The 72,089-nt window shown below is 45.7% G+C and overlaps 1 protein-coding gene across 1 annotated transcript; it reads left to right on the top strand.

Annotated features, from left to right (window-relative positions):
* The first annotated feature begins 29,952 nt into the window (after positions 1-29,952).
* CCNL1 (cyclin L1) lies at positions 29,953-65,979 on the top strand. The gene is made up of 11 exons (XM_063916125.1): positions 29,953-30,595; positions 30,707-30,781; positions 32,936-33,045; positions 49,589-49,709; positions 50,795-50,859; positions 52,732-52,831; positions 53,415-53,519; positions 54,945-55,086; positions 62,211-62,310; positions 64,819-64,902; positions 65,540-65,979. Exons 1-11 carry the CDS (start codon positions 30,350-30,352, stop codon positions 65,886-65,888), a joined length of 1,497 nt encoding a protein of 498 aa, XP_063772195.1. The 5' UTR covers positions 29,953-30,349; the 3' UTR covers positions 65,889-65,979.
* The last annotated feature ends 6,110 nt before the right edge of the window (positions 65,980-72,089 follow it).

Here is a 72,089-nt window from a genome sequence, read left to right as displayed (position 1 = left end):
TAGTCCCTCGCTGCAGTGAGCCTGTTGCCAGCAGGTCTCACTGAAAATAAAAAACCTAAAATTATACTTTCTATCTAAGGGCTCAGGAGAGCCCCTAGTGTGCATCCAACCTCGGCCGGGCACGAAATCTAACTGAGGCTTGGAGGAGGGTCATAGTGGGAGGAGCCAGTGCACACCAGGTAGTCCTAAATCTTTCTAGAGTGCCCAGCCTCCTTCGGAGCCCGCTATTCCCCATGGTCCTTACGGAGTTCCCAGCATCCACTAGGACGTTAGAGAAATAGTAGTAAGGTGTCTCTGTATATATATATATATATATCTGGCCAAGTGCAGTACACGTGGCCAGTACTATGAAATGTGATCCCAAATTCCCACTAACACCCCTGAGCCTCCGGTGGAGTAGAGATGTAGTACTGGAACGTTCTGGAATCACAGCAGGAAGACACAGGAAGCATGGTTAAAATGGCCCCCATGCCATGCTTACACATATAATCACAGTGCTGGTTACAAACTTTGAACTGATTATAACCCTGTATGAAATTCTGTAAATACCCCTGCAGCCTAGCATCTGCTGTTGCTGCAGTATTTTCTTATGCCGCTGTATTGCCCCCTTATTCCTCCGTTTATTGCCCCCCCTCCGTGAGGTAATGCCTGCATGCTCTTTCAGATGCAGAGCAGCGGGCAGCGCAGCGTGTGGGGCCGCCAGCGGGTATCGTGCGCCAAGACAGAGAGCGGATCGCTGTGCTGTGAGCCGCGGGAGCCGGGTGAGCAGCGGAAAAACAGCGGTGGGGGCCGGAGCAGTGCGAGCGGCCAGAGCAGCAGCGGCGGCCGGCGCAGTGAGCGGCCAGAGCAGCAGCAGCAGCCGGCGCAGTGAGCGGGAGAGCAGCGGCGGCCGGAGCCGTGTGAGTGGGGCGAGTAGCGGCGGCGGCCGGAGGCAGTCTGCAGAGTCCCCAGGAACAATGTCCCCACACCTCGGGGCGGCAGCGGGAGCTGACCGCCCCGCTCACATACCTTCAATCCTGCAGCTTGTGAGGAGGCTCCGACGGGGCTTCTGTACAAGCGCCGGCCAGCCTGAGCAGGAGGATTTGTGTGTGGCTGTGAGGGAGCTCTTTCAGAGAGGCCCGACACGCCCCTGCTGCTATCAGCAGCTTGCACTATCCCTGACCCTGCCTTTTGGAAGGGGGAAAGGGATGTGTATAAAAAAGAAAAATATAAAAATAAAAATATTCAAAGTAATTGTGGACCCAGCCACAAACGAACTGTTGCTATCGAGCACAGAAAAAACACTGAGGTACTCGGGGATATGGAGGGGTGGAGTGTTCTAAATTTAAATATTCAGTGCTGTTCCTACGGAAGCCGTCCATATCCCCAAGAGTACTCCAGTGACCCCTAGTGGATGAAAAAGAAAAACAGGATTTTAATACCTACCGGTAAATCCTTTTCTCCTAGTCCGTAGAGGATGCTGGGGTCCACTTCAGTACCATGGGGTATAGACGGTTCCGCAGGAGCCATGGGCACTCTAAGACTTTTCAAAGGGTGTGAACTGGCTCCTCCCTCTATGCCCCTCCTCCAGACCTCAGTTATAGGAACTGTGCCCAGGGAGACGGACATTTCGAGGAAAGGATTTACTTTTATACTAATGGTGAGATTCATACCAGCTCACACCTCAACCATGCCGCACAACATGGCATTCAACATAACACACGCCAACAGGCATGAACCATTTGCAGCAACATGCTGAAAACAAATGTAACACAACTTGTGTAACTATAATGAACAAACTGCAGGTAAAGTACGCACTGGGTCGGGTGCCTAGCATCCTCTACGGACTAGGAGAAAAGGATTTACCGGTAGGTATTAAAAATAAGATTTTACTTACCGATAAATCTATTTCTCATAGTCCGTAGTGGATGCTGGGGACTCCGTCAGGACCATGGGGAATAGCGGCTCCGCAGGAGACAGGGCACAAAAGCAAGCTTTTAGGATCACATGGTGTGTACTGGCTCCTCCCCCTATGACCCTCCTCCAAGCCTCAGTTAGGTACTGTGCCCGGACGAGCGTACACAATAAGGAAGGATCTTGAATCCCGGGTAAGACTCATACCAGCCACACCAATCACACCGTACAACTTGTGATTTGAACCCAGTTAACAGTATGATAACAATGAAGTAGCCTCTAAAAAAGATGGCTCACAACAATAATAACCCGATTTTTTGTAACAATAACTATGTACAAGTAATGCAGACAATCCGCACTTGGGATGGGCGCCCAGCATCCACTACGGACTATGAGAAATAGATTTATCGGTAAGTAAAATCTTATTTTCTCTAACGTCCTAGTGGATGCTGGGGACTCCGTCAGGACCATGGGGATTATACCAAAGCTCCCAAACGGGCGGGAGAGTGCGGATGACTCTGCAGCACCGAATGAGAGAACTCCAGGTCCTCCTCAGCCAGGGTATCAAATTTGTAGAATTTTGCAAACGTGTTTGCCCCTGACCAAGTAGCTGCTCGGCAAAGTTGTAAAGCCGAGACCCCTCGGGCAGCCGCCCAAGATGAGCCCACCTTCCTTGTGGAATGGGCATTTACAGATTTTGGCTGTGGCAGGCCTGCCACAGAATGTGCAAGCTGAATTGTACTACAAATCCAACGAGCAATAGTCTGCTTAGAAGCAGGAGCACCCAGCTTTTTGGGTGCCTACAATATAAACAGCAAGTCAGACTTTCTGACTCCAGCCGTCCTGGAATTATATATATATATATATATATATATATTTTCAGGGCCCTGACAACGTCTAGCAACTTGGAGTCCTCCAAGTCCCTAGTAGCCGCAGGCACCACAATAGGTTGTTTCAGGTGAAACGCTGACACCACCTTAGGAAGAAACTGGGGACGAGTCCGCAGTTCTGCCCTGTCCGAATGGAAAATCAAATATGGGCTTTTGTAAGACAAAGCCGCCAATTTTGACAATCGCCTGGCCGAGGCCAGGGCCAACAGCATGGTCACTTTCCATGTGAGATATTTCAAATCCACAGATTTGAGTGGTTCAAACCAATATGATTTGAGGAATCCCAACACTACGTTGAGATCCCACGGTGCCACTGGAGGCACACAAGGGCTGTATATGCAATACTCCCTTGACAAACGTCTGGACTTCAGGAACTGAAGCCAATTCTTTCTGGAAGAAAATCTATAGGGCCGAAACTTGAACCTTAATGGACCCCAATTTGAGGCTCATAGACACTCCTGTTTGCAGGAAGTGCAGAAATCGACCTAGTTGAAATTTTTTCGTGGGGCCTTCCTGGCCTCACCCACGCAACATATTTTTACCACATGTGGTGATAACGTTGTGCGGTCACCTCCTTCCTGGCTTTGACCAGGGTAGGTATGACCTCTTCCGGAATGCCTTTTCCCTTAGGATCCGGCGTTCAAACCGCCATGCCGTCAAACGCAGTCGCGGTAAGTCTTGGAACAGACAAGGTCCCTGCTGGAGCAGGTCCTTTCTTAAGGCCGATGCCACGGTTCCTCTTGGAACAGACATGGTACTTGCTGAAAGCAAATCCCTTCTTAGCTCCCGAGGCCATTAGTCCTCTGTGAGCATCTCTTGAAGTTCCGGTTACCAAGTCCCTCTTGGCCAATCCGGAGCCACGAGTATAGTTCTTACTCCTCTATGTCTTATAATTCTCAATACCTTGGTTATGAGAAGCAGAGGAGGGAACACATACACCGACTGTTACACCCACGGTGTTACCAGGACGTCCACAGCTATCGCCTGAAGGTCTCGTGACCTGGCGCAATACCTGTCCCATTTTTTGTTCGGGCGGGACGCCATCATGTCCACCTTTGGTCTTTCCCAACGGTTCACAATCATGCGGAAAACTTCCCGATGAAGTTCCCACTCTCCCGGGTGGAGGTCGTGCCTGCTGAGGAAGTCTGCTTCCCAGTCGTCCACTCCCGGAATGAACACTGCTGACAGTGCTATCACATGATTTTCCGCCTAGCGAAAAATCCTTGCAGTTTTGCCACTGCCCTCCTGCTTCTTGTGCCGCCCTTTCTGTTTACGTGGGCGACTGCCGTGATGTTATCCCACAGGATCAATACCGGCTGACCTTGAAGCAGAGGTCTTGCTAAGCTTAGAGCATTATAAATTTGCTCTTAGCTCCAGTATATTTATGTGGAGAGAATTCTCCAGACTTGATCACACTCCTTGTGTGACTGCTCCCCAGCCTCTCAGGCTGGCCTCCGTGGTCACCAGCATCCAATCCTGAATGCCGAATCTGCGGCCCTCTAGAAGATGAGCACTCTGTAATCACCACAGGAGAGACACCCTTGTCCTTGGATATAGGGTTATCCGCTGATGCATCTGAAGATGCGATCCGGACCATTTGTCCAGCAGATCCCACTGAAGAGTTCTTGCGTGAAATCTGCCGAATGGAAGCGCTTCGTAATAAGCCACCATTTTTACCAGGACTCTTGTGCAATGATGCACTGACACTTTTCCTGGTTTTAGGAGGATCCCGATTAGCTCGGATAACTCCCTGGCTTTCTCCTCTGGGAGAAACACCTTTTCCTGGACTGTGTCTAGAATCATCCCTAGGACCAGCAGACGTGTCGTCGGAACAACTGCGGTTTTGGAATATTTAGAATCCACCCGTGCTGTCGTAGAACTACTTGAGATAGTGCTACTCCGACCTCCAACTGTTCTCTGGACCTTGTTCTTATCAGGAGGTCGTCCATTTTCTTTGAAGACGAATCCTCCTTTCGGTCATTACCTTGGTAAGGACCCGGGGTGCCTTGGACAATCCAACGGCATTGTCTTGAAACTGATAGTGACAGTTCTGTACCACGAACCTGAGGTACCCTTGGTGAGAAAAGGCAAATTTTGGGACATGGAGGTAAGCATCCCTGATGTCCCGGGACACCATATAGTCCCCTTGTTCTTTGCTATCACTGCTCTGAGTGACTCCATCTGGATTTGAACCCTTGCAAGTGTTCAAATTTTTCAGATTTAGAATAGGTCTCACCTAGCCTTCAGTACCACCATATAGTGTGGAGTAATACCCCTTTCCTTGTTGTCGGAGGGGTAATTTTATTATCACCTGCTGGGAATACAGCTTGTGAATTGTTTTCAATACTGCCTCCCTGTCGGAGGGAGACATTGGTACAGCAGACTACAGGAACCTGCGAGGGGGGAAACCTCTCGACATTCCAATCTGTACCCCTTGGATACTACTTGTAGGATCCAGGGGTCCTGTACGGTCCCAACGTCATACTGAGAACTTGGTAGAAGCGGTGGAGGGCTTCTGTTCCTGGGAATGGGCTGCCTGCTGCAGTCTTCTTCCCTTTCCTCTATCCCTGGGCAGATATGACTCTTATAGGGACGAAAGGACTGAGGCTGAAAAGACGGTGTCTTTTTCTGCAGAGATGTGACTTAGGGTAAAAAACGGTGGATTTTCCAGCAGTTGCCCTGGCCACCAGGTCCCATGGACCGACCCCAAATAACTCCTCCCCTTTATACGGCAATACATCTTTGTGCCGTTTGGAATCTGCATCACCTGACCACTGTCGTGTCCATAAACATCTTCTTGCAGATATGGACATCGCATTTACTCTTGATGCCAGAGTGCAAATATCCCTCTGCGCATCTCGCATATATAGAAATGCATCCTTTAAATGCTCTATAGTCAATAAAATACTGTCCCTGTCAAAGGTATCAATATTTTTAGTCAGGGAATCCGACCAAGCCACCTCAGCTCTGCACATCCAGGCTGAGGCGATCGCTGGTCGCAGTATAACACCAGCATGTGTGTGTATACTTTTTAGGAAATTTTTCAGCCTCCTATCAGCTGGCTCCTTAAGTACGGCCCTATCAGTAGATGGTACCGCCACTTGTTCTGATAAGCGTGTGAGCGCCTTATCCACCCTGAGGGGTGTTTCCCACCGCGCCTTAACTTCTGGCGGGAAAGGGTATACCGCCAATAATTTTCTATCGGGGGAAACCCACGCATCATCATACACTTCATTTAATTTATCTGATTCAGGAAAAACTACAGGTAGTTTTTTCACCTCACACATAATACCCTTTTTTGTGGTACTTGGAGTATCAGAAATATGTAACACCTCCTTCATTGCCCTTAACGTGTGGCCCTAAAAGAAAATACGTTTGTTTCTTCACCGTCGACACTGAAATCAGTGTCCGTGTCTGGGTCTGTGTCGACCGACTGAGGTAAATGGGCATTTTACAGCCCCTGACGGTGTTTGAGACGCCTGGACAGATACTAATTTGTTCGCCGGCCCTCTCATGTCGTCAACCGGCTTGCAGCGTGTTGACATTGTCACGTAATTTCCATAAATAAGCCATCCATTCCGGTGTCGACTCCCTAGAGAGTGACATCACCATTACAGGCAATTTGCTCCGCCTCCTCACCAATATTTTCCTCATACATGTCGACACACACGTACCGACATACAGCACACACATAGGGAATGCTCTGATAGAGGACAGGACCCACTAGCCCTTTGGGGAGACAGAGGGAGAGTTTGCCAGCACACACCAAAACGCTATAATTATCCAGGGACAACCTTTATAGAAGTGTTCCTTTTATAGCATTTTAATATATATACATATCGCCAAATCAGTGCCCCCCCTCTCTGTTTTAACCCTGTTTCTGTAGTGCAGTGCAGGGGAGATCATGGGAGCCTTCCCACCAGCCTTTCTGTGAGGGAAAATGGCGCTGTGTGCTGAGGAGAATAGGCCCCGCCCCCTTTTCGGCGGGCTTCTTCTCCGGAGTTTTAGATATCTGGCAGGGGTTAAATACATCCATATAGCCTCAAGGGCTATATGTGATGTATTTTTCGCCATACAGGTATTATACATTGCTGCCCAGGGCGCCCCCCCCCAGCGCCCTGCACCCTCCGTGACCGCTGTGTGAAGTGTGCTGACAACAATGGCGCACAGCTGCAGTGCTGTGCGCTACCTGATGAAGACTGAGAGTCTTCTGCCGCCTGGTTCCGGACCTCTTCATCTTCAGCATCTGCAAGGGGGGTCGGCGGCGCGGCTCCGGGACGAACCCCAGGGCGAGCCCTGTGTTCCGACTCCCTCTGGAGCTATGTCCAGTAGCCTAAGAATCCAATCCATCCTGCACGCAGGTGAGTTGAAAATCTCTCCCCTAAGTCCCTCGATGCAGTGAGCCTGTTGCCAGCAGGACTCACTGAAAATAAAGAACCTAAAAACTTTTTCTAAGCAACTCTTTAAGAGAGCCACCTAGATTGCACCCTTCTCGGCCGGGCACAAAAACCTAACTGAGGCTTGGAGGAGGGTCATAGGGGGAGGAGCCAGTACACACCATGTGATCCTAAAAGCTTGCTTTTGTGCCCTGTCTCCTGCGGAGCCGCTATTCCCCATGGTCCTGACGGAGTCCCCAGCATCCACTAGGACGTTAGAGAAATCCTGTTTTCTCATACGTCCTAGAGGATGCTGTGGTCCACTTCAGTACCATGGGGTTATACCAAAGCTCCAGTACGGGCGGGAGAGTGCGGATGACCCTGCAGCACCGATTGACCAACTTGAGGTCCTCATCGGCCAAAGTGTCAAACTTATAAAATTTAGCAAATGTGTTTGACCCTGACCAAGTAGCTGCTCGGCAAAGTTGTAAAGCCGAGACGCCCCGGGCAGCCGCCCAGGATGAGCCCACTTTCCTAGTAGAATGGGCCTTTACCGACTTCGGTACCAGTAAGCCTGCCGTAGAATGAGCGTGCTGAATCGTCCCTCTGATCCAGCGCGCAATAGTGTGCTTAGAAGCAGGACATCCAATCTTACTGGGAGCATACAGGACAAACAGAGCCTCTGTTTTCCGTATCCGAGCTGTTCTTGCAACATAAATCTTCAAAGCACTAACCACATCTAGAGACTTTGACTCAGTGAAAGTGTCAGTAGCCACTGGCACCACAATAGGTTGGTTTATGTGGAAGGACGAAACCACCTTTGGAAGAAATTGTTGACGAGTTCTCAACTCTGCCCTATCTTCATGGAAGATCAGGAAAGGGCTCTTGTGAGACAAGGCCCCCAACTCAGACACACGCCTTGCGGATGCCAAGGCCAAAAGCATCACCACTTTCCAAGTGAGAAACTTCAATTCTATCTCCTGCAGAGGTTCAAACCAATCTGATTGAAGGAACTGCAACACCACATTAAGGTCCCATGGTGCCACTGGAGGCACAAATGGAGGCTGGATGTGCAGAACCCCTTTCACGAACGTCTGAACTTCAGGAAAGGAGGCCAATTGTTTTTGCAAGAAAACTGATAAGGACGAAATCTGGACCTTGATTGACCCCAATCTAAGGCCCGCATCCACACCAGCCTGCAGAAAATGGAGAAAACATCCCAACTCAAACTCTTCCGTAGGAGCCTTCTTGGATTCACACCAAGACACATATTTTCTCCAAATACGGTAGTAATGTTTAGACGTTACTCCTTTCCTGGCCCGAATAAGAGTGGGGATGACTTCCTTGGGAATACCCTTTCGGGCTAGGATCCGGCGCTCAACAGCCATGCCGTCAAACGTAGCCGCGGTAAGTCTTGATACACACACGGCCCCTGCTGTAGTAGGTCCTCTCAAGGAGGAAGAGGCCGAGGATCTTCTATGAGTAACTCCTGAAGATCTGGATACCAAGCCCTCCTTGGCCAGTCTGGGGCAATGAAGATTGCTCGAACTCTTGTTCTTCTTATTATCTTGAGTGGAGGGAAAACATATACTGACCGAAACACCTACTGGGTCACCAGTGCAACCACTGCTATTGCTTGTGGGTCTCTCAACCTGGAACAATATCTCTGAAGCTTCTTGTTTAGACGAGATGCTATCATGTCTACTTGAGGAACTCCCAAAAGACTTGCCACCTCTGCGAAGACTTCTTGGTGGAGGCCCCACTCTCCTGGATGGAGATCATGTCTGCTAAGGAAGTCTGCTTCCCAGTTGTCCACTCCTGGAATGAAAATTGCTGACAGAGCTCTTACATGTCTTTCTGCCCAGAGGAGAATCCTTGTCACCTCTGCCATTGCCGCTCTGCTTTTCGTTCCGCCTTGCCTGTTTATGTACGCGACTGCTGATACATTGTCTGACTGGATCTGCATGGGATGATCTTGAAGATGTACCGCTTGTAAATGGCTCTCAATTCCAGAACGTTTATGTGAAGGCAGGCTTCCTGACTTGACCATTTTCCTTGGAAGCTTTCCACCTGTGTGACAGCTCCCCAGCCTCGGAGACTTGCATCCGTGGTTACCAGGACACAGTCCTGAATCCGGAACCTGCGTCCCTCTAATAGGTGAGAACTGTGTAGCCACCACAGGAGCGAAATCCTGGCTTTGGGGGACAAGATTATTTTCTGGTGCATGTGTAGGTGGGATACGGACCACTTGTCCAACAGGTCCCACTGGAATACTCTGGCATGAAATCGGCCAAACTGTATGGCCTCGTAGGCCGCTACCATTTTCCCCAACAACCGAATGCATTGATGGATCGACACATTTGTTGGTTTCAATATTTGCTTGACCATTTCCTGGATTTCCAGAGCCTTTTCCACTGGAAGAAATACTCTCTGTACTTCTGTGTCCAGAATCATTCCTAAAAAGGACAATCTTGTCGTTGGTTCCAACTGCGACTTTGGAAAATTCATGATCCAACCGTGTTGTTGAAGTATTGACAGAGAGAGTGCGATGTTCTGCACCAACTGTTCCCTGGATCTCGCTTTTATCAGGAGATCGTCCAGTTAAGGAATTATATTGACTCCTTTTTGATGGAGGACCATCATCTCCGCCACCACCTTGGTGAATACCCTCGGTGCCGTGGAGAGTCTGAACGGCAACGTCTGGAACTGGTAATGGCAATCCTGTACTGCGAATCTCAGATAAGCTTGGTGAGGAGGATAAATGGGAACATACAAGTAAGCATCATTTATGTCTACTGACACCATGAAGTCTCCCTCCTCCAGACTGGAAATCACTGCCCTCAGGGATTCCATCTTGAACTTGAACCTTTTCTGGTAGAGATTCAGTTTTTTCAGGTTTAAAATCGGTCTGACCGAGCCGTCCGGCTTCGGAACTACGTAGAGGCTTGAATAAAAACCTTCTCCTTGCTGTGACAAGGGTACCAGGACAATGACCTGATCCTGACATAATTTTTGAATTGCCGTTGTTACTGCCTCTCTTTCTGGAAGAGAAGCTGGCAAGGTCAATTTTAAAAATCGGCATGGGGGGACGTCTTGAAACTCCAGTTTGTACCCATGGGACACTATTTGTAAGACCCATGGGTCCAGGCCAGATTGAATCCAGATTTGACTGAAAAGTTTCAGACGTACTCCCACCCGAGCGGACTCCCACAAGGGAGCCCCAGCGTCATGCTGCAGATTTGGCAGAAGCAGGGGTTGACTTCTGCTCCTGGGATCCTGGAGACGCTGCGGATTTCTTTCCTTTTCCCTTTCCCCTACCTGCAAAGAAGGATAAGCAATCTGAATCCTTTTGGGAATATGAAATTTCTTTTCAGGATTCACCCAAACTCCCTCAAAAAGAGTATTTAGCTCGTGGGAAGGAGGGAGTTACCTTACATTTCTTTTCCTTATAGAAATAAGCCTTCTCCTGAGGTACAGTAGGGGCTTCCGTAACTTCTAAGACCTCCTTTAAAGCAACAATCATATATTGTATGCTTTTTGCCAATTTAGGATCTATCCCCCTGGAATCACTATCGTTGACACAGGAATCAGAGTCCGTGTCGGTATCAGTATGTACAATGTTTGCAAACGGTCTCTTATGTGACTCAGAGGGGTCGCCTGCGGATGAGAAAGCAGAACCCTGAAAAATCACATCTTCCACTGATTTTCTCCAGCTTTCTGCATGAGACACAGAATTATCTAATATCCTACTGATATGATTCACACTATCACGTATTTCTTTCTCCCATTCAGGCTCGTGGTGTGCTGGCAGCGCCACCACATTACAACTCTGTGTACCTAAAATGGCTCCCTCAGGGGAAGAACTCCCTGCCTCAGACATGTCACACACGTGCACAAACACACCACAGACACTCCGGGACTTGTAGGAGACAGACCCACAGTAAAATCTGTCAGAAGGACACAGATAGGAGCAGCCAGTTAACAAACCCAGCGCCAGTAACACAATTCCTGTGAAACATAAAATGCCCACTGATATGCAGCGCTTTTTTATAATGTAAATACACAATATAAAGCACCAATTTCACTGTGCCCCCCTCCCCCCCTGTTTTGCACCCTGATACTTGTATTCAGTAGTGGAGGACCAGCGTTGTCTCTGCAGCCTGAGGAGAGAAAATGGCGCTGAGCAGTGTGCTGGCTGACTGAGGAGGAAGCTCCGCCCCCACAATGGCGCATTTCTCCTCAGGGATTCTGATAACTATATTTATACTGGCAGGGGTATGGCTGTGCCTCGGCATCTTATGCCCCTTTTCTACCAGTTTTATAAGGATTCATACTTTCCAGGGCACCCCCCCCCCTCCCTCCCTGCAGTGCCTGTGTTGTGTGGGCAGTATGGCGCGCTGCACTCCCGCCAGCCGCACGGTACCTTTAGCCGTCACCTTGATTGAAGATCTCTCTTCTAACACTCGCCTATCTTCTGACTTCTGGCTCTGCAAGGGGGGTGACGGCGTGCTGTGGGAGTGAGCATCTAGGCACAGCTAGCGTTCAGTACCCTTCAGGAGCTAATGGTGTCCTGTCAGCCAGAAGCAGAGCCATGAAACTCTTTAAGAAGTTGGTTCCTACTTCTGCCCCCTCAGTCCCACGAAGCAAGGAGACTGTTGCCAGCAGTCCTCCCTGAAAATAAAAAACCTAACATTAAGTCTTTTCAGAAAAACTCAGTAGAGCTCCCCTGGAGTGCATCCAGTCTGCCTGGGCACATTTCTAAAACTGAGGTCTGGAGGAGGGGCATAGAGGAAGGAGCCAGTTCACACCCTTTGAAAAGTCTTAGAGTGCCCATGGCTCCTGCGGAACCATCTATACCCCATGGTACTGAAGTGCAGCATCCTCTAGGACATACGAGAAATTTTAAATAAATATTAAAAGTACACTAATGCATTTTAATCATGTAATGCCAATTAATAAACTGGAATGAAAGCTGGTATATAAGTGGCAGAGACTAAGTATACAAAAGTGCTAACTACTGGGAAGGTATTACAGCATCCTCAAATTGAGTAAATTGGGAGGTATAAAAAAAAATAGGATTTTGGTACTTAACAGGTAAATCCTTTTCTTTGAATCCATAGGGGGCACTGGAGTACTCTTGGGATATGGACGGCTTAGCAGAAACAAAGGCACTGAATATTTAAATTTAGAACTCTCCACCCCTCCATATCCCAGAGTACCTCAGTGTACGACCTCAGTGTTTTTTACTGAGCCGAACAGGAACTATAGAGAGGTTGACAATGGAGAATTCCTATAACATAACGGACAACAACAAAGTTGACACATAACGTTACTGACAACTAAACAGTTGACACCATAACCGATAAACCTTTATAATTTGAACCAATCGGTGACAATGTGTTACCATAAGCTCCTCTGAGCTTAATACAACCCAGGTAAAACTGGTCTGGGTGGGCGTCCAGTGCCCCCTATGGATTCAAAGAAAAGGATTTACCTGGTAAGTACCAAAATCCTATTTTCTTTTTCATCCCCTAGGGGTCACTGGAGTACTCTTGGGACGTACCAAAGCTTCCCTCGTGGGCGGGAGAGCTGTTTGACACCTGTAACAGTAGGCGGCCAAAGCTAGATGCTAATGCCGCAACCGTTTCAAACTTGTAAACGCGCACAAACGTGTGCACTGCAGACCATGTAGCCGCGTCGTAGAAGCTCCACGACCAGCTGGTCATGACGTTCCCACAGAACCTGTGGGATAAGCTATTACTGACGTAGGCGACTGTAACTTAGCCTTAAGGTAAGCCTGACGTGTAGTCAGTTTTATCCAACTGGATAATGTCTGCTGAGAAGCTGGCTAACCCCACTTGGCAGCATCATAGAGAACAAACAACGTATCCGTATTACGAACTGTAGACGTTCGGGACATATAAACGCGTAATGCGTGTACCACATTCAGAATTCTAGATTGTGCTGTCAACACAGGAACCACTATTGGTTTATTGATGTGAAAAAATGACACTAGCTTTGGTAAGAAATCGGAATTCGTCCGAAGTTCCGCTCTGTCATCAGGAAACCCAAATACGGTGGCTTGCAATACAAGGCACCCAAATTTGAAAAAAAACGCCTTGCCGAAGCTAAGGCTAGAAGAAAAACGTTTTCCAAGTGAGAACTTAATCCCCACTTGTTGTAAGGGTTCAAAATATGAAGACTGTAAGAAATCTGAACCCAGCTTCAAGTCTCACTGTAGGTGGGATAAATGGAGGCTGCACTCTGAGGACACCCTGTAGAAAGGTGTACCGACGGCAATAGAGCCAATCGTCTTTGAAAATGAATTGACAACACAGATACCTGCACCCTCAGTGTAGATAAACGCAGTTCTCCATCCCACCCCGTCTGTAAAATAACAGAATACGGGTAACTTGAAAGATGATGTCGGAAACTTCCGAGCTTCACACCAACCTATATAGGCACGCCAAATTCTGTAATAATGAGCTGCCGTAACCGGCTTCCTAGCTCGTAACATGGTGGGTATAACCGATACTGTAATGCCCTCTCTCTTTTCTTAAGAGGGCGGTCTCAACAACCACCCCGTCAACCGCAGCCGCGGTAAATAGGGGTAAAAGAACGGTCCCTGTTGTAACGGGTTGGTTGAGCGGCCAAGGATCGTGTGCGAGTATTCCTTGGAGATTCGAGAAGCAAGCTCTCCGAAACCCATGAGATATCACAAGTATGACTGTGACGAACTGTCTTATGATCCGTTTTAGCAACGGAGAGCGCAGCGGAAAACGGTGGCACCAGACACACGAGGCTGTACGACCACGCGAATGTGAGAGCATCCACCGCCACTGACCTTGGGATCTGTCGTTCTGTACACATACTGGGCGTTTGTAATTGTGGCGAGATGCCATCATGTCCACCTGAGGGTAACCCCACCTGTGGACCCACATGTGAAACACCTCTGGATTTAATGCCCAGTCTCCTGGATGAAAATCCCGACGGCTGAGATCATCTGTCTAACAGATGTCCACTCCCGGAATGAACCCAGTCAACAATATCACCTTGTGGTATTCTAGGCAATTGAGGATTCGAGCTACCTCCCGCATTGCCATGCGGCTTCTCGGTCCTCCCTGGTTGTTGTGTATGCAACTACCGTTGCGTTGTCTGACTACACTTGGAAAGACTGAAAGCGAAGCATGTAGTGCATTGTAAATTGCACGGAGTTCCAGGACATTTATAGACAGCAATCTGTCGTGATCCGTTTTAGAAACCCTGTCGCTGACCTTTTTAAACTACAACTCCTCAACCTCTGAGACTCTCGCCCAGAGTAGAGACACCCTCGCCCCCCTGTGGGAAACGCGAGTGAAACCCGCCGAACTGAAGCGCTTCGAAAACACATCATTGTACCTAATAGGCGAATACACCAATGTACCGCTAGTGTGCGTGGCTATTGCACTAATTGTACCAGATGGTATAATCTGTTCTTTCTGGTGTAGTAGGTAAATCTTTGATTTACCGTATCTGTAATCATACCTAGGAATTGAAGTCGTTCAGACGGAATTAGATGCGATTGTTTTTGAACTTGACACTGCAACCGTAGTGTACGTTAGCAGCGCAAGTAAGAGGAACCTCTGTTGAGACAGAGCTCTTATGAGCAGATCGTCTAAGTATGGAACGATTGTCACTGCCAGGGCTCTGAGATGAGCTATCATCACCAACATCACTTTGGTGAATACCCGAGGCGCTGACAAGAGGCCAAACGGTAGAACCTGAAACGGGTAATGGTTGTGGCGTATTGCAAAACGCAAGAACCTGTGATGCGGTGACCAAACCGGAATGGGTAAATACGCATCCTGAAGATCAAGCGCAATCATGCAATCTTGTGGCTCCAAATATGCAAATACTAACCGCAGAAAATCCATTTTCAATCTGTAGTAAGTGACTTGCTGATTGAGACTGCGACGGAGCCCTCCGGCTTCGGTACCCCAAACAGAGGGGAATAAATAACCCTGACTCTGTTGGTGTACCAGGCCTGGAAATAAAAACAGCTGAAACCAGCAGAGACTGAATGGCAACCTTCCAAAACGCCTAATTTCGTCCGACAGAGGCAGTCTTGTCTTTTTAAATAGCGGATACATCCATGAGTGGATGTCTGGAAACCCGGCAAATGTAACGTGTAAAGGCGCGCTTCCACAATTGGAAATTCGAGATGGCCTGAGAGGCCGTCAAGCCACTGGCTTGTTGTGACTTTAGCGCCCTGGCGTTACAAGGCGTGACTGTTTTTGTACCACAGCCTTGAAAAGACTGAAGTCTAAAGGCTTTAAACGCCGGACCAGAGTATTTCCGTTTTGACACCGGAGGAGGCAATGGCTAGACTTTACCCGCCTTGGTCTGAATATCAAATTTAGGACCAAACAACTTCTGGCCTTGTCGTGCTGAAACTAGCGACGATGAAAAGCGAGAATCGAGGTAACAGGCGTCAGCAGAAGCTTTACAGAGATACTCTGCAGCTTCTCATTAACGATAAGTCTAACGTGATCGTCATTGTTTCCATACATAGTCTAGTGACCCAAATGTATCTTGGGTCTTTATAATGTTTGACACAGATGAATTCACCAATGGCGGATTCTCCCATTTAGATGTGGAAACGGGTAAATAGACTTAAATCTTAGTCAGATATTCTGAATAAGAAACTCATTGAAGATCTGTCGTTTATTAAATTCGACGGATTAGATGTTAGAGTCTCCTTAGTCTCTGTAAATCTGAGACATTGACTCACTGGTCATTAGCAATGTATGGTTGCCCAAACCCCGCACTATCTGACTGCTGGTCTAATGTACCCTTCTCACTCGTAGTTATCGCTGTGAGGTTTGACATAGAATTGTCAGACTGCATTAAATTATAAGACCAGTTAAATTAACACCCTGGTACCCAAAGGGAAGTTGGACCTTTGGAAAGGCTGAGACTCCTCCGTTAGAGCTGGCGGAGTAACTTCCGAGACTCCGATCTTACTGCTCCTGTCGAGCGGAGTCAATTTGAATTGCCAATGCTTAACATAGGATCTGGGAATGAACCGGCTTCCGGAGTGGAAACCTACAAAGCAACTGAATCTGTGGTAGATTTATGTACAGACATTGTAGTAAACCTTGTTTTTAGTCTGTGTTGGAGCCTTACCCCTTATACACACAGACAACACAATAGCCAAAGGCCAGACACTTGCACAACCCAGTAAAATCTTTACTTAAGGTGTGTAATATATATATATATATATATATATATATATATATTTATGTCGAAATACAGTTCACATGGCTAGCCTATGTGAAACCTGAACCAAAATTCCCACTAACACCCCTGCGCCTCCGTGTGGAGTAGAGAGGTAGGGCAGGAATGTTCTGGAATTACAAACTGGAAGAAACAGGAAACATGGTTAAAATGGCCCCCATGCCATGCTTACACTGAAAATCACAGGACAGATTACAATACCTGCTGCAGTGTTAATATAGACTCAATAGACTATTATCCATTGATAATCACAGTCTAGTAAACAGTGATAAACACATGCAGGTTACAATACATGCCTTCAGTGTTAATATAGGCTCAATAGCCTATTATACCCTGCATAATCACAGGCAGGTCACAATCCAGTTAATATAAACTCTGCCTGCAGTTAATTTTGTATTAACATTCCTATAGATATGGCAGCCTGCTATTCTTTCCCCTTGCAGCCGCGCTGTAATCAGCCAGGTCCCCCCCCCCCTCTCTGTACTCCCTGTAGCGCTGTCTTAGCGGTGAGCCGGGAAGCTCATTGCAGGGAGGCGAGGGACACATTTCAGAGCAGCGGAGATCGGCTGGCCGGGGCGCGTAGCTGTCGCTAGCCGAGCTGCGGCGGGTCTCCCCTCTGGGCGCTGCACTTTCAATACAGCGCTGACGGAGCGCCTGGCGGGAGGACGGAGCGCCTGGGGCGGGCGGCCGGAGCGGGCAGACGGAGCGCTGGCTATTATGAGCGGCAGTGAGCGGGCGCATCCAACGGACCCCACACAGCGGGGCGGCAGCCTGCGCTGACCGCCCCGTTTCCCCAGCATACCTTTTGTTGGAGGTCTGCGACGGGCTTCTAAGCTCAGAGTTCTCCGGTCATAGCTGCGACGGGGCTTCTATGTGTAAGCTCCGTCCAGCTCTTGTTCTCTCGTTCATGGCTGCGACGGGGCTTCTTTCTGTAAGCTACGTCCAGCTCGTCTGCCATCTGATCACTCCTTCATGGCTGCGACGGGGCTTCTATGTGTAAGCTCCGTCCAGCTGTTGCAGGAGACAGTGGGCTGCCTGTGGCTGTGAGGGTGCTCTTTGTGAGGACCGACACGCCATGCGCTGCCCGTGCAGCGGCACTATCCCGGACCCATGTTTTTCCAGAAACTGGGAAGGGATGTGCTATAGTAAAAAGTAAAAATGAAAAAATAAGAATTTACTTACCGATAATTCTATTTCTCATAGTCCGTAGTGGATGCTGGGGACTCCGAAAGGACCATGGGGAATAGCGGCTCCGCAGGAGACTGGGCACAAAGTAAAAGCTTTAGGACTAGCTGGTGTGCACTGGCTCCTCCCCCTATGACCCTCCTCCAAGCCTCAGTTAGGATACTGTGCCCGGACGAGCGTACACAATAAGGAAGGATTTTGAATCCCGGGTAAGACTCATACCAGCCACACCAATCACACCGTACAACTTGTGATCTGAACCCAGTTAACAGCATGATAACAGAAGGAGCCTCTGAAAAGATGGCTCACAACAACAATAACCCGATTTTTGTAACAATAACTATGTACAAGTAATGCAGACAATCCGCACTTGGGATGGGCGCCCAGCATCCACTACGGACTATGAGAAATAGAATTATCGGTAAGTAAATTCTTATTTTCTCTAACGTCCTAGTGGATGCTGGGGACTCCGAAAGGACCATGGGGATTATACCAAAGCTCCCAAACGGGCGGGAGAGTGCGGATGACTCTGCAGCACCAAATGGGAGAACTCCAGGTCCTCCTCAGCCAGGGTATCAAATTTGTAGAATTTAGCAAACGTGTTTGCCCCTGACCAAGTAGCTGCTCGGCAAAGTTGTAAAGCCGAGACCCCTCGGGCAGCCGCCCAAGATGAGCCCACTTTCCGTGTGGAATGGGCTTTTACAGATTTTGGCTGTGGCAGGCCTGCCACAGAATGTGCAAGCTGAATTGTACTACAAATCCAACGAGCAATCGTCTGCTTAGAAGCAGGAGCACCCAGCTTGTTGGGTGCATACAGGATAAACAGCGAGTCAGATTTTCTGACTCCAGCCGTCCTGGAAACATATATTTTCAGGGCCCTGACTATGTCCAGCAACTTGGAATCCTCCAAGTCCCTAGTAGCCGCAGGCACCACAATAGGTTGGTTTAAGTGAAATGCTGAAACCACCTTAGGGAGAAATTGAGGACGAGTCCTCAATTCTGCCCTGTCCGTATGAAAAATTAGGTAAGGGCTTTTATAGGATAAAGCCGCCAATTCTGATACACTCCTGGCTGAAGCCAGGGCTAACAGCATTACCACTTTCCATGTGAGATATTTCAAGTCCACAGTGGTGAGTGGTTCAAACCAATGTGATTTTAGGGGAATCCCAACACTACATTGAGATCCCAAGGTGCCACTGGAGGCACAAAAGGAGGCTGTATATGCAGTACTCCCTTGACAAACGTCTGAACTTCAGGAACAGAAGCTAGTTCTTTTTGGAAGAATATCGACAGGGCCGAAATTTGAACCTTAATGGACCCTAATTTGAGGCCCATAGACAGTCCTGTTTGCAGGAAATGCAGGAATCGACCCAGTTGAAATTCCTCCGTAGGGGCCTTCCTGGCCTCGCACCACGCAACATATTTACGCCAAAGACGGTGATAATGTTGTACGGTTACATCCTTCCTGGCTTTGATCAGGGTAGGGATGACTTCATCCGGAATGCCTTTTTCCTTCAGGATCCGGCGTTCAACCGCCATGCCGTCAAACGCAGCCGCGGTAAGTCTTGGAACAGACATGGTCCCTGCTGGAGCAGGTCCTGTCTTAGAGGTAGAGGCCACGGGTCTTCCGTGAGCATCTCTTGAATTTCCGGGTACCAAGTCCTTCTTGGCCAATCCGGAGCCACGAGTATAGTCTTTACTCCTCTCCTTCTTATGATTCTCAGTACTTTTGGTATGAGAGGAAGAGGAGGGAACACATACACTGACCGGTACACCCACGGTGTTACCAGAGCGTCCACAGCTATTGCCTGAGGGTCCCTTGACCTGGAGCAATATCTGTCCAGTTTTTTGTTGAGGCGAGACGCCATCATGTCCACCTTTGGTTTTTCCCAACGGTTTACAATCATGTGGAAGACTTCTGGGTGAAGTCCCCACTCCCCCGGGTGAAGATCGTGTCTGCTGAGGAAGTCTGCTTCCCAGTTGTCCACTCCAGGAATGAACACTGCTGACAGTGCTATCACATGATTTTCCGCCCAGCGAAGAATCCTTGCCACTTCCGTCATTGCCCTCCTGCTTCTTGTGCCGCCCTGTCTGTTTACGTGGGCGACTGCCGTGATGTTGTCCGACTGGATCAATACTGGCTGACCCTGAAGCAGAGGCCTTGCCTGACTTAGGGCATTGTAAATGGCCCTTAGTTCCAGGATATTTATGTGAAGTGACGTTTCCATGCTTGACCACAAGCCCTGGAAATTTTTTCCCTGTGTGACTGCTCCCCAGCCTCAGGCTGGCATCCGTGGTCACCAGGACCCAATCCTGAATGCCGAATCTGCGGCCCTCTAGGAGATGAGCACTCTGTAACCACCACAGGAGAGACACCCTTGTCCTTGGAGACAGGGTTATCCGCTGATGCATTTGAAGATGCGATCCGGACCATTTGTCTAGCAGATCCAACTGAAAAGTTCTTGCGTGGAATCTGCCGAATGGAATCGCTTCGTAAGAAGCCACCATCTTTCCCAGGACCCTTGTGCACTGACACCTGGCCTGGTCTTAGGAGTTTCCTGACTAGGTCGGATAACTCCCTGGCTTTCTCTTCCGGGAGAAACACCTTTTTCTGTACTGTGTCCAGAATCATCCCTAGGAACAGCAGACGTGTCGTCGGAATCAGCTGCGATTTTGGAATATTTAGAATCCATCCGTGCTGTCGTAGTACTATTTGAGATAGTGCTACTCCGACCTCTAACTGTTCTCTGGACCGTGCCCTTATCAGGAGATCGTCCAAGTAAGGGATAATTAAGACGCCTTTTCTTCGAAGAAGAATCATCATTTCGGCCATTACCTTGGTAAAGACCCGGGGTGCCGTGGACAATCCAAACGGCAGCGTCTGAAACTGATAGTGACAGTTCTGTACCACAAACCAGAGGTACCCTTGGTGAGAAGGGCAAATTGGGACATGGAGGTAAGCATCCTTGATGTCCAGAGACACCATGTAGTCCCCTTCTTCCAGGTTCGCTATCACTGCTCTGAGTGACTCCATCTTGAACTTGAACCTTTTTATGTAAGTGTTCAAGGCTTTCAGATTTAAAATGGGTCTCACCGAGCCGTCCGGCTTCGGTACCACAAACAGCGTGGAGTAATACCCCTTTCCCTGTTGTAGGAGGGGTACCTTGATTATCACTTGCTGGGAATACAGCTTGTGAATGGCTTCCAATACCGCCTCCCTGTCGGGGGTAGACGTTGGTAAAGCAGACTTCAGGAACCGGCGAGGGGGAGACGTCTCGAATTCCAATTTGTACCCCTGAGATACTACCTGCAGGATCCAGGGGTCCACTTGCGAGTGAGCCCACTGCGCGCTGAAATTCTTGAGACGGGCCCCCACCGTGCCTGAGTCCGCTTGTAAGGCCCCAGCGTCATGCTGAGGACTTGGCAGAAGCGGGGGAGGGCTTCTGTTCGTGGGAAGAAGCTGTCTGTTGCAGTCTTTTTCCCCTTCCTCTGCCCCGGGGCAGATATGAGTGGCCTTTTGCCCGCTTGCCCTTATGGGGGCGAAAGGACTGAACCTGAAAAGACGGTATCTTTTTCTGCTGCGAGGTGACTTGGGGTAAAAAGGTGGATTTCCCAGCCGTTGCCGTGGCCACCAGGTCCGATAGACCGCCCCCAAATAACTCCTCCCCTTTATACGGCAATACTTCCATATGCCGTTTGGAATCCGCATCCCCTGACCACTGTCGCGTCCATAATCCTCTTCTGGCAGAAATGGACATCGCACTTACTCTTGATGCCAGAGTGCAAATGTCTCTCTGTGCATCTCGCATATATAGGAATGCATCCTTTAAATGCTCTATAGTCAATAATATATTGTCCCTGTCCAGGGTATCAATATTTTCAGTCAGGGAATCCGACCAAGCCACCCCAGCACTGCACATCCAGGCTGAGGCGATTGCTGGTCGCAGTATAACACCAGTATGAGTGTATATACTTTTAAGGATATTTTCCAGCCTCCTATCTGCTGGCTCCTTAAGGGCGGCCGTTTCTGGAGACGGTAACGCCACTTGTTTTGATAAGCGTGTGAGCGCCTTATCCACCCTAGGGGGTGTTTCCCAACGAGCCCTAACCTCTGGTGGGAAGGGATATAGTGCCAATAATTTTTTAGAAATTAGCAGTTTTTTGTCGGGGGTAACCCACGCTTCATCACACACTTCATTCAATTCATCTGATTCAGGAAAAACTACGGGTAGTTTTTTCACACCCCACATAATACCCCTTTTTGTGGTACTTGCAGTATCAGAGATGTGCAAAACCTCCTTCATTGCCGTGATCATGTAACGTGTGGCCCTACTGGAAAATACGTTTGTTTCTTCACCGTCGACACTGGAGTCAGTGTCTGTGTCTGGGTCCGTGTCGACCCACTGAGGTAACGGGCGTTTAATAGCCCCTGACGGTGTTTGAGACGCCTGGACAGGCACTAACTGAGCTGCCGGCTGTCTCATGTCGTCAACAGTTTTCTGTAACGTGCCGACACTGTCACGTAATTCCTTAATTACGGCCATCCATTCAGGTGTCGACTCCCTAGGGGGTGACATCACCATTATAGGCAATTGCTCCGCCTCCACATCATTTTCCTCCTCATACATGTCGACACACACGTACCGACACCCAGCACACACACAGGGAATGCTCTGATAGAGGACAGGACCCACTTAGCCCCTTGGGGAGACAGAGGGAGAGTTTGCCAGCACACACCAGAGAGCTATATATGTATAGGGACAACCTTACAATAAGTGTCTATCCCTTATAGCTGCTTATATCTGTTATTTTGCCAAATAAGTGCCCCCCTCTCTTTTTTACCCTGTTTCTGTAGTTGCAGGATGCAGGGGAGATTCTGGGAGCCTTCCTACCAGCGGAGCTGTGTGGGAAAAATGGCGCTGTGTGCTGAGGAGATAGGCCCCGCCCCCTTCACGGCGGGCTCTTCTCCCGCTTTTTTCTGGAAAACTGGCAGGGGTTAAATACATCCATATAGCCCAGGAGCTATATGTGATGTATTTTTTGCCAAATAAGGTAAATTCATTGCTTCCCAGGGCGCCCCCCCCCCCAGCGCCCTGCACCCTCAGTGACCGAAGTGTGCTGAGAGCAATGGCGCACAGCTGCAGTGCTGTGCGCTACCTTATGAAGACAGGAAAGTCTTCTGCCGCCGATTTATGGACCTCTTCTTGCTCCAGCATCTGTAAGGGGGCCGGTGGCGCGGCTCCGGGACCCATCCATGGCTGGGCCTGTGATCGTCCCTCTGGAGCTAATGTCCAGTAGCCTAAGAAGCCCAATCCACTCTGCACGCAGGTGAGTTCGCTTCTTCTCCCCTTAGTCCCTCGATGCAGTGAGCCTGTTGCCAGCAGGTCTCACTGAAAATAAAAAACCTATTTAAACTTTTACTCTAAGCAGCTAAGGAGAGCCACCTAGATTGCACCCTTCTCGTTCGGGCACAAAATCTTAACTGAGGCTTGGAGGAGGGTCATAGGGGGAGGAGCCAGTGCACACCAGCTAGTCCTAAAGCTTTTACTTTGTGCCCAGTCTCCTGCGGTGCCGCTATTCCCCATGGTCCTTTCGGAGTCCCCAGCATCCACTAGGACGTTAGAGAAATTAATAAAATCTTCCACAAAGTGTGGGAAGTTCCCACAAGCCTTGTTAGTGCTGTGAGCACAGAAAAAACACTGGGGTCGTACATTGAGGTACTCTGGGATATGGAGGGGTGGAGAGTTCTAAATTTAAATATTCAGTGCCTTTGTTTCTGCTAAGCCGTCCATATCCCAAGAGTACTCCAGTGACCCCTAGTGGATGAAAAAGAAAGTAAACCTGTAAAGCAGTCATTCATTTATATATATATATTGTATATGTTTAATAAAGGTTAATTTATATGTAGTCTGTCAGCTATCTTTGTTTTTAGGATAGCTGTGATTAGATGACACACCAATTTCAAAGAAACATTAAAGCAAGAAATCTAGAATAAGGAATTCATTGTGAATCAGCACTCCTGGAAGCCTTGTCTTGTGAATCATAGCTTTTTGCTTTAGTGAATTAAGTGCTCACAACTGTCCTTTCCCTGTTGCTTTTTATAGCTCCACATTGTGTCTGAAGCCTTGCCCATGTAATGCCCTGGGAATCTGAGCCAACATTGTTTCCAAAGGACAAATTAGTGGCTACTTCCTAACCTTTATTTATTGAATCTCACAAATGATCTGTGTTGCTCAAATGCTGCGGCGAATGTGGGACCTGGGCTTACACTGAGAGAGCCATTATCTAGCATTAACCCAGAAACACTGAGATTTAAGGGGGGAAAAACAACCCCCTCTGCTCAGTGCTCTCTGTGACAGGTCCTCTTTTTCTGCATTTCCCATGCCCTAACACTCTTACACCTCTATTTGACATAACTATTTACCAGTGAAAAAATCTGATGTTGGGCAAGGGGATGCGGTCGGGATACCGGCACTTGAAATACCGGTGTGGGAATGCCTACACACAGGCAAAATTCTAGCGCCAGAACACCAACACATAGAATACTGACGCCGGAATACCAGCAGGTGGCATCCCGAACAGAAGTATGCCAGGGTCTCCTACATTTTAGCCATGGGGGGTTATGTTTAGGCTGCGGCAGGAGGGTTAGGCTGCGGGCAAGAGACAGGCTGGGGGGAGTGGTGGGTAAACATACTTAACCGACCCCCGTCGGGATTCTCTGCATCAGGATGCCGGTGTTGGTCATATGACAGCTGGCATATCGTATGTATTCCAGGGCAAGAGGCTGGTAGCGAAAGTATAGATCACTAATCAGTATTCTATTACATTACTGACCATGCCTTGGGTTTTTCCCTTGCCTGGATGAACTGGGGTTAGTTGTAGGGGCTGTTTTTTTTGTGAAACATACCTTTGGCATAGCCTGTACATACCAAAAGAGGTATGTCAGAGATGTGAGAGGACATCATTAAAAACAGTATTAATTATACAGGTTTGAACTGAAGAGCGGACTCTTAATAAAGCTCTTGGGGGGTAATTCAGAGTTGATCGCAGCAGCAAATTTGTTAGCAGTTGGGCAAAACCATGTGCACTGCAGGTGGGGCAGATATAACATTTGTAGAGAGAGTTAGATTTGGGTGGGTTATTTTGTTTCTGTGCAGGGTAAATACTGGCTGCTTTATTTTTACACTGCAATTTAGATTTCAGTTTGAACACACCCCGCCCAAATCTAACTCTCTCTGCACGTTTTATCTGCCCCGCCCCCCCCCCCCCCCCCCACCTTCCCACCGCAGTGCACATGGTTTTGCCCAATTGCTAACCTGAATTAGGCCCACGGTGCACATAGATAAACTGTAACAGTGCAATCCATTTATATCTCATGTTTTGATGGGAAACATAGTAACAGGTTCTATTCCCAGTCGGCTGGTGGCGTAGACCCACCAACCGAGTGGGAATTAGGGGCGGGTGTCGGTATGCCAGCCATCGGCAAAATGGCAGCTGTTGGAATTCTAGCGTTGGTCTCCAGAACTTCGGGATCCTAACCGTCGGCATTTTGACTGAATCCCGATGACTCTTCCTGCTTTTGCCAGACTTGTAGGCAAACTGGCCTTTATCTAAATGAACTCAAGTGTGTCAGGAGCCCATTTAGCATTACTTGCATATTCAACGTGATCTGGGCACTATATTAGCACCAAGGATCGCATTGCAATATGCTATTGTACCAGGCCAATGTATCAAAGGGTGCCAGAAGGGACACGGGCTCCATCCTTGCAATGTACTCAGTATGCAATCGGGATTACTGTGCATGCATGGTCCCGCTGACCACACATGCACTGCGGCCATTTCCGGGGGAATACTCTGCTGCCTGCATATGCGGTGTGTAGCCTACAGGCTAAAGAAGGTTACCGCCATCTTCAGATGACTGTAGCTGCGGGGGGGGGTCAATTTCCAGAATGCTTTGCATGCCAGAGTCTGGTAAATCTAGTATGTAGCTGTGCCCTCAGCAGTTGTGCCCCCAGTAGCGCCGATCACCAAAAAAAATAAAATTAAATACTCCCCATCCCTGCTCCTATTTCCCGACCGCTGCTGTCCTCCGCTCCTCGGATCTATGGGAGAGACGTCATGACGTCTCTCCCATAGCACAGCATAGACACTAGAGGTCAATTATGACCCCTAGCGTCTATGTGCCGGTCCCACAATGCCGTGCGGTATGCGATGCCATCATCGTGCAGCGTACAGCACTGGGGGCACCACCAGTAGCGGATCTTGCCACAGCGGCGGCGCCCTCCGGAAGGCGGTGCCCTGGGCAAAAATCCTGCGTGCCCGTAGCAAGATCCGCTACTGGCCAGAACACAATGTTTAGAGGCACCTGCTCATACAACTGGCATCGCTTACATCACAAAGCGTGTCTGAAATAAGAGTTGCAGTTTGCAACCTACTCAGAGTTGTCCACACATACAAAATACTACCAACTCTGAATTGGTAGCAAAATGTTACACTCTCCCTAGGCAAGTAACAGGACGAAATGCATTCACACACACCCCTTTGCATTTTTCATGTTTTGTTGCCTCACAACATGGAATTAAAATGGATTGTCTGAAGGTTTGCATCATTAAAGGTTTGCATCATTTCATTCACAGAACATGCCTACAACTTTGAAGATTTTTTTTTAAATTGTGAAGCAACCAACAAATAGGACAAAATAACAGAAAACTTCAGCGTGCATAACAATTCACCCCCCTAAAGTCAGTACTTTGTAGAGCCACCTTTTGTGGCAATTACAGCTGCAAGTCACTTTGGATAAGTCTCTATGAGCTTGCCACTGGGGTTTTTGCCCATTCCTCAAGGCAAAACTGCTGCAGCTCCTTCATGTTGGATGGTTTCCGCTTGTGAACAGCAATCTTCAAGTCTGACCAAAGATTGGATTGAGATCTGGGCTTTTAGGCCATTCAAACACATTTAAATGTTTCCTCTTAAACCATAGCAGTATGCTTCAGGTCATTGTCCTGCTGGAAGGTGAACCTTCGTCCCAGTCTGAAATCACAGGCAGACTGAAACAGGTTTTGCTCAAGAATATCCCTGTATTTAGCACCATCCATCTTTCCCTTGACTCGAAACAGTTTCCCAGTCCCTGCTGCTGAAAAACATCCCCACAGCATGATGCTGCCACCACCATGTTTCACTATGGTGTTCTTGGGGTGATGGGACGTGTTGGGTCTGCGACAGACATAGCATTTTCCTTGGTGGCCAAAAAGTTAACTTTTAGTCTCATCTGACCAAAGCACCTTCCTCCATACATTTGGGGAGTCGTCCACATGACTTTTGGCAAACTCAAAACGTGCCTTCTTATTTTTAACACTAAGTAATGGCTTTTTTTCTGGCCACTCTTCCTTAAAGCCCAGCTCTATGGAGTGTACAGCTTATTGTGGTTACATGCGCAGATACACCAGTCTCTGCTGTGGAACTCTGCCTTCTGGGCATTGCCAGGTCCCCGCTGAGTAGGGTGGCGGGATCTCGGTACTTAAAGCCAAAATCACTGGGATATGAATCACGGTATTGGATCTTCCAATTCCGGGGCTGAGCTGCACATGCGCAGTTTCATATTTCTGCCTGGCAGTGCTGACATTCGACTCAGATGCTGTCTGGCTGTGCAGCGCAGCGTGATGTCAGAGGCCACACAATGCAGTTCAGCTCCACGCCGGTCCGCCCCTTCAGCTGCAATCTTAAGCAGAGGTGGACACTTACTCAGTTCAGACAGTTGTGCTCATCACATCGGCGGCACGGCTGACCCTGTCACAATTGAAGGCTCATCAGTACTGGCCAGCCCTGGATTTTGGGGGATGCTATATATTGGAGTAGTCGGGACTCAAAGGCACGGGAGTTGGGACTAGAGGAGGGAGCCCTGTTGTGGCCTGCAGGAGTTCCAGAACAGCTCCATTCCACCAAGCAGGCCCACGCCCAGTGAGACAGTGCCTGCTGCTGTTTAGGAGTGGAAAGACTAAAGCTGGGTACACACTAGATCAGAAATTTTCCACCTTTAACAACTCGCGGCACACTGAACAAGACTTAAATATTGCCAAGGCACATTCAAATATAATGGCGATGCATGGTGCAGTTGCATGTCCTAGGATGTCATGTCACAGCTTCTCCATCGGTAACGCCTGAGCCACATCTGAGAAAGCCAGAAGAGCCCTACACTGCCCGGGCCCAAAATTAGAACTAGCTCTGCAACCACTAACCCACCAGTATTGATCGTTCCAGGGCCTCAGTAGCGGCAAAACACTGACAGGCCTGGCTGTTCTTCTATGGCGGCACACCTGGAGACTGCTCAGGGCACACTAGTGTGCCACGGCACAGTGGTTGAAAAACACTGCACTAGATGATATTATGGATGATGTGCCCGGATCCCACACGGGTGTGTGCCGGGCCTCAGGGGGAGAGAGCTTAGGTATAGGCTGTGGGAGAGGTGGGGGTTAGGTTTAGGCACCCCCGTGGAGGGTTAGGCTGCAGGAGGGGGGGTGGGGGGGGCTAAGTTTAGGCTGAGGGAAGAGGGGGTTCAACTTAGGCACCCCCGGGGAGGGTTAGGCTGCAGAAGGGGGAAGGTAAAACTACTTACCTTCCCTCTGTCGGGATTCTCAATAGCAAGATGCAGTAGTTGGTATTCTGACCGCCAGCATCCCGCCCACCATTTCAATGCTTACCTGGGATTGAAGAGTGAGGGGGGTAGGGGAGAGAGACATTACTGGACCTTGCCAGAGAGGTATGTAATACAGTATACCAGCTGAACATTCCTTATTACCACAGTGAAAGCTCGGCACCTTGCGCTGGCTCCGCCCCCGACCTCCCAGCAACCACTGCAGCCTGCCGGGAGGTCAACACCCTGCGCATGCGCAAAGGGACCCGCCGCTGGACCCCGCGCATCGCTGGGAAGGACCGCTGGAGATGACCTCACCACAGGAGCCCCAGACACCGCAGCGCATCGTCGGAAGGGTGAGTATACATGAATTGCTACTTATTACAGCTATACATTGCATCGAAGCGATGTATAGTGATAAGTAGCAATTATGTTTTCATTGTCTGTATGAATAGACCCCTTAGTGACATCAGTGTATTTCGGGCACAATTCGCATGAATATTACTGCATACTTGCCTACCTGACCTTCTCCATGAGGGAGTGAAAGCACAATTTGCCACCGGTATTATTCTTTGTTGATAAATGGGGCCCACAGTATGCAACCGCCCCTCCAGCCAGACACATCAGTTTTTTATTATACTCAGCTCTCTTGCGCCAATTTCATCTCTTAGGGGTCTATTCATGCTGCAGTGAAAAGCCCTGTTTTGCGTTAAACAGGGCTTTTCTCTGCCTACTGCAATTCAGAGCCGGTTACCGTGGAGAAGTGTCTGACTTCTCCAGCGGTACCCCCACTCTCTGCCTGAATCGCATTACCATACCTTTGTATGGTGAGTGCGATATATGAAGGTGCGGAAAGCTCTGCTTTCCGCTTCTCCATGGAGTTCAGGTTCGCCATCTCAGGACGACGTAACCTGAACTGTGGTGCGGAGACGTCAGGGAAGCTCAATGCTTCCCTGATCGCTGCTCGGCACCTTGCGCTGGCTCCGCCCCCGACCTCCCAGCAACCACTGCAGCCTGCCGGGAGGTCAACACCCTGCGCATGCGCAAAGGGACCCGCCGCTGGACCCCGCGCATCGCTGGGAAGGACCGCTGGAGATGACCTCACCACAGGAGCCCCAGACACCGCAGCGCATCGTCGGAAGGGTGAGTATACATGAATTGCTACTTATTACAGCTATACATTGCATCGAAGCGATGTATAGTGATAAGTAGCAATTATGTTTTCGTTGTCTGTATGAATAGACCCCTTAGTGACATCAGTGTATTTCGGGCACAATTCGCATGAATATTACTGCATACTTGCCTACCTGACCTTCTCCATGAGGGAGAAAATGCTCTGTTCCTGGACTTTCCTGGTAGTGTATGATTGTCATCACCTGTGGTGAAACACCTTTCTTATCAATTAACTAGCTCACCACAGGTGATGGCAATCATACATTACCAGGAAAGTCCAGGAACAGAGCATATTCTCCCTCACGGAGGTCAGGTAGGCATTAGGCAAGTATGTATTACTGTACTCTGGCTGCACCTACACCCCTCCAATCCGTCACCCGACTTGCCCCCATAACTCCAAAACCGCACGTCACGAGAAGCCACGAATGCCATCATGAAAACAGTTGTAAGCGAAAAGAAACTACAACCCCGTATATGGCCAGCGCCGAGTTAACCTCCGAGTTTCCAACACCGGGATCAGTGAGTTGTACGTCAGGCTGCATAGCGCAGCAGTGCGGGTAGACGGAGCTGCCGCCCGCATCCCATACAGGACAGGCGCAGCGTGAGGACAACCGGCGTTACCGGCACAATGCGACTCGTACACCCGGCTGCTACGTGCCCACATGTTACACGCCGCATCATACTCATGGTGCGTAGTGTGCTGTATAGAAGGGCACACGGGACAAGGCAGGCCGGGACAAATATGCGACAACAGCGATCAACCAGCCTGTACCTCCCGGAAAGAGAGGAATAGGAGAGAGTGAGACCGCCCCTCCCCGTGCTGCCGGCGGTGGGTGTACCCGGTGCGCTACGTGCGTCACTGCCGGCGTCGGCGGCGGCTGCTTCCTTCCTGTGCGGCGTTGCAGATACGTTCTCCTGTGACAGCGATGGCGGCGTTACCTCCGATCTCCGCTCCGGTCGCCCCCTCCCGCCCCGCCGCCGGTGGTATCCTTATTGGGGATCGGCTCTACTCCAAGGTCTCCCTCACCATCGACAACTCCATCGTCCCCGATGAGCGCCTCTCGCCGACCCCCTCCATGCAGGACGGCCTGGACTTGAACGCCGAGACCGACCTGCGCATCCTGGGCTGCGAACTCATCCAGTCCGCTGGCATTCTGCTGCGGATGCCGCAGGTGAGGGATGACGGGGGCAAGTGTGGGGGATCACAGTCGCTGTGTGGTAATAGGAGCATGGGGGAGGGGGCACACAAAATGGCCGCCACTCACCAGCTCTTCTCTCCGCAGGTGGCGATGGCTACCGCCCAGGTGCTCTTCCACCGCTTCTTCTACTCCAAGTCCTTCGTCAAACACAGCTTTGAGGTGAGGAAAGCAAATGGCGTGCTGTGTGTGTATAATAATCCTACTTTGTGCTGTATATCTGTATATACTAGTGATCTCCCACCCTCCTGTGTGTGTTATATCTGTCTGTATACCAGGGATCCTCCCCAGTGTGCTGCATGTCTATGGGGGATATTCAATTTGGCCCGAGGTGCCGGGTGATAAGTATCGGCCGGTGGGGGCTATTTAATTGGCCCTGATAAGCCGGCGCGTGCCGCGGCTTATCGGGGGTTTTGCTTCACCTGCCTCCGGCAGGCGAAGCAAAATGCCCGATAACAGCCCCGTTTTCAACCGAAAACGGGGCTGTTTCACCCGAAAACACACAGGTTTCACTGAACCTGTGTGTTTTCGGGTGTAAGAGGACTTGTTACCGGCCGAGCAAATTAAATAGCCCGACCGCAGCACCCGAAGAAACATCGGGGGTTTTTACTCCCGATGTCTCTTCGGACCAAATTGAATATCCCCCAATGTATACTAGTGATCCACCCCATTGTGCTGTGTGTGTGTATATGTATATATATATATATATATATATATATATATATATATATATATATATATGTGTGTGTGTCTGTATAGTAATCACTGGCTCAAGTTCAGAACATGGAGGACCCCTGGGCTAGTAGTTTTACTATAACATCTATTGGGTATACCTGTGGTGAGTGTTTGTTTTTGTGCTCTGAAAGCGTTTAGTTATGCTAATCCGGGGTGTCCCATGTATTGAACTTAAACCATCCTCTCCATACAGTATGTACATGACACTTGTATCCTACACCTATGTATAGTGATTGGGCATCAGCTGCCCCCCCTCTCCACTGCATATGCGTAGGCTTATCTGTCTTTGCTGCGCATGTGTATTTTAACAGCTCTGCTAACCAGACTGAAATGTATGAAAACCTGACTTTGGGTGGCCGAACACTTATTTTTTGCTACGTGCCCCTTAGTTTCGACAAGTTCAGCTGCTTCAGAGTTAAACACTTTCAGTGTGGGCGCAGTGTGCCAAAAAAAGTGAATATTATCCCCCGAAATCACAACTGATTTGCCCCCTTTGCTTTTCCATTGATTCTTTGGGGGGAGATTCAAATGTTTGAAAAGTCGGTTGGGTGTCTGTCTTTTTCCTGTCTTATTAGATAGGAAAAAACCGACTCCCAACTGACTTTTCGAACATTTGAATCTCCCCTTAGTGCTGAAACACACTACCCGGCTTTTGCCGGCCGGGAAAAAGCCGGACGGCTTTTTCCCGTGCCGGCATTGTAGTTAACAGTGTGAGGGGTAGGGTCTCTTCACACTGCACGGCACCCGGCCCGGCTGCTGGGTTGCAGCCGGGTCTCACCACTGGAAGGTCCGGCGGCCGGGCGGCTGCCGGGCCGTCTTTGGAGCCAGTAAACCATGTGTGTGAAGGGGAGCTTTCACACACCGTTTTTTTCTGAAGCCGTGTCTGATGCTGCGCATGCGCACAGCATCACACACGGCTCAAAGCCGTCCTGTGTGACAGACACTGCCGGTTTCTCCCGGATGGCAAAAAGCCGGACAAAGTTTGTCCGGCTTTTTGCCATCCGGGAAAAACCGGAGTGTGTGTTACAGCCCTTACAATACCCACATTTCAAGTGATCATGTTTTTCTGTATGTGACACTTCTGGGATGAAAAATACCTTATTGGGGATTCGGGCAGCAGGCAAAACTAAATCCCCGATTAATGCCAGATTTGGGTCTAATTGGCTAGCCCTAGGGGCTAATTGGATACCGCCGTAAATGTGATAGAGCAACAATTTATATAATCTGCTAGCCCTGTAGCCTCTTACTACAGTTGGTCATGTCCTATTCCCTAGTTACTTTGAATTTGTAAAATTATTTTCTAGTCATCTAGGATCAGGGCTGAAATCAAGTAGTCGGGGTTCCTAATAACTGCTGATTCCCAAGTGTTGGCAGTCTTTTCTGTGGTTCTCAAAGGCTATACATGTCCTCATGGCTCCATAACAGGAAGGTCTTAATCTCTCTCTCATATATATGTATTTATATTATCTTGTATATTTAACAGTCATTCGGTTACAGTAACCAATCCTCATTGGACTACTTGTGCCTTTAACCTATGAAATGTTGATATCTTGTACTCTCATTAAATTGACTTCTTTTCAGATTGTTGCCATGGCTTGTATCAATCTCGCTTCCAAAATAGAAGAAGCTCCAAGACGAATTAGAGATGTGATAAATGTATTTCATCACTTACGCCAGATAAGAGCTAAACGGTATGTTCCTTTGTTATGCAAATTATTTGTCTAAAGAAATTCCTTAACAAAAGCAGCTTACGTATTGTGGTTTCTCCACTAATATGTACACTTCTTACAGCCATAGGTGAAATATAAAATTTTCATTTCCAGTAGGAAACTCTAAGCTATTTCTTCAATGCTCCATCATGTACTAATTATTGCACCTTGATAGAAATAGCTTTTTGTATTGTTTTTCTTATTAAGGTGCTATTTTTCACATAATTATGGTTTTATTGTGATATTTTCTATTCAATTAGCCACACAGAGTACTTGGCTGTATACTGTACACAGCACATTGCTGTTCTTGCTTTAGGTTTTCTGTCTGTCTTGAAATAAACAGTATATTCTTTGTTCATTGTGATTGTGTTAAAAACAAATCTCATGAGCAAAACACTCCAAATTATTTCATATGAATGTCTGTCTTCATTTTATAATATATACTGTATCTTGTGTTGGATATTTGTTTTCAGCACTTAGCTATGTGTGGTATAACCAGGTCTTATTAGCAATCAGAGGCATGATACAGGTTTGATATTTCAGTAGCATTTAGCCATAAGAAATAAAGGTCCTCTTTTATTTAAGTTGGTGGATATTCAATGGTTTTGTGTTCCAAATTCAGCAAAGTATTGTCCATTTATTATTGTAGTTTAGGATCTAGTTTTGAGACCTTTTCCCAAAATATCAATGCAAACTACCTTACTTACACTGCACTTATTGTGCAATTCTCTATTTCCATTTAATCGTGTACTAATTGTGTCATTTGGTATACGTTAAAATCATGCACTGGTTTTGGTTAATTGCGCTGTTCAAAAAGCACTTTTGTAATATGCGGTGTAGTAAATCAATGCAATGGCACTATTGTCATTCACACTAATAATTGAACAAATGTGAGAGCGGGATTAAAAAATACTAATTGAATGCATTTTTAGAGGGGTTAAACTGGTTTCCCATTTCTTTCGCTTTCAACATTGCTCACATACTGTATAGCTGCTATATTTCTTCGAGGGTATCCCAAATTGTTAGTCTCTGACTTAATAAACTGTCCAGTTGTCCGCATTCTTTGTGGCTTCATTTTACCTTATTTGTTTGATAATGTATCACATTAAGAAATGAGCAAATCTGAGCAAAGTAGTTCCCATTAGCGGAGTCTCTGTGTACATGTGCCTACATTGGAAGCCGCATTGCAGCAACACTCTGAGATGGATGTAAGAAGGGTCGTCTTACCCTTAGTTAAGCCACTGGCCCAATATCAAATAGCCACTGACGTAATGCATGGACGTTTAACATATTTATATTAACCTTGTTTTTATGCCATCTTAATACAACAAACTAATATTCATAAGGGTCTCTTCAATTAGGCAAAATTATGTTAATTTTCAGAGTCTAAAAACGCTTTTGCTCTAAAATCCCACGACTATTACATAAGTCACCATTAAAACATGGTTATTGTGCTGTGTATCTTGAGGGTAAGCATTAGGTAGAACACTGCAAATTGTATGAAGTTTTGGAGACTTTATACCATTGTGCAAGTGTTGCCATCAAAGCGGCACATTTTTTTTATTCATTCAATATAGCCAAAACAATACGAAAACTGTGCTTGGTCAATTATTTAATTAAATATAAAAAACTTTTATTAGCCCTTGATTTTCAGTACATGCCAATACAATTGCTGAACAAATCGTGTTTATTTAGTGTGTATGTGGCTTTGTTGCTAGCACACCTAATCTATTGTATTAGAAGTTTTCTCCCCCATATGTATTTTGTGTTTCTGAATACCCTCACAGTGAATCATATGAAAACGATTTACACTGGTTATGACATGTAAAGCAAGCAGTAGACAAAAAAAATCATGTTGCCTTATATCTGTTAGACCAATGTATTGACTTTACATTTTTTTCCCCTTGCAACCGACTATGCAGCAACCAGCTACATTTACCAGTGCCTGGGTGATGTGGAGTGGTACATAGAGATGAAGCTGTCGTCTTGGCAACAGTGAGTGAAGTGTCGAAAATCCCCATGGAGAAGCCAGTGCTCCGAGAATAGGTCACTGGAATCGGGGACTCACAGGTTGGCCACTGGTGAACCATTTGGACAGACTCCTGTGTCATGTTAAGCTCTTGTCTTTGCTGTCCAAGTTTATTTTAACTGAGAATCATATGTGTATTTTTTTGTAATACAAGTGCACACTTAGAAATAGAATTTCAATTGAATAATACACTAGCTGGTTTGCATAGCACATACTTTGAGGGCTTTTTTTTTTTTGTATTAGATAATTTATTCCCTTACAAACGATCTAGAACAACAACTTTTTATGAACAAAGCAAACCTCTCTACTATGCTGTGTGTGTATATACCGTCTACCTTTTTCTTCTATATTGCCACAGCGCTGTGGAGGGCACCGGGCATGCTGATATACTTTAATTAGACCGCCTCCGCTATCTTTCTTATTAGTAGGGGCCAGGACTTGAGCTTAGCCTGGGCTTTATAGTCATGCTCAGGGGTACAGACAAGCTTCCTCCTGTCATTATTACTTATCAAATACTTTCCAGAAACACAACCCTCCCCCGGAAAGGATCCGACAATGCAGTATTCAATTCTCAGACAAATCCTGCCGGATTTGGCCGTTCCCGACAATGCCTGTCCGACTTTTTTTAAACTCAGATTGACATTGTCGGAAATGGAGCGAAAGCCTGTCTGATTTGGCCGCGGAATACAACAAATCACGTGGATCTGCGGCTAATCCGCCAATCCACGTGTTTTCCGACAATTCGGAATTGCTGACCTGTCTGAAAAACGGCAGCCCAATTGAATAGGTCGGAATGGTGTGGTCTTCAGTATGCCGGCTGTCGGGATCCCGGCGCACAGTATATCGGCGCCGGCATACCGACACTTATTCTCCCTCGTGGGGGTCAACGACCCCCCTGGAGGGAGTATAAAATAGAGCGGCGCGCCACCGCAAGCCCGCAAGGGGCTCATTTGCGCTCGCCACACTGTCGGTAAGCCGGCAGTCGAGCTTCCGGCGCCGGTATGCTGGTCGCCGGGAGCCCGATCGCCGGCATTCCATACCACACCCGTCTGAATGCTGTCCGACCTAAAAAAGTCGGAAACTGCCATGTGTCCACAAGACGGCAGTTCCAACTTCAATTGAATACCCCCCTTATACTTGGAAGAAAAGTGTATTGTGCACCACGCAGCCATTTCAGGATATGCTTGTCATATTTTCAAGACCACAAAAGGACGAGTTTGTCCTGAAACAGCTGCTTGTTGCAACATACACTTTCTTTCAAACATAAGTTTCCGAGTGCCGCCAATTCTTCAGTCATCTTGTCAGTTTTATTTTGAGAGGAATGTACGGGAGTGGCATCCTCTTACACTACTGGAGTGCCGAACCTGCATTGCGTAATAAATAAATATATACTATAATAGGTGATTCTCCAGAAAGTGAACACACAGTCCCGTGCATCAAACGCATTTAATTTTTTTTTTCCTTTTAAACTGGTCTGTTAAGAAATAGTTATATGTAAACTTAATAGCTAAGTAGCAATGCCTTACCAACCCACTAAAATCTTGGTATTTTGGTGAAGTATGTCATTTGAACCGGTGCAGCTATCCTGTTCATCATGGAGAATCGTGTGTGTGTGTGTGTGTGTGTGTGTGTGTGTGTATATATATATATATATGTATATATGTATATATATATATGTATATATATATATATATATATATATATATATATATATATGTATATGTGTGTGTGTATGTATATATGTGTATATATGTGTGTATATATATATATATATATATATATATATATATATATATATATATATATATATATACATATATATATATATATATATATATATATATATACATACATACATACACACAAGTTTTCTGTCCTTTTAAAAATGTGCAGGTACATATTTTATATAGATCTGTCAAAAAGGTACAAATCACTTGAGATAAAAATAAAAAATAAAAAAAATTATATATATATATATATATTATAGAAATTTGGGTATGCAGGCACTCACCAGTAGATTCCAACAGGTATTTATTAATAACTCACAGAGACATAAAGACGGTGTGTTGACGTTTCGGTCATCACGTGACATTCCTCAGGACATCATACAGGGACATCAGGAAGACAACTGTCCAGTGCATCACCATTCGAATGGTGATGCACTGGACAGTTGTGTTCCTGATGTCCCTGTATGATGTCCTGAAGAAGGTCACGTGATGACCGAAACGTCGACACACCGTCTTTATGAGTTATTAATAAATACCTGTTGGAATCTACTGGTGAGTGCCTGCATACCCAAATTTCTATATACCGGCCTATGGTCCTTTGTGGAGCACCCCATCGTTGATCTTATCAAGTCTGGAGTGTGGACTTTAATTAATTAATATATATATATATATAATATTTTCATTCTTGGTAAAGTCGTATGACACAGCGGGGCAGATTTATTAAGCCTGGAGAAGTGCTAAGTGCAAGGTGATAACGCACCGACCAAGCAGCTCCAATATGTAAATTTACGGGAGCTGATTGGCTGGTGCGTTAACACCTTGCAGTTATCACTGCTTTATCACTTCTCCAGGTTTAATACATCTGCCCCTGTGTAACATACCCACTGTTCTTGATAAAGGGTCATTCCAGTATTTGTTTTAGACAAAATTACAAAACCGTATTGTTCAGCACAGTTAAACGTCTCAATTTAAGAATACAATTAGTCTCTGTTCTTTAAAGGTTTATATAACATAAGTAAATTTATTATGTTTCATAAAACAAACCCTAAATGCTATTTTTTATAAAACACATAATTTACCCTGGCTATGTAGTTCATGTAATTCACAGGGGGCTTAACACCAATACTTAACACTTAGCACTTTATGTTCAGCTGGTACTATACTATTGGACCAGAAATATTGCCATAACACTACTGCATTTAGTACATTACAGTTTATGCTTGTGCTTTACCAGGGTCATAGCACCAGGAGATAAGGTGGTGGGGATGGAACTGTCTTAATCCGAGAATTCGGCATATATTCTATTGTGGTCTGATTATCCGACCAGGCAAAAAAACTGGCATTTAATTAATTTAATGTAAGCCCTGTTTTTTCGACTGGTCCGAAAAGCCGACACTCTCGAAAAAGTGTATCGGCAGCGGTTTCGCCGCCGATACACGGCTTTTGTCCGTTTTCACCCATGCGGATTCGACAAAAATAAATAGAATCTGCATGGTCGAAAATTTATTTAAAAACGGGCGAAAACGTCCACTATTGAATACTGACAGTCAAATTAGTGTCGGGTTTTCGGCATGCCGAAAATACCGGCACTAATTAAATATATGCCTTAGACTTCACATCAGCACATCGTATTTAAGCTAAATTCATGAGAGTCCATATGGAGGCAAGTTCAAAATGTCAACTTGAGCATCTACTTGTTGGAAGCATGTCTTCCGTCATAGTGGTCAGAAAGCGAGTGGTGTGAAATGTACCTTTCCTACTGAGGAGTCAACTTAAATTGGTGTGAAGCTGAACTCGTTTCCCATTATACTTCACTTGCTATTGCTTTGACACCTTCAAATACATCTATGCTGTTTAAATTCCTTGTTATCTTTCAACTTTAATATTGTATTGTATTGTAATATATTTGGAATGTAGGTTAATAGCTGCCATAATGGCATGTTGCTCCCTAATACAGGTTGAGTATCCCATGTCCAAAATGCTTGGGACCAGAAGTATTTTGGATATTGGATTTTTCCGTATTTTGGAATAATTGCATACCATAATGAGATATCATGGTGATGGGACCTAAGTCTTGGCACAGAATGCATTTATGTTTCATATACACCTTATACACACAGCCTGAAGGTCATTTTAGCCAATCTTTTTACTAACTTTGTGCATTAAACAAAGTGTGTGTACATACACACAATTCATTTGTTTCATATACAGCTTATACACACAGCCTGAAGGTCATTTAATACAATATTTTTAATTCCTTTGTGTATTAAACAAAGTTTATGTACATTGAGCCACAGAAAACAAAGGTTTCACTATCTCGCTCTCACTCAAAAAATTACGTATTTCAGAATATTCCGTATTTCGGAATATTTGGATATGGGATACTCAACCTGTATAGACAAATGTAAGTTTGATGCTCTAAAGTCTAAACTCTACTTTTCTTTTTTTTTTTTTTTTTTTTTTTTTTTTTGTCCCCTTATGGTTCTATAACCATTTTCTGGTAAAAAAACAAAACAAAACCAAAGCGCATGACTAGAGCTTGTCCTCCTGTTCTTGCAATTATTTGAGCTTTTAGTCATTTTATTTAAACATACATACATACATACATACATACATACATACATACACACACACACACACACACACACACACACACACACACACACATATGTATGTGTATATATAATGTATGTATATAGCCATTTACATCTGTATAAGTGTATTCACTCTATGGGAGGGCATCAGTGGATGCAAACCATACTAATGGCGCTGGTTTGTGCATTCAGTTGAAGCACTGTCACATGTGCATGTGCTGCCCTTAACCATATAGCGATTTTCTTAACCAACTTTCGTTTCCGCCCGATAGTGTGAAACCATTGAAAATGTCATCGATGGCTATCCATAGTTCAGTTAGTTATTTATTTTCGTAGAAAAGGGGTTCCCATACCCCAACTGCATGTTTTCATTTATGAAAGTGGTATGAATTATTGTAAAGGAATAACCGAAAGGCCAAAGGTTTTATAGTACTGATGTGGATACGTTATGCTCACTATACAGTCACACTTGGCTACATGTAACTGAGGGGCTGCTTTCACGACTTCATACAGTTAGCTCTGGTCCTAATAAGTAGTATGGGGCCCCATCACACATTTACTAGGGTTCATTCTAGCACCTTTCAAACCCGAGCACTTTCTCTTTCCTGTCTGGGGTGTCACTCTCTTCTCTGGTGCTTCAAGCATACTTTGCTCTGCATCCTAGCGTTGAGATACAGACTACAGGGGGATCTCGTCAGGCAAATACCAACGCCGCAGTCCTGACACTACTTGGAATGCCGGCGCAGGGATCCGGACGTTAATCACTATCTCCCGGCGCTGGGATCGCAACCAAGAATTTGGCAGCGTGCCAGAGACTAAAGCTGCGGGTGGGAGTTTAGGGTTAGGCTGTGGTGGGGAATTTTAGTGTCCGGCTGTGAGTAAGGAGGGTTGGGCGGGGTGTTAGGCTGAGAATGCAAGTAAGGAGGATTAGGCTGGGAGGGGGGATTAAAGCTAGTCTACTTACCACCTTTGTGTCAGGATCCTGAGGTTTGGTATCCCGCAGTCTGTATTTTGACTATCATCCCTAATACCAGGAACCCGATACTATCTCGACCATAGGGAAGCACTAGAGCAGAGAGCGACACCCGATCAGGACAGAGGAACTGCACAGATTTTGAAAGGTGCAGGGTGCTAGAATGCCCACTAGTCGTGCGTTACTGTAGTGTCAAATCTAAAGCAAACCTAAGACGATTTTCCCTTCCATGTTCTGACCAACTTGTCAACCATCACTTCTTACCACCAAATCCCAGCACCTCTTGGTGTTTCTGTACTGTTACATTCACGGAATAGAAGAATACATACTGCATTTCAGTAGTCATGTTGACACTGCCCATATAGAGATGCCATTGGCAGCACCAGTATGCCAACGTTAAACTGCAGCTTAAAGAATTTTTAACAACGTTGCTATTATATATATATATGTATATGTATATGTATGTGTGTGTATATATATATATATATATATATATATATATATATATATATATATATACACACACAGCATGTTTTAAGGTCTACTAGTGAGATCTATGAAAATACTTTTAAGTTGCGTTATAATTTTGTCTGCATACCGGTGACGAGAATGGGGCACTTAGTGTTCACTGTGGAAATAATAATAGGCACAGTGCCGAACTGTAGGGGCATATCCGCGCGTGCGTCCGAAAAGGGAGCATGGCTGTGTAAAATAGGGGGCGTGGCCATAAAACGTCATTTAAGTGGGCGGTGCGACCCAAAGACGTTACTGTTTGGGGAGTGGGCGGCCGGTGGCGTCACTGTTGTGGGCGTGCCCAGTACCTACGAAGGTGCTGGGCTTCCCCCAAGCTTTCTCCCCTAGCGTGAATGGTGCGCACGGCATCTTTACATGCTGGGAGAGCAGGAAGCGGGCAGGATTTTGCCCTTAAATCGGACAGGGCGCGGCGCCCTGCTAAAACAGCCTAGCGTGAACACTAGGCACTGACATATGCATTGTCGATATCCTAACTGTATACCTTGTGTAGATGTAACAGGTCCTCTACCAACAAGTATCCTCAGTACTTGGTTCTCTGTACTCGTAGGGCTTATGTAATAGTCTGCGAAATGTAGGCTGCGCGGGAATTCTAGTGAGTGTGCCCATATTTTAAAGCGGCAATCATTTACAATGTAAACCCAGGTTGATTTTTGCCTTTGAAAGGATTGCTGCTTTCAAAATATGGATCTGTGTGCTGGTCTACTGTGGGAGCAGAAACCATGCACAATGGTTGGGTGGTCTCTAATGTGATTACACTAATACCCCTTTTCCACCTACGAGCACGGGTCGCAGCCGGGAGCCTGACACGGGAGCTGCCCCCTGCTGCGACCCGTGCTCTGCCCCTTTCCCATCAGCAGTCGCGGGTTGGTGACGCGGCAGGGGCGGCGCAGGGAGATCACATGATCTCCCAGCGCCGCCCCTCCATACAGTGTAAACGGGAGCCGTGTCGCATCGACACGGCTCCTGTTTACACTACAACCCAACCCGGATCATTCCCGTGTCCTACCCAGGTAGATAGCCGGGTAGGATTCACGGGTCACTTGATCCGGGTTTACCCTTTTCCACTTGCAAAAAACACGGGTAAATGCGCGCCCCCGTGCATTTACCCGTGTTTTTTGATCTAGTGGAAAAGGGGTATAATTTGACGCAGTGAAGAGCTGCCCAATCCGTTTGAGAGTAAATGTAACAACAAAAACTAGGGACACACAGATCAGCAGTTAAAATACACATTTTTTAGGTGAATGCTATTGATGGAAATACACAACTATTTACAGCTAAACTGTATTTTTAAGTTTTTTACACAGCTTTGTAATTGTCCATTTGATTGGTAGTAACTGTGGGGCAGATGTATTAACCTGGAGAAGGTATAAGGAAGTAATAAACCAGTGATAAGTGCAATGTGATAAACGCACCAGCCAGTCAGCACCAATATGTAAATTAACAATTAGGAGCTGATTGGCTGGTGCATGTATCACCTTGTACTTATCACTGGTTTATTACTTCCTTATGCTGTTTCCAGACTTAATACATCTGCCCATTGAATGTTACATAGGACAAAGTGAACTAATACTGTAGTTTACTCCATTATTGTGCATACAATACATACAATCACTGACTGCCTCTGCCTCCATCAGTAATTGAGGAACAAGTGAGTCACACAGGGAAAGAACAGAAATGTTTAAATTCCATTTAGTAGAGTTTGGAATGGTGCTTTAAATTCTAGTCTCCTTTTATATGTATGTGTTCTGTAATACATGTATGTTATCTATCCCTAAAGAAGGTTTAGTTTGCCAACTGAAAAGTTGCAATAACATCTATATATTAATAGCAGAATGACAACTTGTATGTCATTGTCTATGCAGGGTACATCATATAAATGAAAGCTCTTTGGGGGCTAAGCCATGATAAGTGGAGATGTGAGACAGTGGAGATGTTGACCATTGCAACCAATCAGCATTGATGTAACCGTTATAATTTGCATACTATAAAAGTATACAGAGCAGCTGATTGGTTGCCATGGGCAACTACTCCACTGGCTCACTTCTTCACTTTTATCACTGCTTAGTACATCTCCCCTTAAATCGGTAGACGTTCAGAATTGTATTGAAATTGCTTGCTTTGTTTCAGAGTTATATGGCACAGCGGTCATCTGCCATTTACAGTGCATCACCATTGTGCTCTGGTAAATGTGACAGTTGCTGAACTCTCCCTGTGCACATGCTGGGTGACCTGGAACATGTGACCTGCTGGGTGGTTTGGAAATTGTGACAATTATTTGCTGTCACCGACTAAAGAAGGGATGTTTCTATTCCAAAGGGGGGATAAGGGTAAAATGTTCCACCCAGCAAACCTTTGCCCGGTTGAAACCGGAGACATCAGCTAGTTTTGATTAAAACAATGTGATAATAGGGGTTTATGAGGGCTGCGCTTACACCTAGTAGTTATAAAGAGTAGCAGCAATGGAGAAAGATAAGGTTACCACAGACCTTAGAAATATACTGTTGCAAAGAAAATGTTACTCTCAGGGCTCACTCTTTACACAGACATAAGGCTATATGTTTTGAAAAAAACTGATTTATTTTCTTTTTAAAATCCAAATGAGTATTACATGTGTGTTTTATTTTGTACAAAATCCTAATACCGGTGTATATACATACAATGGGCAAACAGTGTGAATAAAACAAAGGAAATAAACTGGAGATTAGAGTGAAGAAAATAGAATAAAATAAAAATAGAGTAGAAGTGGATAAACTTTTCTTTGCAACAGTTTTGATAAAAGACTGACTGCAGACCTTTTTGTGTGTATGTATGTGTTTCAACTTATCACAAATTAGGAGTCCAAAATGGCTCCCAGTCTTAATAGTATGTGTTTAAGGTTACTCATGTATCAATTGAGACTAGAAGAAAATGTGGCTGGGCTGTCTTGTGGTCATAATGTAATTAGGCTCCGTAGCATCCAGCTGCACATGAGTGATTTGGCCGTATGTGTCGCCAGGCTGTATGTAAATCCAGTGCCTTGAGCTGACTAGCCCACATTAGGCACCTTAGGGTTCTAGTGTCAGTACTGGTGCCCAGGTCATTGATAAAAACACAAACTTACTGTATGACATTAAAAGCTGAGTTTTGGTAAACTCAAAAGTTGTGTTTAAGAGCTTAAGCTGCACACATGGCCTAGATAATATACAGGTTGAGTATCCCTTATCCAAAATGCTTGGGACCAGAGGTATTTTGGATATCGGATTTTTCCGTATTTTGGAATAATTGCATACCATAATGAGATATCATGGTGATCGGACCTAAGTCTAAGCACAGAATGCATTTATGTTTCATATACACCTTATACACACAGCCTGAAGGTCATTATAGCCAGTATTTTTTATAACTATGTGCATTAAACAAAGTGTGTCTACATTCACACAATTCATTTATGTTTCATATACACCTTATACACACAGCCTGAAGGTCATTTAATACAATATTTTTAATAACTTTGTGTATTAAACAAAGTTTGTGTACACTGAGCCATCTGAAAACATAGGTTTCACTATCTCACTCTCACTCAAAAAAGTCCGTATTTCGGAATATTCCGTATTTCGGATATTTGGATATGGGATACTCAACCTGTATATTCGTAGGGTTGTAAACTTTTGGACAAAATTGTCTTGAGCAGCATGATTACTTTCCAACCTGTTCTTAGTATTGATTAATATGCATGTACAGCAGAAAATATTACATGAATGTGCTACTTTGTAACCAGTGGAAAGTTTTATTCAAGAGTGAGACATTAGCAAATTAGAGTTCAGTCATTGTATTGCCATAGGGATGGTTCTTTTTGCCAAAATGGTAGGAGATTGGCACTAGCACACACTGTATTTCTGCTACTGGCACATCATAATCCGGTATTTGCCTGTCAGTAAGGTGCATAAAGTTGTTTGGTCTTTGAGAGAGTCTTTTTTTTGTACTTTAGAAGGGCATAAGTCCATGAAGTTCCCGGGGGGGGGGAGCTCAAATGACAGCCTGTCCACCCACTATGTCTAATCACCCTAACAGTGGATGGACAGGCTGTCATTTGAGCTCCTCCACGGCTGGGGTGTACAGCAAGTCCCATTAAGATCATGTTCCACAAATGTTAAGATCAATGTAAGAGTCTTATTATTTCACAAAAAGATTTTAATAAATTCTATGGAAGCCTTAGATTAATGAGTGTTATCCTGTCTGGGTGAATCTGGTGAGAGGGTTTCTTTCAGAATCATTTAATTCTCCGCGGTCAAATCCAAATCGTAGGACTATCCTAGAAAGAACTAAAAAGAGACATTAACATACATTTGAGCGCTCTCCGTACAACCATCTATTCTGTGTATGTGTGTGTGTGTATATATATATATATATATATATATATATATATATATATATATATATATATATATATATATATATATATATATATATATATATATATATATATATATATATATTATAATATAATTTCTCTATCACACACACACGCACACCAATACCTCACCCACATCCTGTTAGAGGACATTGGTATGATGTCATGGGTTCATTTATATGTTTTATATAGTTAGTGTGAGAGAAGCTGTTGTCAATAACAAACCACCAGACCATGACTTGAGTGAAGTCATCGTTGTATGGATGTAAATTAAGGGTTGATTGTCTAAATAAACATGGGTGTTCTGAGGACAGGAGATAATACCAATTTACAAATAGGGAGTGTACATGTACAGTTACACTGAGTCAGACACATAAGATATCTCCGCCTAGCTGTCGGAATCGGCAGATTTGCATGTGATTCAGCAGCCAGTTATAAGTAATGACTGGAACATTATTCCCCCTTGCCAATCATCTTTCGTGAAAATGTGCTTTCAGAGTTTGCATTTAAAGCAATACAGGTTGAGTATCCCTTATCCAAAATGCTTGGGACCAGAGGTATTTTGGATATCGGATTTTTCCGTATTTTGGAATAATTGCATACCATAATGAGATATCATGGTGATCGGACCTAAGTCTAAGCACAGAATGCATTTATGTTTCATATACACCTTATACACACAGCCTGAAGGTCATTTAATACAATATTTTTAATAACTTTGTGTATTAAACAAAGTTTGTGTACACTGAGCCATCTGAAAACATAGGTTTCACTATCTCACTCAAAAAAGTCCGTATTTCGGAATATTCCGTATTTCGGATATTTGGATATGGGATACTCAACCTGTATGTGTGGTGTTGAGACCTTTTGTTATGTTTTAGATAAGTGGTGCTCATACTCTTTCCTCAGCACCCCACACAGGTCACATTTTCCATGTAACCCTTTAGGTGCGCTGCGTATTGCAACTGTCATGTTACAAATATCCACAGGTGACCTGGAAAACATGAACTGTGTGGTGTCCTGGGGACAGAGTTTGAGAACCGGTGTGTTAGATTATTGGGGGGGTTGGGTTCACTCAGTTATTGGTGTTTAATTAGATAAGTTTTGTAGTCCTCTTGGTGGGCCTGAATCAAAGTACTGGAGCCAAAGATGTTGCTGTCCTATAAATCCTTTATTTGTTTGCGGTGCAGGTTTCATTAAAGGCTGCCTGTGTGCCAGTGCATTATCTCTGGGGCTAGAATCCCCACCGCATTCCTTCAGAATACAAACAAAACTATATGAAGCGTCTCTAAGCTTGTTTGTTTTTATAAGAAAAAAAAAAAGTTTACTGTATATGGAAATCTTTCCAATATTATTAAAAAAATAGCAAGTGAGCTGGTCATTGCTATTACTGGCTATAGAGACTATCAAGAGCCTACTCCTGTGTGCTTTGTCAGCCAGTTATCCTCTGGCTATTCTAGGCTCAAAATTGCTTTCTTCCTTGTGAAGTGGTGAGTCTTCTGGTATACAGTATGGCAGTAGTATCCACTATCTAAGCATAGTAACACTTTTTAGATTAGTAACCTTATAAAATCGAAAAGGCTTCAAACCTTTAGGGGGACATTTATTAAGCAGTGATAAGACCGGAGAAGTTGCCCATGGTTACCAATCAGCACTGAAGAAACATCTATAATTTTCATACTATAAAATGACACACAGCTGCTCTTTGGTGGGGTAACTTATCCCCTGGTTCACTTCTCAGCTCTTACCACTGCTTTGTAAATGTCCCCCTTAATCATAATGTGTAATACAGATAAAATATCGTAACATTTTCAAATGTTTACGGTAATGTTTGCATACAGATTTAAAAAACATCTATCTATTAATTTTATATAAACCTTTTTAATAAAGCATTTTGTCCCAGTATCGGTCCATTGTCAAGTTTTATTCATCTGGCTTACTGGTAGGGAAGCCTGTGCATAGTTGGAAAACATACCTTTTTATTTTTTTTTAGCTGTTGCACTATTACTTATTACAACGTGCAATTTTGTTTACATGCAGTGAGTAGCTTTCACCTATATGCTAATATTTGGTAAAGGATCCTGTGCATAAGTGTTGCCATAAACCTACCTAGTTAAACCAGGTGACTTAGTTTTGGAATTTCAGAACCAATCCTATACAGACAATAAGGGGGGAATTCAAACATTTGGAAAGTCGGTCGGGTGTCTGTTTTTTCCTGTCTATTAGATAGGAAAAAGACACCCACCTGACTTTTCAAGCAATTGAATTCCACCCTAAGTGTTCAGTTACTTAACATTTTCCTAGTATCCTTTTGTAAATGACACTAAACTATATTTTAGTCCCAATGATAGTAGTTCAAGCCTTTCTTTGTAACCAGGGCATTGTTTGATATTCTAAATAAATAATTGCCCATGTTTTCTATCACTGACTGCATAAAGTCTGATTCACCTTAGGGCCGTTTAAAGTATTTAGTATTGTTTACTAATAGTTTCAAGTTAGCCAGTGAAACTAATCTGTAGTTAATGTATGAAAATTGGCTGAGATATTAAAGTTTTTACAATTCATTTGTGATCCTTTATTTTTAAGGCCCTCCATAGCCTTATACAATGTTCTCCCCAAGATTTATTCAGGGGCTCTCCACCCGGCTTTTTTTTTTTTTTTTTTTGTTACATGCCACCTGGTAGTATCCTGCTCCAGGCGCCTGACGGTCAAAGTCAGAGATGCATCGCACTTACATTAGTGACAGGCACAGTAATGGAGATTCCTCCCCCATCTATAAGAGGTAGGGTGCAGTTTGGATGGTGGGAACATTTCAGAAGGTAGATAAAGAGTGCGTACATGTTTTGGTGGACACCATTATATATGTGACCAGCCTTTCTTCACTATCTGCGGCAGTCTTTTTATTTTTATTTTTTAATTGCATCTTTGTCTTACCGGATTACATTGTTGCTTAATGCCACCCGGTTGTCAGCCTTTTCTGGGGTAAACACTGCTTATGTGATATTACAAATACAATAAATAGAAGCTAACACCATAGGAACAACATAGCGCTACCCTGCAAACTAGGGTTGAGTAACCCTGTAACCTTATGGGGAAGCGTCGCGTGTTGGGAATGGAGTTCTGCCCTCAGCAAACGTATATTCAATGTATATAGTGTTAAGCTGGGTACCCACTAGACAACATTTTAAACAAATTTGCGGATAACGACCAATCTTTACAATAAATTCGACTTGTCGTCAAGTATGTGCCCACTAGCCACGCTAGCGTCGTCCCCAGTTGGCTGTACATGCAGCTCAATCTGGGGGAATCACTAGCGATGCCGAACGCAGCATGATCTCACTCCTCGCCGCTGAATCTGGAAATGAGTATGCCCTTGCCGATGTCGACACCTGCCTGGTCACGTTGCTAGTGAGGTCAGTGCGTACACACATCGTTTAGTGTGTACCCGGCATTAGAGTTGCTGAATCGGTCTGGCAGCCAAGAGCAAAGGCACACTGGTGGCATAGGTAATGGTACAGGTTGAACATGAGAGCATAGATACTAAGAGGAGCTGCGAACAGTTGAACAAAGTAGAAGAGCAGGTGAGGGAATTAGATGAAACCTAACTCATGCTGCTTAATTTGTCTGGCCTGTGATTCTTTTGCAGCATTACTGTTTCAATGAACAGGTATTTGTTGCAATAACTGTATCGCTAACATTAAATTAGAGATGAGCGGATTCGGATTTACTCTGTTCTCAAAACGGCATCTTATTGGCTCATGGATGTCGCGTGTTTTGGATAGCTAATCAGATGCCGTTTTGAGAACAGAGTAAAACCGAATCCGCTCATCTCTAAACATTATGTGCTTTAGAACAGCAAGGAGCACTGCCTCAAGACCTTTTTAGTCTCTGCAGTTTTCGTCAATAGCTTTGCCATAACCAAACTGCATTATATTTCTTGTATTTAAAAAATAAAATAAAAAAAGTTGCATGGAGACACAGGACCATAAAATAAAGTCTCTGCTCCTTTTTATTTCTGTTACAGCCTTTGTGCACAGTTGATTAGCTTTCCCTTACATCGAGCTTACATATCAAAATAGCACATCATTCTCTAAGGAAGTATTGGCCAACAATCACTTAAATTGAACTTGGACAGCACATGGTGAGGGTTTAGACATGTCTGCAGGAAGCTAACATTTAGTTTTGTTGCCGTCTAGTCGGTTGGAAAGAGGAAAAAAATTAAAAGCACGCTGCAGTATTCTTTTCAAAGCCATATTGATTTTATTTCCCACGAATTAGGAACCCAAGTCCACTGATACTTGATCAAAACTACATAAACACCAAAAATCACGTAATCAAGGCGGAACGGAGAATATTGAAAGAGTTGGGATTTTGTGTTCATGTGAAACATCCACACAAGGTGAGTGGTTTTAAAAGTAGCAAAGTTGGAACAGATATCGGAGTTCCGGCTTAACTTCACTGTGGGTATATACACGACCTAATTAACCCACATCTCCTTTCATGGGTATTAAACATGTGCTATATGGTTTGTATAAATGTGTGACCAGTTCTATTTTAAACAAAATGGGGGGTTCTGCTATGGATATTGCTTTCTTAAATTATAATATTTCTTAAGTGCATACATATAAAATTCTAGTTCAAAATAAATAAACTTGTATGCTGCCAAATCTAATTTTTTATTTATTTTCAAAATACTGGAGAAAATTGATGTGAAAGTACACAGAAGTCTAAAAATCCAAGTTACAAATAAAAGGAGTTAAAAAATGTACAGGGCAATTTGAAATTACCTTTAGTGAATTACTGTGTATTCCCTGTACACAAAATAGTGCAGTAATATTCAGCGGGGGTACTTGGATCTAATTTATTCTACACGTGTCCAGCCCTGTTAATACCATACACAGTATTTTGTAATTTCTGCACATCTAATAATATGCAATAGGATAAAAATGAGTGTTAGGAAAGCTCAAGATACTACTACTGGGAAATTGTGTGGTGGAAAAGGCTACTGTAAAAACAGAGGAGGAGACTATTTAAATGTATTCGGACATAATGTGACTGAGCGACTGGAAAACGTGAATGCAGTGGATGTAAAATTAGCGTTTTGCCTGTGTAGAAGTCTGGGAAAGTAAAAACATCATTTTATTTGTAGGTGAAGTAAAAAAATTCTTTATCCAAACTTCCCCCCTGGTGGTAGTGGTCTGAGCAGGAGATTTTCTTCTGCTCTGGGTGGTATTCATTTACCAAGCACAGCACTGTCATGACATGCCATTCCCACCCCATGTAATATGTAGCCCTATTGAATGTAATATGTAGCCCTATTGAAGAGTCGGGATGGCTTAAATACACCAGTGCTGGGGTTTTGCTGCGTAATCTAGTTTTAGTTAAGAGTGGGGTGGGACTCCTTGTGTTTGTTCCATGGTGGGTAGGTTATATTGAGAGCGCATTTGGATACAGTGTTCTTAAAAACATATATTTTTTTTCTAGATCATTGTTATGTACCTTCAAGTCTTAGAATGTGAACGGAATCAAACCCTTGTTCAAACAGCCTGGTAAGTAAATCTTTAGTTTCTTTCTCAGTCACTGAAATAAGTCAGAGTAAATAATGACGTGCTCCAAGGCATAGACTAGCTCATTTGAAGACATGTTTACGTACAGCTGTTTCTGCTTACTGTTTTCATGGCTTGACAATACAGCAGTTGGAGATCTCTGTTTAACTTTGTTCTTTTTTCTACTCTTTGGTTAAAGGGTAGTCCATGATGGTAAGTCATAGAACTCTGCCCTCTGCACTACACCAACCTCCGGATGGCCTGATTGGCTGCCCTACTCTTCAGCCAATGCAGTGCAAGCTCTCATCCGAGATTCACTGAAGTGGTCCATATCCATCTGGTGGCATCTTCTAGTTCTGTGCTGGTGTCCAAAGGATTTGTATATTTGCTTTCAGAATTACTTTTGTAATGTGCTATTCAGAAAAGGGGAAAACAAATTTTGCTAAAGATCCCAGCTTTTATTAGAGACCAGATTACATTAGGTGTTGTGTTAGAATACCGCCATTATTATTATTAATAGAAGCAAGCAATATTGCATTCAGTGTTAGTGGAATGCCATACTTTGTAACTTAATAGATATGTACTATACATATAACATTCCCCTCCTGGAATTCTTATGGTACACACACCACAAAAAGAGAGCGAGGGAAAAATTTCTCTTTAGAAACGTTAAAGAAAAAGTCCTGTTGCATAATGTTAATGATCCAAATCTTTGAGATATCCTTGAAAACAGAAATGTCTACTCCAACAAAGACAGGTGCCCAGAAACGTCTGGCTAATACCAGTACACTAACTATCCTATCAGTATTATGCATTATGCGCCTAACTGCTGAATCCATTCACTGTTCTGTGGTAAGTTTCCATATGATACTGCATGTACTTCGTAATGAATTTGGCTTGCTAGCTTTCTCTTCATTTGTTCATCAAGATAGCTAATTCGGATTTGCACAATAATTTTTCATTTTAGGTGTTTTGGGGTTGTTTTTGTTAATTTCAGTTTTCATTTGCAAGCCATTTACAGTTCTGTCTCACTGAAGTTAAAATCTAAGTCATTAACGCATAAGATGTCCTTTTCATGCACATGTGGCATTTATGACACGTAACTTTTGGCTACCTTGCCCTTTTGGTCACTCTTGCCTGTTCACTTAGTAACACAGTTTAGGAGGGGATTTCCAAACTTGGAGTAAGATAAAACACCAGCCAATCAGCTCCAAACTGTCACTTGTCAAACACAGCCTCCAAGCTTCCAATAAATCTTCCCTTAAAAATCCAAAAGCGTGGGAACATTGCAAGAAACGTTGCTATATGAACTGGTTTCCTGTCTTGGTAAATGCAGCATGAAGGTGGTCAGCTAGCCATAACTAAGCTTCTTGAACAGAGGGCATTAATGACCATAAAAGTAAAATGCGCTAATGTTTTACTGCGTACAGAACTTGCCATTTGTTGTAACATAACCCCCACCACAACCTAATTTATTTGTTGTATTTTTGTTTTCTTTATCATTCAAATGTTGAGTATCTTACCTCAATCTAATTTAAAGATTTGTTTAGTGAATATTTGATTTGACTGTCTGAGTAGATATTTGCAGTAGGACACGTGTTCTTTACTAATACTGATCATGTGAACTTTTTTTTACCTTTTTTAAAACAAACCCGTTTTTTCTAGCTATTCTCGTAAAGGGAAAAATAGCAGTAAGACCTAAAAAGTAAAAGTCCACTATTGCCATTTTTCTGTATTATGAGAGCCCAGATAAATATTTCATGTAATGAAAGAGCGAGAAGAAAAAACAAAGTACACTGAGTCTCCAATGATGTTGTGTATAATGAGTTCTATGGTATCCTTTAGTTACACATTTTTCATGTTTCTGTTTTTCAGGAATTACATGAATGATTGCCTCCGAACCAACGTGTTTGTCAGGTTTGATGCAGAAACTATTGCCTGTGCCTGTATTTATCTTGCTGCTAGAGCCTTGCAGGTGATTGTGGCTTTTTTGTTTAGTGTTCTAAACCACAGGTTCTCAAACTTGGTCCTCAGGACCCCACACGGTTCATGTTTTGCAGGTCACCTGTAGATATTTAAAATGTGACAGTTGGTGATACACAGTGCACCTGCTGGGTGATATGGAAAACATGAACTGTGTGGGGTCCTGAGGACCGAGTTTGAGAACCACTGTTCTAAACTATTGAATAATGCTGGGACCTTGGTGAATATTGTAGTATATTGTACATATATTGGATATTGTAGAAATGGTAATGCAGTCACAGTATAATTTCTTGTTTGTGACATGATTTACAGCAGCAAAACGCCAAACTAGTTGTTTTTCTCAGTCGCACACGTTGACTTGGTTTTGGCGGTGGGGGGATGACAATACCACTTAGGAAAGTGAACACTTTGCCTTTTCTGATGGTATTTATTTACAGCACTTTGCTCCCCACTTTCACTATATTTGCCCCTGCAACCTTTGCTTGGCAGCCTTCACCAGATGAATTGCAAGCCTTCAATGCAATGTCTTACCGATTTATGCATTTCTCAGTAATTGAGACCACATTTCTTTTCAGATTGCTTTACCCAATAAACCACACTGGTTTTTACTTTTTGGAGCTACTGAGGAAAACATTCAAGATGTCTGTGTCACAACTATGAGACTTTACAGTAGGAAAAAGGTACTTTGTTTATTGCTGTACCCTTTTATTAGTCACATTGTTCTATAAGACTTGTGCGGTCTGATGTCCCTAGTTCGGTCAAAAAATGGATCTGTAGAAAAAGTGAGAAATGGTGCCTCCTTGTGTAGTATATTTAAATAAACGTCTGTCCCATCACCAGAGGACACCATAATGATTAAATGTGTACCCAATATGGTGGTTAAAACCACTTCAGTTGCGCAGGTGAGACCTTCCTCTCATTAAATATGTGGTATTCCACCCCAGTGCTGTTTCACCCCCTGAAAATTCTTTAGGGATTCTCTGCTGGAGGTATTTTCTTTCATTCAAGGTGAATACTCCTATACTGTATAATATACAGTATATATAAAACGAGAATTGAGAGCAAACACAATCATGTAATACCAAGACACCATTTAATGAAACATAAAAAAACAATAAATGGATGTACAATAGATAAAATCTATTGAAGCTTATAGGACACAGAATTTGTCAGGTAATGTCCCAGTCACCAGAAGGGTGAGAGTATCGTCCTTGGTGTGTGTTGCCAACTGCTGGACTTCATCAGGAGGGATAGCTGTAAAGTGTGAGGGGTCAATTAGGATTCGCAGTGGGGTGGGGGGCAGGTTGCGGGAGGTTAAGGTGGAGGAGAGTTCGGCTTCAGGGGGTCTTAGGCTAGGGGAGGGAGTCGGGCTGCTGGAGGTTTGGGGGGACGGTAAGGTAAACTGTCGGTATGCCGTTGTATGTACCACCAATAATCCAGCACAGTGTTGGAATGAAGTGTGCCGGTTTATCGGTGTTGTACCTGTATATATGTGTATTCTATTCAGCTCTAATAAGAGTACATGTTTGCCACATAGATAAATTAGGCAGATCATTGTTGTGAGATTAACATTTTAGTCCAAAGAGTGTTAAATGTGTAGAAGTGGTTTACAATCTATGGGGGTTATTCAGAGTTGGTCACAGATTTTGCTATTTTGGCAAAATCTGACCACTAAAATCACATGCTGGCTGCTGCCCAGCACAGGCAACGTTCTTGGGAAATGCAGGCGATGTCATCGGCCGGCCCTGAAAACAGCCACGACGTGCCTGCATTTCTTGGTCCACCCCTCCCCACCCACCCACCCACCCAAACAACGCCACATCGCTGCCCACAACTTGTCAATCAAGATACAATCTTAATCTTCCGGGGTGTGATTGCATAGTGATTGATTGTGTAATGCGGCCAATGCGCATCGTTCTGAAAATCACCCGTTAGCGATTTTCGGAACACTACGCCCACCTCTGAGTAGACCCAATATTGGCAAATCTAACCTACCTTATATGCATTTGCTATGTGTACTCTTTACCCTACACAATGAACACTTTTTTTTTTTCTTTTTTTTTATCCATGATTACAGTACATTGATACATTGTATTCTTTTATAGCCAAACTATGATTTTTTGGAAAAAGAAGTGGAGAAGCGAAAAGTGACACTGCAGGAAGCTAAACTAAAAGCGAAGGGATTAAATCCTGATGGAACACCTGCACTTTCCACCATGGGAGGATTCTCTCCAGCATCTAAACCATGTATGTTTACTAGTACATTTTTTTTTTTTTTAGTGTGTATATATGAGACTTTACAGATGTCTGCCCAAGGAGGATACAACAGTTGTGTAACCAGCTCCCAATATGTCATTGTTATTTGAGATTAAATTTGGACTTTCTACTTTAAACACCGTAATTGTCCACTATGTTATCCTATCTGCTCTCTCTGATCATAAAGCACAACCATGAAGTAAAAAGTGCCATGTAGGAAATGTCCTGGTGTCACAGGAATTCATTTCTTCTTGACTGCACACTGTTTGTAAAACGGAAGGCCATTAGTCAGACTTCCATTTCATGACTGGATGTGTGCACCTTCTTACTATTTGCTGTTTACCTACAACTATGATATGATGACATAGATACACTGCAGGAGGAAGTGAAGTGGGTAAAACCTGTGCTTTATAAAAAGGGAGGAGTTTTAAAGGTAGTCCTTCAAATTCCTGGCTGAGGCTTCTAGACTTTCCTGAACCTTCTAGGGACTCCCAAATGTCAATGGATGGGTCGTGATGACTTGATTTGCAGCAAGTCATGTCATTATATCCTGATGCCACAGGACACTTTCTGTCACTAGGATCTCCCTGAGGGGTGGATAATAAAACAGCAGGCATGGGTGCTCTATGTTGCCAAGGTCCAGTATCCCCCAACGCATTCAGAGATCAGGATCTAGATCCTGATAATTCAAAACACAATTTATTTCTCTGACGTCCTAGTGGATGCTGGGTACTCCGTAAGGACCAGGGGGAATAGACGGGCTCCGCAGGAGACTGGGCACTCTAAAGAAAGATTTAGGACTACCTGCTGTGCACTGGCTCCTCCCCCTATGACCCTCCTCAAAGCCTCAGTTAAATTTCTGTGCCCGGCCGAGCTGGATGCACACTAGGGGCTCTCTCCTAAGCTCCTAGGAAGAAAGTATATGTTAGGTTTTTTATTTTCAGTGAGACCTGCTGGCAACAGGCTCACTGCATCGAGGGACTAAGGGGAGAAGAAGCGAACCTACCTAAGTGGTGGTAGCTTGGGCTTCTTAGGCTACTGGACACCATTAGCTCCAGAGGGATCGAACACAGGACCCGACCTCGTCGTCTGTTCCCGGAGCCGCGCCGCCGTCCCCCTTACAGAGCCAGAAGCAAGAAGGTCTGGAAAATCGGCGGCTGAAGACTTCTGTCTTCTCCAAGGTAGCGCACAGCACTGCAGCTGTGCGCCATTGCTCCTCATGCACACCACACACTGCGGTCACTGATGGGTGCAGGGCGCTGGGGGGGGGCGCCCTGAGCAGCAATATTAACACCTTGGCTGGCGAACTGGCACCATATATAGCCCCAGGGGCTATATGGGTGCTTATTAACCCCTGCCAGAACTTTTACAATAGCGGGAGAAAGCCCACCGAAAAAGGGGCGGAGCCATCTCCCTCAGCACACTGGCGCCATTTTTCCCTCACAGTTCCGCTGGAAGGAAGCTCCCTGGCTCTCCCCTGCAGTCCTGCACTACAGAAAAGGGTAAAAAAGAGAGGGGGGGCACAAATTAGGCGCAGTATAAATATATTATGCAGCTATAAGGGGAAAACACGTTTTTATAGGTGATATCCCTGTGATATATAGCGCTCTGGTGTGTGCTGGCATACTCTCCCTCTGTCTCCCCAAAGGGCTTTGTGGGGTCCTGTCCTCTGTAAAAGCATTCCCTGTGTGTCTGCTGTGTGTCGGTACTGCTGTGTCGACATGTATGAGGAGGAAAATGATGTGGAGGCGGAGCAAATGCCTGTGAATGTGATGTCACCCCCTGCGGGGTCGACACCTGTGTGGTTGGACTTATGGAAGGAATTGCGTGAAAGTGTCAACTCCTTACACAAAAGGTTTGACGACATAGGACAGCCGGCTACACAGCTTGTGCCTGTTCCAGCGTCTCAAATGTCATCAGGGGCTTTAAAACGCCCGCTACCTCAGGTGACAGATACAGACGTCGACACGGATACCGACTCCAGTGTCGACGATGATGAGACTAGTGTACCCTCCAATAGGTCCACCCGTTACATGATTGAGGCAATGAAAAATGTTTTGCACATTTCTGATAATACCCCAGGTACCACAAAAAAGGGTATTATGTTTGGTGAGAAAAAACTACCTGTAGTTTTTCCTACATCTGAGGAATTAAATGAGGTGTGTGAGGAAGCGTGGACTTCCCCCGATAAGAAATTGATAATTTCAAAACGGTTATTGGCAGCGTACCCTTTCCCGCTAGAGGATAGGTCACGTTGGGAAACACCTAGGGTAGATAAGGCGCTGACACGCTTATCAAAGAAGGTGGCACTACCGTCTCCGGATACGGCCACCCTGAAGGAACCTGCTGATAGCTTTTAGGGTAGCTTCCTGCTTTCTATTTACACACACACGGGCATTATATTGCGACCAGCGATTGCATCAGCTTGGATGTGCAGTGCTGCTGCTGCGTGGTCAGATTCCCTGTCGGATAATATTGATACCATGGATAGGGACAATATTTTGCTGACGATTGAGCATATAAAAGATGCAGTCTTATACATGCGTGATGCACAGAGGGATTTTTGCCGACTGGCATCAAGAATAAGCGCTATGTCCATTGCCGCCAGAAGGGGGTTATGGACTCGGCAATGGTCTGGCGATGCCGACTCTAAGCGGCACATGGAAGTTTTGCCCTATAAAGGGGTGGAACTGTTTGGGGATAGTCTTTCGGACCTCGTGTCCACAGCTACTGCTGGGAAATCGACCTTTTTGCCACAGGCTGCCCCACAGCAAAAGAAAGCACCGTATTATCAGGTACAGTCCTTTCGGCCCCAGAAAAGCAAGAGGGCTAGAGGCTCATCCTTTCTGCCAAGAGGCAAAGGTAGAGGAAAAAAGCTGCAACACACAGCTAGTTCCCAAGAGCAGAAGTCCTCCCCCGCGTCCGGTAAGTCCACAGCATGACGCTGGGGCTGCTCAGGCGGACCCGGGGACGGTGGGGGCCCGGCTCAGGAATTTCAGCGCTCAGTGGGATTTCTCACAAGTGGATCCCTGGGTTTTTCAAGTAATATCTCAGGGGTACAAGCTGGAATTCGAGACGTCTCCCCCCCGCCGTTTCCTAAAATCTGCCTTACTGGCAACTCCCTCCGCCAGGGAGGCGGTGTTGGTGGCTATTCAAAAACTGTATTCACAGCAAGTGATTGTCAAAGTACCCCTCCTTCAGCAAGGAAAGGGTTACTATTCCACAATGTTTGTGGTACCGAAACCGGACGGTTCGGTGAGACCCATCTTAAATCTAAAATCCTTGAACACTTATATCAAGAGGTTCAAGTTCAAGATGGAATCGTTCAGGGCGGTTATTGCGAGCCTGGACGAGGGGGATTACATGGTCTCCCTGGACATCAAGGATGCGTACCTCCATGTCCCCATTTACCCTCCTCACCAGGAGTACCTCAGATTTGTGGTACAGGACTGTCACTATCAGTTCCAGGCGCTGCCGTTTGGGTTGTCCACGGCACCGAGGGTCTTTACCAAGGTAATGGCCGAAATGATGATACTCCTTCGCAAGAAGGGAGTTTTAATTATCCCGTACTTGGACGATCTCCTGATAAAGGCGAGGTCCAAGGAACAGTTGGTAGTGGGGGTAGCGCTTTCTCGGGAAGTGCTACAACAGCACGGCTGGATTCTCAATATTCCAAAGTCACAGCTGGTCCCGACGACACGTCTTCTGTTCCTGGGAATGATTCTGGACACAGACCAGAAAAGAGTGTTTCTTCCAGTGGAAAAAGCCGAGGAGTTGTCATCTTTAGTCAGAGACATCCTAAAACCGGGACAGGTGTCGGTACATCAATGCACACGAGTCCTGGGAAAAATGGTAGCTTCGTATGAGGCGATTCCATTCGGAAGGTTCCACGCAAGGACTTTCCAGTGGGACCTGTTGGACAAATGGTCCGGGTCCCATCTCCAGATGCAACAGCGGATAACCCTGTCGGCAAGAACCAGGGTGTCGCTGCTGTGGTGGCTGCAGAGGGCTCATCTACTAGATGGCCGCAGATTCGGAATACAGGACTGGGTCCTGGTGACCACGGATGCCAGCCTTCGGGGCTGGGGTGCAGTCACACAGGGAAGAAATTTCCAAGGACTGTGGTCAAATCAGGAGATTTCGCTTCACATAAATATTCTGGAGCTAAGGGCCATTTACAATGCCCTTAGCCAAGCAAGACCCCTGCTTCAGAACCGGCCGGTACTGATCCAATCAGACAACATCACGGCGGTCGCCCATGTAAACAGACAGGGCGGCACAAGAAGCAGGAGGGCAATGGCAGAAGTCACAAGGATTCTCCGATGGGCAGAGAATCATGTGTTAGCACTGACAGCAGTGTTCATTCCGGGAGTGGACAACTGGGAAGCAGACTTCCTCAGCAGGCACGACCTCCAGCCGGGAGAATGGGGACTTCATCCAGAAGTCTTCCAGATGCTGGTAAACCGTTGGGAAAAACCACAGGTGGACATGATGGCGTCCCGCCTCAACAAAAAGCTAAAAAGATATTGCGCCAGGTCAAGGGACCCTCAGACGATCGCTGTGGACGCTCTAGTGACACCGTGGGTGTACCAGTCGGTTTATGTGTTTCCTCCTCTACCTCTCATACCCAAAGTACTGAGAATAATAAGAAAGCGAGGAGTGAGAACTATTCTCGTGGCTCCGGATTGGCCAAGAAGAGCTTGGTACCCGGAGCTTCAAGAGATGCTTGCAGAGGACCCTTGGCCTCTGCCGCTCAGACAAGACCTGCTGCAGCAGGGACCCTGTCTGTTCCAAGACTTACCGCGGCTGCGTTTGACGGCATGGCGGTTGAACGCCGGATCCTAAAGGAAAAAGGCATTCCGGAGGAAGTCATCCCTACCCTGATCAAGGCCAGGAAGGATGTCACCGCAAAACATTATCACCGTATTTGGCGAAAATATGTTGCTTGGTGTGAGGCCAAGAAGGCCCCAACGGAGGAATTTCAACTGGGTCGATTCCTGCATTTCCTGCAAGCAGGTGTGACGTTGGGCCTCAAATTGGGGTCCATTAAGGTCCAGATCTCGGCCCTGTCGATTTTCTTCCAGAAAGAACTGGCTTCACTGCCTGAAGTTCAGACTTTTGTCAAGGGAGTTCTGCATATTCAGCCTCCTTTTGTGCCCCCAGTGGCACCTTGGGATCTCAATGTTGTTTTGGAGTTTCTGAAATCACATTGGTTTGAGCCACTTAAGACTGTGGATTTAAAATATCTCACGTGGAAAGTGGTTATGTTGTTGGCTCTGGCTTCGGCCAGATGTGTGTCAGAATTGGCGGCTTTGTCCTGTAAAAGCCCCTATCTGATTTTCCATATGGATAGGGCAGAGTTGAGGACTCGTCCTCAGTTTCTCCCGAAGGTGGTATCCGCTTTTCACTTGAGCCAACCTATTGTGGTGCCTGCGGCTACTAGGGACTTGGAGGATTCCAAGTTTCTGGACGTAGTCAGGGCCCTGAAAATGTATATTTCCAGGACGGCTGGAGTCAGGAAAACTGACTCGCTGTTTATTTTATATGCACCCAACAAGCTGGGTGCACCTGCTTCTAAGCAGACTATCGCGCGCTGGATTTGTAGCACTATTCAGCTGGCGCATTCTGCGGTGGGACTACCGCAGCCTAAATCTGTAAAAGCCCATTCCACAAAGAAGGTGGGCTCATCTTGGGCGGCTGCCCGAGGGGTCTCTGCTTTACAACTTTGCCGAGCTGCTACTTGGTCAGGGGCAAACACGTTTGCAAAATTTTATAAATTTGATACCCTGGCTGAGGAGGACCTGGAGTTCTCTCATTCGGTGCTGCAGAGTCATCCGCACTCTCCCGCCCGTTTGGGAGCTTTGGTATAATCCCCATGGTCCTTACGGAGTACCCAGCATCCACTAGGACGTCAGAGAAAATAAGATTTTACTCACCGGTAAATCTATTTCTCGTAGTCCGTAGTGGATGCTGGGCGCCCATCCCAAGTGCGGATTGTCTGCAATACTTGTAAATAGTTATTGTTAAAAAAATCGGGTTGTTATTGCGAGCCATCTGTTCAGAGGCTCCATTGTTATCATACTGTTAACCGGGGTTCCTATTAGGGAGGCCAATCCCGGGATCGGCGGGATCCCGGGATTTGGGCCCAAAAATGCCGGGATTTGAATCCCGGGATTGGAGCATCCAATCCCGGGATTCACGGGATTATTCTGCGCATGCGCGGCGGCAGGAGGGTTGGTGTGTAAGTAATAATACTTACTCATTTAGGCGGGCAGCAGCCATGAACAAGTAGAACGCGCGCAGCACTTCAAATGTAGCGCCGGCCGCCAGCCAATCAGGAGCAACTGCTGCGACCGCTTCCCTGATTGGCCTCCGGTCCGCCAGGTCTGGTTGGCTGGCGGCCGGCGCTTCATTTGAAATGCCGCCGCGTTCAGTGTTTTAATGGTTGCCGCCCGTCTAATAGTAAGTACTATTACTTACACCCACCCTATCTCCCTCCGTGCAGCCTTCCTCCCTCCCTGCCGCGACCTACACCCTCTGTCCTGACTGAGTCCCGCACCGCTACCTACTACACCCTCCCTACCTCCCGCACCGCTACCTACACCCTCCCTACCTCCCGCACCGCTACCTACACCCTCCCTACCTCCCGCACCGCTACCTACACACTCCCTACCTCCCGCTCCCTACACACTCCCTCCAGCCCTGCTCCCTACAATTTTCTCTAATCCCTACTGGAATCCCGGGATTGATCGTTTTTCAATCCCGAATCCCGGGATTGAAAAAACGGCCCGGGATTGGCCTCCCTAGTTCCTATCACGAGTTATATGGTGTGATTGGTGTGGCTGGTATGAGTCTTACCCGGGATTCAAAATCCTTCCTTATTGTGTCAGCTCTTCCGGGCACAGTGTCCTAACTGAGGCTTGGAGGAGGGTCATAGGGGGAGGAGCCAGTGCACACCAGGTAGTCCTAAATCTTTCTTTAGAGTGCCCAGTCTCCTGCGGAGCCCGTCTATTCCCCCTGGTCCTTACGGAGTACCCAGCATCAACTACGGACTACGAGAAATAGATTTACCGGTGAGTAAAATCTTATTTTTTTTTTGTCCTTTTCCTTTTTAGCATCTCCAAGAGAAATAAAAGCTGAAGAAAAATCTCCAATATCTGCAAAAGTCAAACGTGAGGCTGAGGAGAAGCAGTCGTTGAAGAGTCCATACAATGGGTGAGCAGCCTTACTTTCTCCTGTGTTTGGGAAGCTTTTCTGCAAATGTAAAGACGAGGTGAAATTTGTAGTCAAAATGTTACCCTTCAGGGCCACATGGTTCGCCCACATCTTTATATGACCAGACAGGTTGGTTACTTTCACTAAATAACTTTCATAAACTATGCAAGAAAATTTTCTATTGTGGGTTTTATTTAGAGATGAGCGGGTTCGATGTAACGCCAGAATTAACACCAGTTCGGTTTTATCTGGATTTTTCTTATTGGCTATCCAAAACACCTGACATTCGTGAACCAATTTGAACCAGTCAACAATGCTGTTTTGCGATCCGAGTAAAACTGAACCCGCTCATCTCTAGTTTATTTTTTATTTTTATGGCTTTCTACATTATTGTGGCTATGTCTTTGAGTTCTTGACATGTATGTATACGTGTTACAAATAATGCTCATTCATACATTATTATATTCTGCTAAATGCTGTAACACTGCTGCCAATGTTGGGAAGTCTCTCTGGCTCTTCCAACACTGCCGGGAGGCTGCTTGCTTCAATTGCTGAACTCTCCAGCATTGTCTGAGTAGCATGTGGGACGCATGTAGAATGCTATAGTGAGGGGCAGCATATGACAGTAGGGAGCCAAACTGGACTCTTTATAATAAGCAGAGCACGTCTTGTGGGACCTACTTAGTTTCAGAAAACAAGTTCTTTGTTACAATATTGGAATAACGTGTTCTAGCGCATGAATGGGACGAGTGGAATGTTAATTAAAACTTTAAGGGAAATAGGAGTGCATTCTTTTAATACGCCTTTAAGTTCATCATTTTGTCCAGTTTTAGAGCTAAAATGATGTGATTTGAAATCTTCTACTGAGTTGTCCTCATACACTTTTGCTGCAGTCGCGCCAAATGTCCCTTCTCTGCGTGCCAAGTCCCTTGCAACTCGCCTTGACCGAAGCGACTTTTTTCATGAATGTGCGCCTTAATCGCAACGCGACAAAAGACTGCACTGATTTGATATGCGTCACTTGCATATTTGTGTGATTGTGAGTTCCTTGGAGCAGGGCCATCTTCGCTTCTGTTCTCACAACCCTCTTCTTTCACTTAAATTACAGCTCTCTCCTACTCTGTGATTGTCTATGCCAGAGGTTCCCAAACGCGGTCCTCAAGGCACCCAACGGTCCTGGTTTTAAATGTATCTATGCTTGGCCACAGGTGACTAATCAGCACCTTAGTCAATTTGATTTAACCATCTGTGCTGAGCCATGGAAATACCTAAAACCTGGACTGTTGGGGTGCCTTGAGGGCCGAATTTGGGAACCTATGGTCTATACCATAGGTTCTCAAACTCGGTCCTCAGGACCCCACACGGTGCATGTTTTGCAGGTCTCCTCACAGAATCGCAAGTGAAATAATTCGCTCCACCTGTGGACCTTTTAAAATGTGTCAGTGAGTAATTAATACACCTGTGCTCCTGCTGGGTTACCTGCAAAACATGCACTGTGTGGGGTCCTGAGGACCGAGTTTGAGAACCCCTGGTCTATACCCACATCTCTTCTCACTCATTACGGTTTCTCTTCCAACATCTGCTAGCCCCTAGTAGTACGCCGATTACTCCTTTGCTTCCTTACATCTCAGTTGTATTGTGTACTGAGAATTGTGGTGCTGATTGTTAACTGTGCTCTTTTAGTTTTCAGTTACTGTAATGTTAAGTTCTGTTTACCCTGTATTGGTCTAATGTCTGCCATATGTATGTCACTGCAAAACATTTGTGGCGCCTTTATAAATAACATGTAATAATACTGGGTCTGAATCTGTATACAAAGTGCTACAGTGCAGCAGGCATGGTTTTTTTGTTTTTCACGCTAAGTTCCAGTATCAAAGTAATCCAGTGCAGTTTTGTCGCATTACGACTACAACACACATTTGCGTGAAAGACACTTGGTGCGGCTCACTTGCGCTAAGCGTCTCATACCACATGTTATGTTAAGATTAGTTATGTATGAGGAAACAGCTGTAAATGGCTTTGGCCTATTGGCTCACCTTTTTGTGTTAGTATATTCTTTCACCTTGTCCTTAATGCCCTAATCCTGACCAAGTATACTTTCAGTTGGGAGAGTGATTGGTCTTTTGAAATTGCACATTGAGCCATTACTAGTAACTGCTGCTGACCATTGCCTTATTTATTTATTAACAGTTTCTTATATAGCGCAGAAAATTCCGTTGCGCTTTACAACTAGACACAATTAGAAGACAAAACTACTGAGTAAAAACAAACAGTCGTAGACGTAGGAGGGCCCTGCTCACAAGTTTACAATCTATGGGCCTTATTCTGGTTTACATTTCTGTAACTATGATGTAATCTAGCAGTATTTTGTAATTTTGCTTTAAATTGTTTCTTATTCATGGCAGTGACCACTTTTATATTCCCCGTACTTGGGAAACCAACCATTGTCTTTTTTTTTTTTTTTTCTGCTGTTAAATTGTTTCTATGAACTACTTCTACCTATTGCAGGTTGCGAAAAGAAAATAAAAGAAGCCGAAGTGGAAGCAGATCAAGATCCAGAACAAAATCCAGATCCCGCTCTCCACGAAGACAGTAAGTCAGAGATTTTTCCTAGATTTTCAGATGCTGTTTTTTGTGTCGCTCATGTAGAATAATTTTTTTTGTACCATTTCAAAGATTTGCATTCTTTGATGTATATTAGAGGCCCATATAGACGGGCCGATGCAGGAGAGATGTGTGCTGAGCGAACCGCTCAGCACACATCTCTCCCACAGCTCAGCACAGCGCGATGTGTGCTGAGCGTCTGGTGGGAGATGGGGGGTGCGCTCACTTCACCCAGCGGGTGAAGTGAGCGACCCGCTAGATTGGCCTGCATGCAGGCCAATCTAGCAGCAGCGATAGCGATGCCCGGGGCTGCGCATCGCTGTAGGGGGTACACACTGCGCAATAATGCTGAAATTCTAAGCAATCTAGTCAGATTGTTTAGAATATCGCTCCGTGAGTACCCCCCTTAAGTGTATGTTTTTTTCCTGATGTTTCATTTGGCCTTTCTGTGGTTCCATATTAGTTATAGCAGTTTTTGTACAGCAGCCTAAATAACTGCCTATTTCATGAAACAAATAAATTTGTGCTTAACAGATTGTTTATAGTCCAGTACAGCTGTAGATACATTGGTACTATCCATGCATGGTATGTAAAAGGTCCATCTTTTTTTCTTTTTCTTTTTAAGTTATAATAACAGACGGAGCCGATCCGGAACCTACAGTTCAAGGTCAAGAAGCAGATCTCGTAGCCACAGTGAGAGTCCGCATAGACATCATAATCATGGATCTCCACATTTCAAACCCAAGCATCATGGGGATGATATGAGGGGGTCAAACAGACATGGTCATAAAAGGAAAAAATCCCGTTCTCCCACACCAGGCAAATCAAGAGAACATGGGGATCCCTCCAAGAAGCACAGGCATGACCGTGGCCATCATAGAGACAGACAGGAAAGGTCTCGTTCTTTTGAAAGGTCACACAAAAGTAAACATCATGGCAGTGGCCATTCTGGACATGGCAGACACAGGCGCTGAATGCTACCCTAGACAACAAGGGAAAATCAATCTTTTCACTGTTTATGGACTTTGTAATGAAGATTTTGTAATAAAACTATTTGAGTACAAATATGGACATTTTGCTGATATTTTTGGTTTTCTTTCAGTGTATATCTTTTGCACATTATACCCGAACAGTATGACATTTATTAAGAAACCATGGTCAGAAGACATTGATATAGAGTTCTGTATTAAACCAACAGCTTCTGTGAATGATTTGCTGTAAAAATATCTTATTTTTTTATATGAACTGGTTGCAGACACGGTTATATTTAAAAAGAATTATTTAAAGAATTGTGAAATCTTTCATATTGGTTTTAGTCTGCATGTGTTCAAACTGAATTTTATTAGCAAATAAATTAGAAAACTTAAATGTGTATTGTATTTCATCTAGAAATCATGAAACTCGTGTAATATTCATACAGTATGTCCTAAAATGATGTTACACACTAGATGTGTGCTTCTAAGAACATGACTAACTTTTATATCATATGCATAATGAGCGCCTTTTATGGTAAAGATAACCTGCACATTTTTATTTATTTTTTTACCCGAAAGGTTGTGTTATGGTGACTTCGACGGGTATAATTACCCTTCAAGGTTTAAGTACAGGGTATAATTACAGTCGCATGTTAAATAGTCAGCAGTTAGCATGTGGCTTTCAGTACACACTGCACTGTAGTTCTGCATTACAGATCTCTAGCGCGGGTGGTCTTCAGTATGCCGACTGACGGGATCCCGGCGCACAGTATACCAGCGCCGGGATCCCGACAGCCGGCATACCGACACTTATTCTCCCTCGTGGGGGTCCAAGACCCCCCCCTGGAGGGAGAATAAAATAGCGTGGCGAGCGTAGCGCGCCACCGTGCCCGTAGCTTGGCGAGCGCAGCGAGCCCGCAAGGGGCTCATTTGCGCTCGCCACACTGTCGGTAAGTCGGCGGTCGGGCTCCCGGCGCCGGTATGCTGGTCGCTGGGAGCCCGACCACCGGCATACCGTAGTGAACCCCTCTAGCGCACCCCACCACCATCTATAGCCAGCATATAAGTAGTACTAACATTGTTGTCCCAGCGTGGCTTCTCGTGAGGTGGTAGGTAAATTGTGATACAGGGAGGGAATCATCTTGGACAGGGAGCAACACACATTAATATACGTTATAATAGCTATATCTGTTCTATCTCTTTTTTTCTTTTCCCAGAACATCTTTTTGCTAAATAATGTACACTAATAAAGAGATTTTCTGCTTGATACACTTTATTTACATAGGCATCGCACAACTGATAGGGGAGTGAGGAAGCACAGCTTGCTCTAATCAAGAGCACTTCTCAAAGCAATGTGAGTGGCAGGGGCATGTCGTGCTGGCATTTGCATGAATCAAAGTTTCCTCCAGTTAAAGTTAGATGCTCATAATTTGACCAAATTCATTTAAACCTCTCTGCTAACCTAATTTGAGCGTCGTCATAACCTGCATAGAATTCTCATAGCTGAACACTGTCGTTCATAGCGCTCCAGCAAATGTTATAATAATGTGATTGATAAATTGATAGTCTTAGAATTACAGAATCCAATGCGGTGTAGGTGGTGGTTAGGACCGGGCACCAAACGGTTGAAGCTTTATATATCCCGGTATGCTCTGGTCCCCTCCCCACCCGCCCACAGCCTGAGGCAAGTCCGTTTTGTTTTTGTGCCTTCAGGAGCCGGTTCACCTTTTAACAGTGGGTTTTATTTCTCTGATGTCCTAAGTGGATGCTGGGACTCCGTAAGGACCATGGGGAATAGCGGCTCCGCAGGAGACTGGGCACAACTAAAGAAAGCTTTAGGACTACCTGGTGTGCACTGGCTCCTCCCCCTATGACCCTCCTCCAGACGTCAGTTAGAATCTTGTGCCCGGCCGAGCTGGATGCACACTAGGAGGCTCTCCTGAGCTCCTAGAAAGAAAGTAATAGTTTAGGTTTTTTATTTTCAGTGAGATCTGCTGGCAACAGACTCACTGCTACGAGGGACTAAGGGGAGAAGAAGCGAACCTACCTGCTTGCAGCTAGCTTGGGCTTCTTAGGCTACTGGACACCATTAGCTCCAGAGGGATCGAACACAGGGCCCGACCTCGATCGTCCGGAGCCGCGCCGCCGTCCCCCTTACAGAGCCAGAAGCAAGAAGTTGGTCCGGAAAATCGGCGGCAGAAGACTTCGGTCTTCAACAAGGTAGCGCACAGCACTGCAGCTGTGCGCCATTGCTCCTCATGCACACCTCACACTCCGGTCACTGATGGGTGCAGGGCGCTGAGGGGGGCGCCCTGAGCAGCAATATAATATACCTTGACTGGCAAATCTACACCATATATAGTCAGGAAGGCTATATAGGTGTAAAAATACCCCTGCCAGAGAACCAGTAAAAGCGGGAGAAAGTCAGTTGAAATAGGGGCGGGGCTTCTCCCTCAGCACACTGGCGCCATTTTCTCTTCACAGTGCAGCTGGAAGACAGCTCCCCAGGCTCTCCCCTGTAGTTTTCAGGCTCAAAGGGTTAAAAAGAGAGGGGGGGCACTAAATTTAGGTGCAGTATTACATATATATAAGCAGCTATAGGGGAAAAATCACTCAGTTATAGTGTTAATCCCTGTGTTATATAGCGCTCTGGTGTGTGCTGGCATACTCTCCCTCTGTCTCCCCAAAGGGCTTTTGTGGGGTCCTGTCCTCAGAGCATTTCCTGTGTGTGTGCGGTGTGTCGGTACGGCTGTGTCGACATGTTTGATGAGGAGGCTTATGTGGAGGCGGAGCAGGTGCCGATAAATGTGATGTCACCCCCTGCGGGGCCGACACCTGAATGGATGGTAATGTGGAAGGAATTACGTGACAGTGTCGACTCTTTACATAAGAGATTTGACGACATAACAGATGTGGGACAGCCGGCTTCTCAGCTCTTGCCTGCCCATGCGTCTCAAAAGCCATCAGGGGCTCTAAAACGCCCGCTACCTCAGATGGCAGACACAGACGTCGACACGGATACCGACTCCAGTGTCGACGACGAGGAGACTACTGTACATTCCAATAGAGCCACCCGTTATGATTGCGGCAATGAAAAATGTCTTGCGCATTTCTGATGTTACCCCAGGTACCACAAAAAAGGGTATAATGTTTGGGGAGAAAAAGCTACCAGTGGTTTTCCCCCCATCTGATAAATTAAATGAAGTGTGTGAAGAAGCGTGGGCTTCCCCTGATAAAAAGTTACTAATGGCGTACCCTTTCCCGCCAGAGGACAGGTTACGCTGGGAGACACCCCCTAGGGTGGATAAAGTGCTCACACGACTATCAAAGAAGGTGGCACTGCCGTCTCCGGACACGGCCGCCCTCAAGGAACCTGCCGATAGAAAGCAGGAGGCTATCCTGAAGTCTGTTTATACACACTCGGGCATTATACTGCGACCAGCTATTGCTTCAGCATGGATGTGCAGTGCTGCAGCTGCGTGGTCAGATTCCCTGTCAGAAAATATTGATACCTTAGACAGGGACACTATATTGCTAACCATAGAGCATATAAAAGACGCGGTTCTGTATATGAGAGATGCACAGAGGGATATTTGCCGGCTGACATCTAGAATAAATGCACTGTCCATTTCTGCCAGAAGGGGTTTATGGACCTGGCAGTGGACAGGGGATGCAGATTCTAAAAGGCACATGGAAGTTTTGCCTTACAAGGGTGAGGAGTTATTTGGGGATGGTCTCTCGGACCTAGTTTCCACAGCGACAGCTGGAAAATCAGCATTTTTACCCCATGTCCCCTCACAGCAAAAGAAAGCACCGTATTATCAGGTACAGTCCTTTCGGCTCCATAAAGGCAAGCGGGTTAAAGGTGCGTCCTTTCTGCCCAGAGGCAGAGGTAGAGGGAAAAAGCTGCAAAATACAGCCAGTTCCCAGGAACAAAAGTCCTCCCCCGCTTCCGCTAAGTCCACAGCATGACGCTGGGGCTCCACTGGCGGAGCCAGGTGCGGTGGGGGCCCGTCTCAAGTGCTTCAGTGGGCTTGCTCACAGGTGGATCCCTGGATTCTACAAGTAGTGTCTCAGGGATACAAGCTGAAATTCGAGACGTCTCCCCCTCGCCGTTTCCTAAAATCTGCCTTGCCAACGTCTCCCTCAGACAGGGAGGCTGTGATAGAGGCAATTCACAAGCTGTATTCGCAGCAGGTGATAGTCAAGGTACCCCTCCTTCAACAAGGAAGGGGTTACTATTCCACAATGTTTGTGGTACCGAAACCGGACGGTTCGGTGAGACCCATTTTAAATTTAAAATCTTTGAACACGTATATAAAACGGTTCAAGTTCAAGATGGAATCGCTCAGGGCGGTTATCTCAAGCCTGGAGGAAGGGGATTACATGGTATCACTGGACATCAAGGATGCTTACCTGCATGTCCCCATTTACTCTCCTCACCAGGAGTACCTCAGATTTGTGGTACAGGACTGTCATTACCAATTTCAGACGCTGCCGTTTGGTCTGTCCACGGCACCGAGGGTGTTTACCAAGGTAATGGCCGAGATGATGATACTCCTGCGAAAAAAGGGAGTTATAATTATCCCGTACTTGGACGATCTCCTGATAAAGGCGAGGTCCAAGGAACAGTTGTTGATCGGAGTAGCACTTGCTCGGCAGGTGCTACAACAGCACGGCTGGATCCTGAATATTCCAAAGTTGCAGCTGGTTCCTGCAACACGTCTATTGTTCCTGGGGATGGTTCTGGACACAGAACAGAAAAGGGTGTTTCTCCCGGAGGAGAAGGACAAGGAGTTGTCATCTCTAGTCAGAGACCTCCTAAGACGAAAACAGGTGTCGGTGCACCACTGCACGCGAGTTCTGGGAAAGATGGTAGCTTCTTACGAAGCAATTCCGTTCGGAAGGTTCCATGCACGGATCTTTCAGTGGGATCTGTTGGACAAGTGGTCCGGATCGCATCTTCAGATGCATCAGAGGATAACCCTGTCTGCAAGGACCAGGGTGTCTCTACTGTGGTGGCTGCAGAGTGCTCATCTTCTGGAGGGCCGCAGATTCGGCATACAGGACTAGGTCCTGGTAACCACGGACGCCAGCCTTCGAGGCTGGGGAGCAGTCACACAGGGAAAAAATTTCCAGGGACTATGGTCAAGCCAGGAAATGTCCCTACACATAAATATTCTGGAACTAAGAGCCAATTACAATGCCCTAAGTCAGGCAAGACCCATGCTTCAAAGTCAGCCAGTACTGATTCAGTCAGACAACATCACGGCGGTTGCCCATGTAAACCGACAGGGCGGCACGAGAAGCAGGATGGCGATGGCAGAAGCCACGAGGATTCTCCGATGGGAAATCACGTGTTAGCACTGTCGGCAGTGTTTATTCCGGGAGTGGACAACTGGGAAGCAGACTTCCTCAGCAGACACGACCTCCACCCGGGAGAGTGGGGACTTCATCCAGAAGTCTTCCGGCTGAAAACAAACCGATGGGAATGGCCACAGGTGGACATGATGGCGTCCCGCCTCAACAAAAAGCTAGAAAACTATTGCGCCAGGTCAAGGGACCCTCAGGCGATGGCGGTGGACGCTCTAGTGACACCGTGGTTGTACCGGTCGGTTTATGTGTTTCTTCCTCTTCCTCTCATACCAAGGGTGCTTAGGATAATAAGAAGGAGAAGAGTAAGAACTATAATCATTGTTCCGGATTGGCCAAGAAGAGCTTGGTACCCAGAACTTCAAGAAATGATCTCAGAGGACCCATGGCCTCTACCGCTCAGACAAGACCTGCTGCAGCAGGGGCCTTGTCTGTTCCAAGACTTACCGCGGCTGCGTTTGACGGCATGGTGGTTGAACACCGGATCCTGAAGGAAAAGGGCATTCCGGAGGAAGTCATTCCTACGCTGATCAAAGCCAGGAAGGACGTGACCGCAAAACATTATCACCGCATATGGCGAAAATATGTTGCTTGGTGTGAGGCCAGGCAGGCCCCAACGGAGGAATTTCAACTGGGTTGATTCCTGCACTTCCTACAGTCAGGGGTGACTATGGGCCTCAAATTGGGGTCCATTAAGGTCCAGATTTCGGCTCTGTCGATTTTCTTCCAAAAAGAACTGGCTTCCCTGCCGGAAGTTCAGACTTTTGTTAAAGGAGTGCTGCATATTCAGCCTCCTTTTGTGCCTCCAGTGGCACCTTGGGATCTCAA

Source organism: Pseudophryne corroboree, chromosome 4, assembly GCF_028390025.1.
Source record: "Pseudophryne corroboree isolate aPseCor3 chromosome 4, aPseCor3.hap2, whole genome shotgun sequence".
NCBI classification, from domain to species: Eukaryota; Metazoa; Chordata; class Amphibia; order Anura; family Myobatrachidae; genus Pseudophryne; species Pseudophryne corroboree.
This window is presented reverse-complemented; position numbering and strand designations above follow the sequence as displayed.

Excerpts from the sequence above, each read along its gene's own strand:
- CCNL1 (XM_063916125.1), top strand. The coding sequence starts at position 30,350 with ATGGCGGCGTTACCTCCGATCTCCGCTCCGGTCGCCCCCTCCCGCCCC. Across the intron at positions 30,596-30,706 it reads TTCTGCTGCGGATGCCGCAG|GTGGCGATGGCTACCGCCCA; the intron begins GTGAGGGATGAC and ends TTCTCTCCGCAG. Across the intron at positions 62,311-64,818 it reads TTGAAGAGTCCATACAATGG|GTTGCGAAAAGAAAATAAAA; the intron begins GTGAGCAGCCTT and ends TACCTATTGCAG.